This window comes from Pelodiscus sinensis, chromosome 16 (assembly GCF_052426305.1).
Source record: "Pelodiscus sinensis isolate ZL-2025 chromosome 16, ASM5242630v1, whole genome shotgun sequence".
Classification (NCBI taxonomy): Eukaryota; Metazoa; Chordata; order Testudines; family Trionychidae; genus Pelodiscus; species Pelodiscus sinensis.
Genome location: NC_143067.1, coordinates 14501711 through 14555702, shown reverse-complemented (window position 1 = coordinate 14555702; position 53992 = coordinate 14501711). Strand labels below are relative to the sequence as shown.

Here is a 53992-nt window from a genome sequence, read left to right as displayed (position 1 = left end):
GCACTGTTTTTTGTTGTTTTTGGTTTTTGCTGCAACAGACTAACAGTTGCCCTTCCAAAACTCCTGCCTGTCAGGCAGGGACCAATTCTTCCTCTGAGTTTGTGCCTTGATCCTCATCTCTACATGCAAGCACTAGGGATGTAAGCGACTAGTCAACTATCAGATAAACAAAAGCTTATCGAAGAGTGGACATGCTAGTTGACTAGTCAGTCCCATCCCATCCCCGTTTCCCCCCTCCCCCGCCCCGTTGCCTCTATCACAAAGAGAGAGCAAGGGGGGTAAGAAGGTGGAGTGCAGGGGGAGCCAGTTCGCTGCAGCTCTGTGGGAGGGGGCAGAGATGCAGCAGCAGCCAATTTTGAAATGTACAAGAGTCACCATTGGGACTCTTGTATATTTCAAAGCAGAAGCACTGCATGGAGCCTGGGGGAGTCCAGGCTTCACACAGCATTTAAATATTTGAAATGTACAAGAATGTCTGCTGGGGCTCTTGTACATTTTAAAGGCGGAATGCAGTAGTCCTTAACTAATCGAATAGTCAATGGAAATCCCACTGACTATTTGATTAATTAATTAATTGAAATTTAACATCCCTACCAAGCATTACAGCTAATCCTGATATATTCTGAAAATTATGTTTGTTGAAGGAGCATCATAAAAAATCTCAGGCCAGCTTGGACTTGATGGGTGTTATTGTGGTACAACACTTCAGCCCCAGTACCTTTCAGAGGAACAGAACCTCCTGCTTCAAAAAGACCCCTACCAGTTGTGCTAAAGGGAAATCTTATCAGCTCTGTGAACTTCATTTTCAGAGATTTAGTCCTAAATTTCCCTACCTTCCCCACAAGTTGTCCCCCCCCCCCCATTTTTAGTTACAGGAGAAATAATAAAATTGGTGTTATAGCAAAGTTACTTGCAGCATAAAAGAACAAAACATGCAACTTTTTAATATTCCTGCATGAATAATTTTTGTGTCATTCATTTTGATTCTGAAACACACATTTATGTATCTTAAACTGGGAGGTTGCTGTCTACACTGGCCGCTTTGAATTTGCACAAGAACACTGACAATCTAATGTAAGATTGTCAGTGTTCTTCAGCAAATACAATGACTCTCCCATTCAGGAAAAAGCCCTCTTGTGCAAATGCTTTTAACCAGCTGATAACCGTTTTGCGCAAAAAAGCCCCGATGGCGAAAATGGCGATCGGGGCTTTCTTGCGCAAAACCGCATCTAGATTGGCACGGAAACTTTTCCACAAAAAGTGCTTTTGCGCAAAAGCGACCATGCCAATCTAGACGCTCTTTTCTACAAATGCTTTTAACGGAAAAACTTTTTCCTAGACGTAGCCGGAGAGATGTGATTTTCATTAACTGTTAGCGGTATAGAGCCCATCATATAACACAGTTGAGAGGTTCTAATTCCATTCTGCAAAGGACAGGGTTACTCAAAAGATTTTGATTGTATAACTACACATTTTCCTATATGCCTCAGAAGGCTGAGTCAACTCTGCAAATATTCACATCTCTGCTTTCAAGGTACTGTACTTACCTGTATGCACTAGGCGCATAACACAATGAAACTCGCAGTTGTCAATTTCTCCAAGCAAGCTAGGGATACCATTATTACTTGATGAAGGGCACTTGAGAGAAATAAGGCTATTAAAAACTTAAAGTTGAGGGCTGAGGATATATTTGCTAAGCAGCAATTTAATCTAAAAGCTGTACTGACAGCTAAAATCCTCTTACATGAATGTGTTAATGCTGTTCATCGTTACATTAAATCCTACCTCCAGAAGGGAAATGTCATGTGTCTACTGCAGCACTTGATTTCTCAAGAAAGTTGGCTCAGTGCCATCTTTTACAAACAAATGGCCAAGAGCCATTAGGCATCGTTCACAACATTAGTACTAGAATAAAACAAAACACTATTCAGAATAATCCTGCTTCACTTTAAGGGCTTTGTTGTATGGTACCTGTCTTCCTCTCAAACCCCCAGTGTGAGGTAAAATTTCAAAACAAGGGATACAAGAGAAACTTAAAATAATGAATTCATTCCCTATTACTTCAGTTTCCTGAGTCACCATTTCAGATGTAAACCCAATAAAACCTTACGTCACGCAACCATCCAACAGATTAGCAAAAATTTGGTCCTTAACTAAACAAAATTGTATTTGAGATTTCGAGGATAATGTAAAGTTATTGTTTAAGACAACAGTTTGATTAATCAAACTGGAAATGTAAAACCCAAATAGCTGGATAGCAGCTGCACACAAGTTGATGGGGCACAAACTTAAATTTGGGTTTAAACTGGAAATCATTAATAATTTAAAACCCAAACCTCCAGTGAGCTCCATACAGCTGAGTGAAATGCTGCCTCTGAGTGTAGTCCCACTGATGTCAATGTTGGAGTCTGCCAGCATGGAGCTCATAGCAGTATTAGGTCCAGAACCTCAAAGTACTTAGGCATGGCTCTACTCAGCATTACAACACCTACCTCTGACGCAGTCTGCTGCCTAGTAGAAGCCTCATCCCCAAGCTAGGCGCCTCTGCTCCATATACAATGCAGGAGACAAGTTATTAGGGTTTCCAACATTCCTAACCAGACAGCATTCATGGCAATAGCATCCAATCTTTCCGGTTGGGAAAGCTGGCAACTTGTTCGGTGCCTAAGAGAGGGCTCCTCAAAAGCCAGCAAGCTGCCAGTGCACCTGACTGATGAGTAAGAGATGCAACTCCCTCTGCTTGGAAGCTTCAACTAGAAACCCTTTCCTAGAGTTAAGCATCTAAACCAGATCACCTGCTTCAGTAGCTCAGGGTCTAACAGCCAAAAACACATTCTTTGTCTCCTTCTCACACATGCTTTGCCTCATATGCTCACTGATACATTCCTGGAAATGTCACCACATTTTAAGTGATTAAAGCTTAATCTTTAATTCCTGGAGACTCCAGGACATAGGCATGGGGACAGAGCCTCCTTGCACCTAGGGGCTGCAGGGAGCTGGCAGTTGCTTCCTGGAAGCCACAGTAAGCACCAAGGGAACACCATAGCTTCCACACTTCAACTCTGTGCCCCTGCCCAGAGTCTCCTTCTGCCCCAAACTCCCTCCCAGAGCCTGTATCTCTCACCCCAGCCTAGGCACCAACTCTGTGGCTGCTATAGGCTGGAGCCCCCATAGGAAAGATTAGCAGGTCTGGGGAGAAAAGGTGGAGGAGACAGCACAATGAGGGGAGGGGAGATGAAGCCACTGGGGGCAGGGCCTCACAGAAGGAAAAGGGCAAGTGTGTTCCATTTTGTGCCATTAGAGAGGTAGCAATCTTAGTTAGCAACCCTATTTTCCCTATAGTACCAGCTTCTTTGCATATGTTATGCTGTCCCTAACCCAGGGTGTCCAGCCTGTTAGAGAAAAGAAACTGCCCCCCAGGAAAAAAGTTTGGCCAGGCTGCTCTTGAGTCCTTGAGAGAAACCGGCCGCACCCTTCCTGCATACCATTGCCTTTAGAAAAGGGGAAGGTGTGAAAAGGGGAAAATAGCCTGACTCTCCCACCCAGTCACCTTGGCGTGAGAACTGCGGGGCTTACCTGGTCGCATGAAACCTGCACACTTTCGGCCCAACCCCTGGGACACTGACCCCCCCCACTTGGTGACCATTGGGCCATATATGGTAATATGCAAGCGCAGGAAAGCGATGTGCAGATTTGGGGATAAATACCCACGGCACAGTTCGCTCTAGGAGGTCTTCGCAACACACGTACCACCGTACGTGTGCCTTCTCGCATACTTCAAAGCGCTGCCGGCCTGATCAACCGACCAGCCACCTCCCCCGACTCTCGGGCGTAACCAAGGCCTTCGCAACCGAACCGATATCTGTGAAATGTTCCGTGTGCTGTGTAAGTTGGTATGTATGATTTGATTTTTTCCTGTTGTATAAGCTTAGTGTTGTAGTTGTTTTTGGGTAGTCCATAAGAGTTTGTAGTTATCACTGTTATTTAATTACTGTAGCTGGATATTTTAAGATTAGAGACTATTCCCCTTGCCATTCCCATCCTTATATCTCTGACACGTTTTACTAAAAGCCATAGAATAAATATAATAAATACTGTACATTCATTATTAACACGGTCTATTAAAAATCTTAGAATAAATACTATAAATTCACCACTGTCATAAATAAATAATTTTTATTTGATCAAACTGTCCACCTGGTTCTGTCCTTCCCCCCTTGGGTATTCATCATCGGACCTGTGATTCTCGCAACACAGCCCTTCTTCTGTAGCTTGACAGGCATCAGGTCAGGATCAGGCCCTACTGGCAAGACAGGCATTCCTACACTTCCCATGAGAATCCTGCTCCAGGCTCTCCAGGGCTACAGCTTGAGATAGGCCTTAAAAGCTATGGGGTGGCATCAACACGTAGGTGACTCTACAAATACCAACCACAAGAAACATAGGTGCCTAAAGGGTGAGGCAAGAGTTTTGAAAAGGCGAGTAGTGCCTAAATGTCAGACTTAGGAACCTAAGGAGACACAGATGCCATCTAAATAACTTTAAGGACCTGGGCTTGATTCATTAAGAGGGCCTGGGGGGGCAACAGTCTCCATGGGCCGCTGGGCAAAGTGCGGGGGGGCGGGGCAGCCCTTTGCTGTTGGGAGTGACAAGGCCTCAGGCAGGAGGAGGTTGAGGTAGTCAGTCCTCAATGCTGCCCAGATCATGGCATATCTTCCCTCTCCTCCCCTCCCGCCTCCCTGCCAAAAAAAAAAGTCCTCAGAGCAGCTCTGAGCATGCGGCATAGCACTCCGGCGGCAATTTAAAAGGTCCAGGGCTCCAGCTGCCACCACTGCAGTAGCCAGAGCCCCGGGCCCAGGGACAACTGCCCTCTTCTCCCCCACCCTTTCCCCCATAGTGGGCCTGATAGTTTCTGTCCACTTTAACTGCAGTTTAGAGGCTTTTTTCCTTTTAATGTTATTGTCCCAGTACTATCACTTTTGTCTTCTTCCTTCCCAATCACCTTCACGGTGTTCAACTCTCTATTGATCTTGTTGCTATGTTGCTCCATAACTACTCCCTTCAAAGTAAGCTCCTTGGGAAGGGACTAGGTTTTATTTGCTGTTGGTATAGCATCCAGTACAAGGAATTCCTGACCCTGATTGGGTGATACTGTAATAATACATGGTTTATAATATGCCCATCTCTGTGCACTTGTGTATTATTAGAATTGTTGATCTGCTTTGCGTAGGCCCAAGTACAATGCAGTACACCAAAGCTGGGAAAATCCTGTCACACTCCAAGATGTAAAGGAAATCACTGGCTTTTAAGAGACTTGTTTGCCCAGAACTAATGGAACTAGTCCCATGTAGCAGGAAAGTGTTATCATGGAGAGAGGACAGACTCCTGGGGACTCAGACTATAGCATAAACAAATCAAACAAGATAGAGGGGAGAAAATATTAACAATAAAGATGCCTGATAACCCAGCTGCAGAAAAGATTCTGCATGTAATGAATTTTGTCCCTGTTACAAGTATGTTATTGTTGAACTACTCCCCAGTTAGCAAGTTGGGGTGGGAGGATTTAATCACAAAATACTGTAGGACAACTGAAATGTCTGTTCAAAAATTATACCAAGAGGATGAATCTTTTTGTATATTCACCAGTCTTCAAAAGAGAATTTGCACATAATTTTCTGAAGCTGGGAAAAGTATTTCCCTGGCCAGATTACTGAGGAATACACAATATAGGCCCAGACATAGAGTCACATCTTGAAGTCATGGGATTATCTCTTTTTTTTTCTATTTTTTTAAATAAAAGGTGATAATCTAATGTAAGTTTGTTGTTCACCTAGGTACAAAGAAAAGCATGAAACTGATGTGGGACTAATGCATTCATGTCTGCCAAAATCTGCAGAGAGCTTGAAACAACAGCTCTGAGAAATGAGGGTTGCCCCATAGATCTCACTGGGGTATTAACTCTCAGACCCACTGCTCCAAGGCCCCACATCCCACCATCTCAGCAGAGAATTCTCTGGCTATGGCTATTCTACAGGGTGGGATGGAGGAAGGGGGAAAGCTGTGTGTTTAATATCTGTTAACCCTGACCAGCTAACACATATTAAAATACAAATATCTCTGTTTAAACTAGGGCTATAAAACATTCTAAAAACACTTTTTTTCTATAGTAAAGATTAGGCCTGTGAGTTGGACAAGAAGAATGCAACAGCAAAGACCCATCCACCCCACCTGCTGGGAGTAAGTAAGTATCAGAGGCTACCTCACATCTTGCCTCTAAAAGAGGAGAGGAGATCCCTGCTGTCATTTCTGGGGTGTGAGGACATATTACTGCCTGTACCTAGCTGAGAGAGGTGACAGAGCAACTCTTACTACTCACTGCTCCAATGGCGTGTGAACAGTGTTCTCATTGCCTAAGTCCAGACCTGGATTGTACACGCTAGTTTTTCTTTCTGAGAGGTGTAATTTTGCCTACATTGTGTTAAAAATAAAACGTCAACCTGCATCCATTTCCTCTTTTTTCATTGTAATTCATTTTATATTAAACAAACAAACCATGCTTCAGAGGACCCGACAACTGTAGCAGCTGGTCTATTTTTCATATTGCTGCATTACATCTCTGAAAGTACAGTACACCTAATCCACGGACACAAAAAAATGAGGGCATCTGCCAGAAGAGAGACTGTAAGCTCTCCCTCTAAACAAAGAGGTTAGACTTATTGGGAGATGTTTGTTCTTGATACAACATACTGCAGTTCCTACATCCATGCTTAATTATGGTTCATGGCAGAGTTTGTATAAATTCAGCATATAGTCTCTCCCCCATACAAATCAAACCAGACAGCAGTTCATCTAATGATATTAAGAAAGGTTTGCACAGATATCAAAGGGAGAATACAGCCACTCCCTGACTTATGACCATCCTCCCATTAACCCCATTATAATATTTTCGAGTTGAGAACCATGTACGTCAAGTTTTTTGAACAGCGCGGGCAGCGTGTTTAAGGGTATTTCCGAATTACGACCAAATTGAGTTACGACCAGGTGTTCGGAACGTAACCCATTCGTAAGTCAGGAACTGCCTGTACAGGCTTTATGGGGGTAAAAAACAGTTACTTACCTGTCATAACTCTTGTTCTTCGAGATGTGTTGCTCATGTCCATTCCACGTAGGTGTGCGTGTGCAAAGATTGTCAGAGAGTTTTCCTTTAGCGGTACCTGTTGGGCCAGAAGGGGAGCCCCCTGGAGTGGCTCCACTATAGTGGCATATATATACCCTTGCTGGCCCTCCACCCCCTCAGTTCCTTCTTATTGGAATCCTCTGATGCAGGGGAGGAGGGTGGGATTTAGAATGGACGTGAGCAACACATCACGAAGAACAGCTACGAAAGGGAAGTAACCGTTTTTTCTTCTTTTAGTGTTTGCTCATGTCCATTCCATGTAGAGGGACATCTAGACTACATGCATCTGCTGACAGAGTCATGTAAATTAGACATACTGACATAGTCAATGAAGCAGGGATTTAAATATCCCCTGCTTCATTAGAATAAAAATGGCCACCGCATTGTGCCGGCTCAGCCGTTTGTCGGCACAAAATGGCAGTCAAGACGGGGATCAGTCGACAAGGAAAGCTATTGTCGACTGATCCCTGATGTCTCATGAAACAAGGTTTACAGGATCAGTCAACAACGGCTTTCCTTTTCGACCGATCCCGCGGATGGGCGGTGCTCCGGTGCCAGCTGGTTTGTCGGTGCCAAGGCAGTCGGTGCCGCATGAGTCGGTGCAGGTATGTTCGGTGCCATCAGCGCCGTGTGAGGGTCCGGTGCTGGTGTGGGTGCCAGTGTCAGACTCGGTGCCGGTCTGGTCTGTGTGACCATTGCTGGTGCTACCTGTACTGTCTGTGCCTGGCTTGGTGCTGACACACTGTGGACCTATTTCTGTTTGTCTGATTGGCAGGCTGTAGTTGTGTCCAAAGTGCCCGGCTTGTCTCCTATGCTCACGCAAATTGCTGGCAGGGAGTGAGAGAGATTCTCCTTTTAGAATGAGTCACCTTCAGAGAAGGTCGACGCTTGGCTGTTGGGAGTGATTGTGAAGGGCCGGGGGAGTCCATTTGTGACTGGAGTGCTTTATCGAAGAGCACCTCGCCTAAGCACCTTATACACGAAGCGTGCCCGTCAGACATGGGCATCGGCTTGCGGCATGTGCCGCACTTCTTGAAGCCTGGTGATCCCGGGATGGCGTTGTGAAGAAAGTCTTTGTTTTTTGGGGTGGGGGTTTGTTTGTTTTTTAAGCGAACATGCTGAACTGTGTATATAACAACTAACTAACTAAGAAACTAGGTGATAACTGCTAACTATATACAATTTTTCTGTCTCTCGATTCCTGATAGGATTAACATGAGAGGGAGCTCTCTCCATCTGTGCCCGAAGACGGTTAAGAGGAACTGGCAGGAGCTGGACCGTACGACCATAAACGGTGCGAAAAACCACAAGATGGCTGACGCGCATTTGCAGTCCGGCAGATGACTGCTAAAAGATCTCTGATCTGCGGCACTGGGATAAGCCCGACACCAATAGTGGAGCACCCATGGGAACACTACTCAAAGAAGAACGGCAGAAATATAGAATATCAGAATACTAGAACTGGAAGGGACCTTGAGAGATCATCAGATCCAGTCCCCTGCCCTCACAGCAGGACCAAGCACCATCTAGATCATCCCTGATAGATGTCTGTCTAATCTGCTCTTAAATATCTCCAGTGATAGAAAGTCCACAACTTCCTCAGCACTCAGTCATGATACGAGACCAGGCAAGGTGGAAAGGGGATAAATGGTTGGTAAAGGGCTGCTGACCTGTGGCTGGTATTCTGTCCCTGCTTGCACCTTTATAGGTTCAGCATGGGGCCCTGGGGTTTGTTTGAGGGACCCTCTCCCCCATCAGACAAGGAGCGGGATGGCCAACTGCCATTTCTGTTATTGTTGTGGCCCCTATGCCTGAAGAAGTCTGAACTTTTCCCCCGTTGGAATGGATGGGAGGGGGATCTAGGGAGGGAGCCACTCTACGGGGTTGGAGTGTGGATGCAAAGGGACTTGAGAGTTGCCCTAGTGTCTTTCAGTCTGTAGAGGCTGGTGTCAGTGTGCTCAGAAAACAGGCCTGCCCCCTCAAATGGCAGGTCCTGAATAGTGTTCTGGACCTCTGGTGGGATGCCAGACACTTGAAGCCAGGCGCCCCTTCACAAGGCAAGGCTGGTTGCCATAGTATGGGCCGCTGCGTCAGCAGCATCCAAGGCAGCCTTGGAGTGCTGCTTGGGACACGACCTTGCCCTCTTCCGACAGGACCTTGTACTCCTGCCTGGAGTCCTGGAGCAGTAGCTCCCTAAATTGTCCATCACTGCCCAAGAGCTGACGGCACCTGTTGGTTGGCAATCCTGAGTAGGAGCTCCCCAGAAGCATAGGTCTTTCGACCCAAGAGGTCCAATCCCTTGGCCTCCCTATTCTTGAGGCTAGGCATGGATTGACCCTGGTGCTTGTACTGGTTGGTGGCCTGCACCACAATCGAACCTGGCTACGGTGAGAAAACAGGTGTTCATGCCCTGCCTGCAGGACAAAGTACCACCGCTTGGCCCTCTTATTCATGGGGGGTATGGAGGCAGGCTGTGACAGGGTATGATCACAGAAGACCCCTTGGGTGCCTCCCAGGATGCTGCCACTCGCCTTCCCACTCCCTGAGGCACGGGAGCTGCCAGCCTGGTCCCGGGAAGAGGCGGAGGGCTGGGTGGCAGCAGGTGGCTGGTTCGTGCTGTGCCAGGTGCAGGGTCTGCTGGCTGGGTACTGGCAGGCTTGCACCTGGCACGGGCACCGTAGCCAGACCGTGCCCCTTTAAGGGCTCCGGGGCCGGGAGGGGAGCAGACGAGTTTCCCTGGTGGTGCCCAGAGTGGCCACCAGGGAAAGCTGGGGAGGGCTAGCCTCCCACTAGTTCGAATTAAGTGGCTACACAGCCCTTAATTCGAACTACTTAATTCGAACTAGGCGTTAGTCCTCGTAGAATGAGGTTTACCTTGTTCGAATTAAGCGCTCTGCTAGTTCGAATTAAGTTCGAACTAGCGATTTGCCTGTGTAGCGCCTATTAAAGTTAATTCAAACTAACGGCTGTTAGTTCGAATTAACTTTGTAGTGTAGACATACCCTTAGTGACTATTATTTATGCTAGGCTCTGTCATTGCATCCGTTACTCAGAAAGAAGATACCAATGGGCCCAAATGTGTGATGTGTGATGGATGGTAACAGAGTGAACTTCTACTTTTTATGTTTCATCCTCCCACATCCTCCTATCTCTATGCCTTTGTGAGTTTTCACTTCCTTCTCCATTTGCTTGTCTACATGAGCTCGAGTTTCACTTACCAAATTCCCCCTTTCCAGCAACTAATCAGCCTTGAAATAGTTAATATTATCAAAATATCATCACTGCGCTTTAGAACTGATGCTCTCATCAGATCAACAGGGAGCAGAGGCATTATTACCCCTCTCAGAATTTGTATAAGTGTTGCCAACTCACGATTTTCGCTCATGTCTAGAGCATTTGGGGTATTTGTGTTCTGGGGATTTTTTTTAACCTGTCTCATAAAAACATGATGAAAGGTGAGCTGCCAACACAAACGTTGCCTTATTCAATTTCAAAATGGTCACCATCTCTTGTTACAGTCAATGGGGGTGAAACTATCAATATGGTCACCATTTCCCTACAGCCTCTCTGCATGTGGGAATGAGGCTGTCTATAATAAAGCTGGCTGCCACACCGCTCACTGTTTCCAAAGAGATTGAAGCCATTCCCACAAGCAAAATGGTTGCCTTCCCATAGTTTGGGGGCTCAACCAGGACACAGGGACTCGGAGGAGTAGCGGATACTCTCCATTCATTTTTCATTGTATGAGGAGTATCAGAAGGCAGATTAGAGGTTGCAGTCGGATGGGTTGCAGAGAACAGTCATGGTCAAAGATGGAGAGGAAGGGATACTGTCTTTCAAACAGGCACTGGCTCAGTGCCGGTGAAAATCAAATACACTCTGAATTACTCAATGGTCAGACTTACTGAGCTGATATAGTAACAGACGTCGACCTTTATTTGTTCAAACAACCCTTTGAACCATTCTATAGCCACCATGGAGCCTTATTTATATTTGTATACAGACTATTCCATAGTTTTAAAAAGCTTTGAGGAGAAAAGAAAAATGCTCTTCCACAATCACCGTACTACCAGTATTTTCAATTTCTTCAAAAACCACTGTCTGAGAGTAGCCACATTGTGAATAAGAGGACGAGCATCACGTTCCTCCTATAGATGTGGGCCAGCAGTTAAATAGCTGATGCAGTTTGTCCCACCATTTTAGATGTATGGCAGGTTCAAATATCTTCAGTATAAATGTAACCATTCTAGGCATACAAAGCATATATACTAACAAGTCTAGAAAAAAAAATAAAGCAATTCAGTTTAGAGGGCTGAACATGGGATTGGAAGCTAAGAACCCCACACTTCTAATCTCAGGTCTGCCACTAACTTTATGAAAAGTTTTAGACAAGTCACTTTCCATTTATTTTCAGTTTCCCTGGTTGTAGATTAAGGCTCATACTATTATCTCTTACAGTTCTGTGAAGATTAACTAAAGATGGAATAATGCTTTGGAAATTCAAAATGATTTTACTGGACTGTTTAAAAAGGAAAATTAAAACAAAATCTATAACTTCAATGCTTCTATAATGGGTGTTGCCTGACCCATTCATCCCCCTCAGTTGGTATTTATACCACAGTATTTCAGCATTTTTAACAACAGATCTCTGTGTATACACCCATGGATAGATTACAGAATTTTTACTGTAATCCACGAGAGAATGGTACAAGACTGGTGACAAAACCTGCATTTCACTGAGAATCAAAGAGCTGCTCAAGCTCAGATAATGCACATGTGAGGACCACATCAATACCTAAAATATGGAATCAAGTGAAAAAAAACCTTTTGCCGTGGAATTGCTAATGATGTCTCCTGGTAGATGTCTACCTTCCACAGAGAGTAATATGGACTTATCCCCAAATCTCTAAACCCAGCTAGTGCAATTTAGAGTAGCTTTAAGGATCCTCTGGCTTACTGCAATAGCTGCTTTCAAGTTTAGAGGAATAAAAGAGTATGTGCTGAATCGGCTTCCTTTCCTAAGTGAGCGGGCGTAGGGGGAGCTGAAACCCTTTCAAGCTATTTTTGGCCACAGAGACAATGGGCGCAACCCCAGTGCTTTCTTTAAAAATTTTTCTCTTTAAGTGAACGACAGCACTACAGTAGGTAAACAGCTGAGGATGAATGTTATTTAATTTATCCAGCAGATGGTGCCAGACTCAGAATTAGGTGAACCCAGGCCTGTTTGCCAGGGGCATTCCACATTGCTGTAAAAGGAAATCTGAAGAGAGGGTTAAGTCAGAGCTGCAATCCTCAAGGGGAGCCAACCATTCGACATATGCGGTCCCTCTGTTGTGCACTGCTCACCCCAGTACACGCACACACCCATCCTTTTTTCTTCGGCCTAGCAGCTGTTCTGTCTTCCCAAAGCTCTGCCCTGTTCTGTCAGAAATGTAACTAATCATTTTAGTGCCCAAGGCAAGCAAGCATATTTGTGCCCCCTACAGGCAACATTTGGAGAGGTAGGCAGGGTCACAATCCCCCCATCTTAAACCCCATTTCTGCCTTCTATTGAGTACAGAGGATTTCAAACTGTGGGGATCCCTCCTACCCTGCCCCAGCCCCAAGCACTCTGGACAGGGGCCCGGCGCACCCAACCATAGTTACAACCCTGAATGTAGGGCTGGAAAGCACCTTGAGAGCTCTAGTCTACCTCTCAATGCTGAAGCAGGACAAAGTACACCTAGATTGCCTCTGACAGATGTTTGTGGAATTCCCTCACTAGAGGTTAAGAACAGGTGAGACGGCCTCCTTGGAAACTTATTCCAGTGCTTGACAGAGTTTTCCCTAACAAATAACCTCAACCTCCTTTGCTGCAGATTAAGCCAATTACCGCTTGTCCTACCATCAGAAAACATTCAAAAATTATCACTAAACAAAACTACACTACAGAGCTTTGTCGGAAAAATGGCTGTTTTTCTGACAAAACCTGAGTTACGTCCACACTGCAATTGCATTTTTCCAAAAGTAAATTGAAAGAACAGAGGGATTTTTCGGGTGTTGGTAATCCTTTTTCTACAAAAAAGCTCTTTCAGAAAAAGGTGTGTGTGGACAGGGAAGAAGGAGTTCTTTCAAAAGAAGAGGAAAGAGGAAAAAGCACAGGTGCCCTGGTGGCCACTCCGTCCATAGTAATCAGAGCTTAAATGCGAGATAGCGTCCATTCAGTGTGAACGCTATCTTTTGAAAAAGCAGATCGCTTTTTCAATGCACTTTTATGTGTGGTCACTGTCTTTTGGAAGAAGTTTTTTGGGAAGATCTCTTCCGAGAAAAGGTTCTTCCGAAAGAAGCCTGCAGTCTAGACAGCCTGAGTTAACCTCAGATGGCATTTGAGCTTATACCTTTCACTTCATTATGCTCCTGTATCTATGGGAATTCCACAGGACTGTTTAACCTATTAGGTTACAAGGTTGAGATAATGTTATTAAGCAGAATCCACACTTGGGTGCTGTGTCTAATGCTAAGTGACTAGAACAGGAGGCAGCAACTACAATACATTTGAGAGCATTAGAGGGAATTTACAAAAAGACTCAGGAAGAGATTTACACAAAATGGGGGAAAGCTGTTACACTGCATAAGTTTAAATAATCATATTCCATTCTAAAAATTGCTTATTTACTTCAGCGACAAACACAAGAAAAGGCGTCTGAAGAATAAAACATATTTGCAACCAGTAATAGACAGGTTCCAGGAAAAAAGTTTAGCTGGGTTCAGAAACTTGCTTTATAAGCTACTGCCTTCTCCAACATCTAAATAGAATTCAGCCCAGGGAATCAGGGTCAGAAAAGGTAGTTTCTAATTATCCAGGTGATTGGAAAGAAGGAGACTGACAAAGTTATTCAGTGTTCCAACTATACTAAAAAACCTGCCCCATTCTCCTGCCTCCTTTCCCCCACTCCACAGTTGTGTGTTCTTGCTCTTCAGAGTGTTCATAAATGAACTAAGTGCAAGAAGTTTACGTGCCTTTACCTATTTACCCATTTTGACATGTTGGATCACAGAAGTCCCCTTGCTATTGTCACCCAATGTTCTGATTAAGCCACTGAGCCCAACTCCTGCTAGGCCAGAAGCTCTGGTCTCCCCCAGCCAAGGCACAGAGGCGGGACAAACACTCCCCACTATAGCAACACAGACGCTGAACCAGCTCAGCTATCAGGCTGTTAGCACTCAGGAATGCAACCCCCCAAAAAGGGACCAAAACTCCAAATAAATTAGTCTTACTCAGTAAAAGTTTTACACGGAGAAAGCTTACAAATTCTTCCTCTTTGTCAATGAAAGAGATATGCACAGCTGTGGATTCTTTTCCCTCTCGCCCACTGATGATAATTATTTACACTTGGCTTCATAATAAACAAACGTGGTTTTATTAAGTATTAAAGCAGGATTGAAGTGATTGCAAGTCAAATCAAAGTAAGTTACCAAGCCAAAATAAACAGAACACATCAGCTAATTCTGATCCACTATGAAACATGTTACATACAAATTCTTACCCCAAACAGCTGTTCTAATCATCTCTTTCACATGCTAAGCAGCCTCCTAACTTGGGCACTCTCCTTCTTCCTGATCAGTCTTAGCTGTTTCCATTAGGCTTCTAGGTGGTAAGTAGATCTAACATCTGGCAACTTCCCAATTGTTTGGTTTCCCCCTTATATCTCTTTGTCCAAAGCAGAAATTCTTTGTGCTCAGTTCAAATTTTTCTCACCTTGAAAGGAAAAGTACCAGAACCAAAATAGGGTCCAGCATCAGGTGGCCTAGATACATGTCTTTGTATGACTAACCAAAGTTTGGGCTTACAGGAAAAACAAAACCATTCACAGGCCCTTAACATGATCTCTGAGACATGAAGTTCCTAAAGAATCACTAATGGATTACAGTATCACTAGACTACATGGACTAATAAAAACAGATTTCCACTTAATATTTCTAACTTCACATACAAGATATATGCACACAAATAGGATATACAAATTCAGAAGATCACAGGATCTTGAATGATAGATTAAACAAACTGTTTTGCATAAATAGGGTTGCCAGGTGTCCAGTTTTGAACCGGACAGTCCAGCATTTGAGCTTTCTGTTCGGGAAACAAATCTAGAAAATATAAATGAGAAAATATAAATGTCCAGTATTTTCTGAATAAGATGTAATGTAGATTGTGATGTATTGTCAAGTGTGTCCTGTATTTTTGTTGAAACCATCTGGCAACCCTATGCATAAAGCATCTTCAAGTTATACATATACATATCAAAAGCCAATTTTCATAAAGCATGGGAGCCCCATGATACCCATCATCTCTTATTAGGTCCAGCTACGCTACTATAGGTTAAAACGGAATATAGCTTTTGCATCAAAGTCCACAGCAGCAAACAGTAATTAATTTCCACTAGATTAAATTCACTCTTGTGCAAAGAAGGAAGTGATGCACCACTTAAAGCCTCAGAATAGGACTTGAATAGTAACAGAGAGGTAGCTGTTTTAGTCTGATCTAGGTAAAACAAAAAAAGCAGTCATGTAGCACTTTAAAGACTAACAAGATAGTTTATTAGGTGATGAGCTTTCATGGGGCCTTATGTGGACTCTCCGCATAGGGATGAGTTGCTCTTCTGTAATTAGAGCAGGGGACTCAACTGGAAACAGGGCTCTTTCATTGGATTTGCTTTGTGAGCTTGGATAAGTCAATAATAATTCCTGTTTTACTGAGGTGTTGTAAGGATTAATGTGTGTTTGCCCTGTGTGTAGTATAATGGTTAAGAATGGGTAGTGCTGCCTAGCAGACAGAGAACTGGAGTTTATTCTTGTCTCTGGCCTGGTCTATGCTAGAAAATTAGGTTGGATTAATTATGTTGGTCAGCGATTTAGTTAAGATAAACGAACCCCCAACCAGTGTAGACAGAATTCTTCCACTGATCCAGGTACCGCCTCTCTGGAAGGTGGAGAACCTTTCCCATTGGCATAGAATGTGTCTACATTTAAAATCCTACAGTGGCTCAGCTGCAGTGGCACAGCTATGCATTTTAAGTGTAGACAAGCTCTCTGCCACTGATTCAATATGTTGCCTTGGGTAAAACAGCTGAGCTTCAATTTCCCTAAAATGGGAAAAGTGATACTTTATCCACCTTTCTGTAAACTGCTTTAAAATCTACCAGTGGAAATTATAAAAACTAATTATACCAACAAAATACATTTTTAAAATATTTTCAGAAGATAAATTGAAGCCTTCAGGTGCTTATCCTAATTCGTGTCAAGTGTGTAGCTACCAACCAAACACAAATATTTATCTGTCCATGTTCAGTATACAGCTTTCAAATCATCACCTCTTTGTTAAATCAAACCAGTTGAGAACATTAATATCACATTCAAAGATTCAAAACTTGACATTTCTACTGCCAAATGTCTTAAAAAAGGGCACATAGTATTTTGTGATGGGAGAATGGAGGGAAATGCATTAAGACTTGGGCAACTAAACTTCCTTAGGAAAATTTCCTTAGGTAAGCCCTCTGAAAATTTCACCTGGAGCCTACAAGTAGTGCAATATGAAACACATAGAGGACATGAGTTCCGGACTCCACCTCCACAGCTACCCATGAGTAGCAGGAATGATATTGCAGAGATGGAAGGACTGCTTCACATCCCTACCACTTAACTGTCCATTTAAAAGCTCCATCTTGTCTCTATGGAGAAGCACGGCAACTCCTTTTATACTAGCCTACAACCCTCTGATTGGCTAGCCCTTGGCAGCCTCCTTTCCTGACTGGTTGCTTTCTGTGCACAGTCTAGACCACTTGGAGGACTTAGCTGCACTGCTCTTTTTTTGTGATGAGTGTGGTAGTACACAGAGGCCTCCAGGTTTGTCCATCCTGTCATCCCCCTCTCCAACCCCACAGATAGGGATGGTAGCTCTATAGAAGGTAATCTCTTATTACCCCCAGCTTTTGCCCTACTTTGGCAACTCTTCTCCTTCCAAAACCTCTCTGTCTGGAGAGCCTGGTCTTGCCCTGGTTTCCTCACAGTCTGTTCTCCCGGGTCTTCCTTAACTCCATGGTCTTTTGACTCGTTTTCTTTCCCTGGATTTCAGGGTATTTGTACATCAAGCCTCTAGCTGCATCTTCTAATCATATCCCATGTGGAGAAAGTGCCTTGTTTTTCCATCTCGGAAATGTTTGGTCAGCTATTTTTTTACTTGAACTGGAGATCTTCCAGGTACTTTTCTGCTGAATCCAGGTCATCCTCTCTGTGCCGCTCCTTTCCCTATTCTTGGGTCCTGTTCCTATCCTACCTCTAGTCTTTCGCCTCTCGCTGCTGGGGCAATTCTGTTTGGACCTCTTGTGCTAGTTAGTACAGTGTGTTAGCTACTGATCTTACAGTAGTCTGCTGAACTCTGAAATCCGTCTGGGTTTCTATGGTATCCTGCTTTGAGCAAGACTCTGTGGGTCCCTGCTGTAGCCCCTCACAGTTCTCTCCCTCTAGGCTTAGGCCATTGCTTCCTGCAAAACCAAAGCTTATTCCCTCTGCCCCTTCACCTCCACTTGGGCCAACTCCTGCTGTATCTAGACCAGCTTGCTAATGACATCCTTTTGGGAGATGTGGGCCTCATCCAATTGGCTGGCACCTCCCCAGTGGGTCCATGTCTGGGGCATTCTTGTCTCACCTCTGGGGACTTTTCTGGAGTCTTCTTATTGTGGTTCCTATATCCTCTGCTTTCTTCCCCAGCTGAGCCCAGATCCTCTTGTTCCTGGGTTGCAGCCCTGGTCTTTCCCATATGAAGGCTGAGTAATCCAGGCAGCTTCTTCCCAAAATTATGGGCCAGAGCAGGTCCTTGACCACACCAGCACAGAGCCAAGTTCTCCAGCCTTTTACCTCCACACCAGCTTCTGCCATCAGATAGGCATAGGCCTCCACCGATACACAGATGTTATGAAGTTGCCCTCTCTTCGTCTTCCCACACTAACGTGTACTACACCCCCTGAGATTATCATACGCAGGACTTGACAAACGGCGGCGAAAGCCGCTCGCCAGCCCCACACTGCACATGCGCAAGAGCCGCATTGTGCATGTGCGTGCCGCCGGTAAATGAGGTGCGCGGCTGAAATCTACTCACTGCGGGAGAATAGATTCTATAGTTTGTCGAGTCCTGATCATACCCATAATAATAATTCCTCCCAATTTATCGCTACCCACAGTGGGGCCACCCTGATCTTTGGACTAGCCCCCACAATTTGTTCTATTATAAGGCTGCGTCTAGACTGGCATGATTTTCCGGAAATACTTTTAACTGAAAAGTTTTTCCATTAAAAGTATTTCTGCAAAAGCGCGTCTAGATTGGCACGGATGCTTTTGCGCAAAAGAATCCGTGGCCAGTCTAGATGTGATTTTGTGCAAGAAAGCTCCGATCGCCATTTTAACCATCGGGGCTTTTTTGCGCAAAACAGTTCTTCCCTGTCTACATTGGCCCTCTTGCGCAAGTATTCTTGCGCAAGAACGCTTTTTCCCGAGCGGGAGCATGAAAGTATTTGCGCAAGAAGCACTGATTTTGTACATTACAGAGACAGTGCTCTTGTGCAAATTCAAGTGGCCAATATAGACAGCTGGCAAGTTTTTGCGCAAAAGCAGCCACTTTTGTGCAAAATCTTGCCAGTCTAGACGCACCCTAACAGTTTAAATGGTCACACTCCATTACTGGGAAGTTCCTTTTAAATATGCCTGGGCTGGCCACACGTATAGTAAACCCTCCTCCCCACTGGTACTTCCCATAGGCTAGAGTTCCCCCACCCTCTTGCTGTTGCAGGGCATTCTCTAAGTCTAGAACCCCCAGTTTCTTTTCCCCTCTGGTGAATCCCCACTGCTAGAGCCATTCTTCTCCTTTGGCCTCAGCTGCCCACTCAAAGGTCCAGAGGAAGGCCTCTGGTCATAATCCAGTCTGAACTTTGCCAGGCCTGGAGCCAATCTGACGTTCCATCACAAACTGGGTTCCCAGGTGTGGGGTGACCCAACCACTTGTGTATCCACTACTGCTGGTTGGAGTGGATCTCCTACCACTGTTGCAGCACCATAAACTGGACCTCCGTTTCTGTATGTTCTCAGTTAATAGTATCAGGAGGGCTTGTGTCTATGGCTGCTGCATCAGCTGCTGGCCTGCCACCAAAAAGTGAATTGCCTCTTGTAGGGTCATCATGTCCCTTGTTGATCAGAGGTTGGTCCAAAAGAACTTTTACTTCAGGTACTAAATGTAATGGTGTGGCCCTTATCTCTCATGAATGCCCCTTCTGGTTGTATAGCTGCAATCTTTAAGCAGTCCCAGTGCTGATATTGGGCCATCACACAAGGATTTCCTCCCTAGAGGCAATGGTTTTGTCCTTTCTGGCCCAAGCTCTCCAGCCACTACAAAGTTCCAATCTCTTTCTGGGGGTTTATCACTGTCCAATTGTAGGCCACTTTGCCCAGGGAAATCTTAGACTCATCCACAACTTTGGGTCCCAACCCAGGGATCATAAGAATAACAGCCATACACCACCACATCCCTTTAATGAAACTGCTGTGAGTTCCATCAGCTACTTCCCCGTGGTCCCAGTCTTCACCAAAACTTCGACCATACTTCAGGGCTATGTTCAGGCCCAGCAGCCAGCCAGGAGCTCTTCCTGGCTCCCCTATTCCTGTGAGCATTGAGCTGTCCATAGTGCTGCAGTTCCCTTTAGCCAGACAGAAGCGCCACCTGCACGCCTTTGGTTCCAGCAAGGAACTGATTCTGGTAAGATCTAATTGTTGGCAAGAGAATATGCCTCCAATTTAATGCTAATTCAGAGAAACTTCAGACATGTGTTCAGACAAAAGCAGCCAGAATAGCTTCAGTGTAATTTAATTTCTTTCCTGGTTACAGGTGAGAAGTGGATAATTTTCTAATACATTACTAATAGATTAATACCCTGCGCACCAGTGAAATTCAGAGATGATTCAGTGCTTTACTGGAGGTTAGGACTAAGCTATGTCCTTCAGTTCAGTCCAATCCACCAGAAGAGCTTTCCCAGCTGTAGAAACACTCCAGCAATCAATTAGCATTAAGACAACTTGATATAATTAAAGGCTGTGTCTAGACTGGCTGCTTTTCCGGAAAAACTTGCCAGCTGTCTACACTGGCCGCTTGAATTTCCGCAAAAGCACTGATGATCTCATGTAAGATTGTCAGTGTTTTTGCGGAAATACTATGCTGCTCCCGTTCGGGCAAAAGTCTTTTTCCGAAAAACTTTTGCGCAAAAGGGCCAGTGTAAACAGCAGAGATTTGTTTTCCACAAAAAAGCCTCCATCGCGAAAATGGCAATCGGGGCTTTTTTGCGGAAAAGCATGTCTAGATTGGCCACGGACACTTTTCCACAAAAAGTGCTTTTGCGGAAAAGCGTCCTGCCAGTCTGGACACGCTTTTCCGAAAATGCTTTTAACAGAAAACTTTTCCGTTAAAAGCATTTCCGGAAAATCATGCCAGTCTAGACGTAGCCAAAGTGTAAGATAATATAGGCCTCAGGCTCTGCTTGAATTGTAGAATGATTGTCAAGTAATTGTGGCCAAGTAGCAGACGAGACATAGAAAATAATGCAAAAGTAATCATGGACCTTAATTGCAGAAATCTGCGTAGACCTCTTTAAGAACAATATTGTTGCAAAACCACATTCAAGTATTAGGTTATGCCTGTTGGGGGAGGTTTGAAGGGGAAGACGACAAGACATTTTGCTGTAACAATATTATTGTCAAAGTGACCAGTACAATGCAAAATTAAGGCTAAAAGCCTTAACCACTGTGGAAATAGAGTTCAATCACTTTAGTTTTTTACACTGACACTGAATGTTAGTGCAGTACCAGCGCCCTGTCCTTGCTTTGTGAAGACTTGTCCATACCAACACAGTGAATGCTTGGCACCCACCAAATTAAGCAAGACTGATAGAGACAGTCAGATGATCACTAACTCTGGAAAACGCTGCAGAATCATCCAAAAAATCCTCCCAAGATAAATGAATTTACTGTAACTTGAAAAAAAAGATGTGCTTTAGTTTGATGGTCAAATATAGGGTTTACCTCCAGAGGGAGTGCCTGCTCTGATAATACATGCACTTGTTTCACATCAAAAATACACGAACTGCTTTGATAATGACTGTCCAGGATGTATGAACCTCAGCTCCAATCAAGATGGATTGGCAACACTCTTTCAGCTCCTCTGCCAGGCTATGTCTACACTGGCACGATCTTGCGCCAGAAATATGCAAATGAGGCTAAGTGTGGAATATCACTGAGCCTCATTTGCATATCTAATGAGCCAATATTTTTGCAGAAGAGGCTCTTACACCAGAAGCTGTCTACACTGCCCATTCTTGCGCAATGCTGTTATTCCTGAAAATAATCAGCGTAGTGGCATTGCGCAAGAGGGTTTTTCTTGCCCAAGAAGGGGCAGTGTAGACAGTTCCTTCTGGCGCAAGCGCCTCTTCTGCAAAAATGGTGGCTCATTAGATATGCAAATGAGGCTCGGCGATATGCCACGCTTAGCCTCATTTGCATACTTCTGGCGCAAGATCGCGCCAGTGTAGACGTAGCCCCATTGTCTTGAATACACCCTGTAAAAATGCATTCTGCATTGCAACTTCACTGTACTATTCTTTTTCCTTGGAATCTTCCTAGTATCTCAAATCCATTAGTATGATTGATAGCATAGTATGATTGATGGATAGAAACAGAACATTTAAAAAAGATTCAATGGTTTTCCTCAATGTTCTGGCATTCCAAACAATGAAATCTATGTCAAGTGTTAAAGGCATGTAATTTAAAGGCACAGTCTATCCATTCCTTCAGCATCAGGTGAAATCTCCATTTCACTTTTAGTGAACTCACAGTAGTCACATCTTCAGCGTGGTAAAGAATGAATTCCATCGTGGCGCTACTGGTTCTAGACAGAGGCGTTTGATCAGGATTAAGGGTTTTTTCCTGCAAAGAAACCTTAAAATGCTGTGCTGTTTAAACATTTCCTTGATTGCAGGAATGAGGCTACATCTACACTGCAAGGTTTTTGCATAAAACCAGCTGTTTTTACGCAAAAAGCCATGGAGCATCTACATCTCAAATGCAGTTTTGCGCAAGGAAATCAAGAGTAACATGGCAGAACAGAGGGTTTTCCCCCATAGGTAAACCTCCTTTTTTAAATAAGGCATACTCCCTTTTGTGCAAGAGTCCTTGCGCAAAAAGGCAAGTGTGGACTCTCCAGAGAGGTTTATTGCACAAGAAACCCCCATGGGAAAAAGCACAGGTGCTCTGATGGCCATTCTGTGAATGGCCATCAGAGATTTCTCATGCAAGAGCATTCATGCAGTGTGGATGCTCTCTTGCGCAAAAGCACATCGCTTTGAGGTGTGGGCATGCTCTTGTGCAAGAAGTTTTTGCGCAAAAACTCTTACACAAAGGTTTCTTGCGCAAGCAGCATGTAGTGTAGATGTAGCCTGAATGTATAGGTTTCAGGGGGGAAAAATGAACACACTGATGACTGCTAGTCCAATTGCACATGGTATGCACCAAATTCAGAAGTAGTCTCTGTTGAACTTGAGTAAATGTTTAAGTACATTATAACATATTGTCTGATACTGACTCCTTACCAAAGTCCATATCCAAATTCCTTATGCAGTTTGGTGTCTGTGACAAAGTTTAATAATTTTCCAGTTTAAGGACTGTCCAAAAGAAATGATTGTAGCTTTTCTGAGCCACTGTTGACTGAACAGTGCGCATACAGAATTAGCTTTTTCATATGCTCTTTCAACTCCTTTCTCTGTATGTCAATTTGGATAAGTAATCTTTGGTGAAGCATGTTAGCAAAGAGTGAGCACCTATGTTTGGAATTAAGTTTCTGAATGTTCTCCCTTATCCAGTTTATATAGGTATCCAGTTTCTACATTGGTTTATTTGCACTTTGAGAATGTTTTGACAAATTCAATATACAGCACATTTTGGGCATCACAACTCTCAGTACTGACATTAAACAAACATGACAATTGTCTGATGTTTTGCTTTTGATGTCCGATCGTCTCCACTTTGCATTTATCATTATGGTGAGAATCAGAATTTAAGTGCATCTATATTTGACACGTAGTCTAATATGACACTGCAACTTTCCACCATCAGCATGCAATTACTTGGGATACTGTTTTGTACAATCTAAAACACTGATTTTATTTAATTTTTGCATTTTGAGTCTTTTGCAGATTTGCTATTTGATTAAACTTTGGAAGTTTGTGTAAACAATCATGTCTCCTAGCAACCTATAAGTATCATGAGATTGGATGAGTCTATTCAAGTCTGAATGTACAAATTAAATACAATACACCCTCACTGTAATAAGCCTCAGGGGATCCAAGCGATTTGTTCACTATACCCAGTTTGTTATAGCAAAAAGGGAGGACTAGAATCCTCAGCTCCTTGCTGCATTTGATCTCTAGTGTTGAATTGAGCTGAATAAGCTTCCTAAGTGTTTCCTTCCCAAAGTTAGTGGTTGTCATACCATTTGGGCTGGACTAGCTTAATCTCTCTTCTCGACTACAAACAGGGTACAAAAAACTGTTGTAAATGTCTTCTCTTACCCAAGTCTTCTGGCTGGCTTACTGTCTCATCCAAGGGGTTGCCTTCCATGGTGATACTTTGATTTCCTTCTGAAATTGAATTTTCAGCTCTTTGATGCAGCTCAGGTATAGGCAAGTCCTAAGTTGTCAAAAGGTTACTTCATCTCTACTAGTTGTGGAAAATATTCTGGTCTATGGAAATCAGTGTTGGTACTTCTAGATGTTTTACTATTCCAGCCTGGTTGTCATGCAGCTGCATTCCCAAGGCACTTTGTTAGCTGCTACTTCAACAGGAATATCATGTCAGCTGCAAGTCATCTGAGCTCTTTCTGGGAAATCTCTGGGCTTGCTTTAGGTCATCTTAATTCTTTTTGCAAAGTCTCCAGCTCCTATTTTAAACCTCTGCTGCCTGTTTTTGGTTTCTGCCAACACCTCTATTTATTCGTTTCATCTTGATTCAACAGGAATACTACATCTCTCTGCTTGGAAATTCAAACCTATTTCTCTCAGGGTTGCCCTCTTGACTACATGACTAGCCAAAAATTTCAGCAGTGGGGATATTCCAGGGATGCAAAATCCTGGTCAGTTAACTGATTAAATGTTAAGTTAAGCAGTTAACCTAATATTGAACAAACTAATTGGGATTTGGGCCACTCCCAGTTGCCAGTAACCTTTCACACCCCTAGGTAGGAGTCTGGTATTTTCTTTGAGATATTGTCTATATACAAAGGACTGTACAAAATTCTACTTCTCCCAATGTCCTTAGCTCCTTCTGCAAAATCAACAGTAAGTCCCAAATTTCTTTAGCAAGACTCGAAAGCTCTCCAGCTTTTCCAATGGTCACACTGATTACAGGCTTTCTTGCCGCCAGTTCTGTTGAGTGTCCTCACGTTTTTACACACACACACACACACACACACACACACACACACACACACACTGAACCCACTGCCCACTCAGTGCAAGCTGACAGTTCAGATATGCCCCGACTATGAAAAAAAATGATTAATGTATTTAACAATTGTTAATTTAAGAGTAAGTTCACACTATCAGTCTCAATAAGGTTTTAATTTTACCTATAACAAGGTTTTACGCAGCTTGTAACAGTATGTTGCGCTCTAAATATTCTCTTCATATGTGTTAATGCAACAAGAATGCTGCTACTACTACACAATTAGTAACAGAGAAAAGGCAATGAAGTGATAGAATATGAGGCTGTCTGTGAAGCACTGTACAAGTCCTGGAATGTCTACTCTACAGTCATGACTGGTACAGCACTGCACTTGCATCACTATAGTGAAAACATTTACTCTAGTGACAGAAGAGATTTTCCACTGCTGTAGTAAATCCACTCTTGGTGGTAGCTAGATTGAAGGAAGAATTCTTCTGTTGACCTACTGATCTCTCTACCAGGCTTATATTGGCTTAACCACATATTAGGGGCATGAATTTTCACACCTTGAATGGTGTAGCTAGATTGACAGATGTTCTGGATGTAAATCAGGGCTAAGTCTTGTGTTTCTAGGGTCTTTAAAAACAAGCAGTCCTGCCACACCTATACATATTTCATAGGCAAAATCCACTTCTTCCAGCTCATCTGAAAGCTTTTACCCATGAAAGCTCATACTATATGGTTGTGTCTACACTGGCGCGATCTTGCAACAAAGCAGCCGCTCTTAGGCAGCAAGTTTTTGCACATCTACACTGGCCACGAGTTCTTGCGCAAGTAAACTGACGTTCTACTGTATGAAGTCAGGGCTTCTTGTGCAAGAACTATGATGCTCCCACTCAGGAGTAAGCTCTTTTGCGCAACTGTTCTTGCGCAAGAGGCCAGTGTTGACAGGCAACATGAATTTCTTGCACAAGAAAGCCCTATGGTTAAAATGGCCATCAGCGCTGTCGTGCACAAGAAAGCTTCCACACTGGCATGGATGCTCTTGCGCAAAAGCACATGCCAGTGTAGATGCTCGCTTGCACAACTACTTTAACGCAAGAAGTCTTGCGCTAAAGAGTTTTTGCACAAGATCATGCCAGTGTAGACGTAGCCACGGTGTTTGTTAGTCTCTAAAGTGCTAACTATTCATTTTTAAAAGTTACAGACTAACAGGAGTAGCCCTGAGACTTGTGTCTTAAGTTAAAACTTTCCATTTTAGTAACTCAATAGAACACTTTAAGAAACTATTCAGATTCTTTCCAGTTCTTATGCAGAGCTGCAAAAGTCAAACCTTTAAGATTTCATGAAAGGAGAAACAGGAATAGTGATAAACTATCTCTGCATGTTACTGAAATGTGAGGTAATGCCTATCACCTAAGGCAATGTGTAACCCATTTCTTATGTTACTCTGCCAGAGCAAGTGATAACTCAGCTTCAAAATTAATCAAGTTTTGTTTATGGGAAATGTAGAGTTACTCAACAAAAAGATAACTGACCAATTGCTCCTATTTGTCACCCTATGAGGAAAGTAACTTAAATAGCAACTTTATTTTTAAACAGGCAAGCATTTCTTTATTTGGGATCTTTCAAACATGTTTTTAAAGTAGTTGGTGCTATCATGTAGCTGACCAATTTGTAATGAAACCAACACATTATGAAGAGCAATTCTAACACACTCATGGAATCCAGAAATATACATTCTCCTTGGTTTTCCAAGTAATTAAACACAATACAGATTATGAAGACAAACTAGAGGAAGGACTCCAAAAAATCTGGATGACTATGCCAAGAGAGAAGAAATAGATTCTGCCCTCAGCATCCATTGACTAAGTGAGAGCTGCTTTTGTGTCCTTGAAGATAAAATGTCACCCAGTTACCCGCTCACATGCTTCTGCAGAGGCTGCCTTGCCTCCTTGAAACAAAAAATCCAACATGCCAATTCATGTAATAAGGAAGGACTGGTGGGACAGCCAGGAATGGTGTCAGTTAAGATCAAGTAGCAAGTTTACTCCACAGACCAATGTTTACAAAGATGAGAAAGAGCAAAAAGTAATTCAGAGTACAAGCTATTTCTAAAAATGTCTATTAAATTGCAAAGCAATAAATAAATATTGACATTGAATCAGAGCACAGCACAATACACTGCTTCTATTTATGGATTAAAGAGGATTGTAGAATGTGCTGCTACCTCCATGCTACTTAGGTCCTCAAAGATATTGGTGAAGCAATCAGCAAATAGGGAATTCAGAACCCAATAGTATTACCACCTCATGTTTAATTAGATATTAAAGTTGAAGATTTCTATACAGGTTTATAAAACCCATCATGAAAATCAACCTTTTATTAAAACCAGCACAGAGTTAACCTGAGATACTTAGTTCACAAGTTTATTATGAAAAAACACTGCAGGACTTTCCTGCAGTAACATCATTTTACAGGAAAAAACAGTTCTGTTCAAAATAACTCACTATGCTTGGACAATTACAGGGGAAATGAAGGAGGCAGAATGGGGAGGAAAAAATGAGAGAGACAAAAATCAATGCAATTAAATTAAACAGTATTCCCTGAAAAAAAACAAAACAGAACATATATAGGAGGCGGACTTGGTACTTATTTTAAAAATGTTCATTAAGCTTCAATGATTGTTTGCTGCTATCCTTATCTACAGTCATGCTGAATAAAGCTATAGCTAAATGGAAAGTTAAATGTATTCACGAGGTGTTAATGTCTACATCTTAATATCTGCAGTCTCTCAGAGAAAGCAAAAGTAACTACAAATAGTGCTATGCCAGAAACTGGTTTCTTGACCAACAATGTTGCTTCAGCATGCAATGAACTGGTTCATTCTAAAGTGGTCACGGTTGTTGACAAGAGGCTTTGTATTTTAATATGGCACATCTTTTGGTCCATGTGAAAACAAGTTTGAATGTTAAATATTTTCTGACACTTTGGAGTTACTGTTGCTCTTCCCATTTCCTTTAGGTCAACATATGGTTCATGGCAATACTGTACAAGTGTAAAATCTTTACAGGAAGTAGTCTGGGGTGCGACGAGTAACATGTGGTTCGCCTCTGCGTGGTGCTGGATCAAACTGCAAGCTGCAAGATAAAATGTTTTATTCGAAGCATGACATTTTGTTTACCTGAAAAAATAAAATTACCATGTGCCCCAATTAAACTGTCTTCTCATAAGAGTTCTGGTACTGGCAGAGTCTCTCTCCAAAAAAAATTGCTTATTTCAACCTCTGATAGTCTTTTGAAGTGTTTCTTACATGAAATTTAAGGGCTGTCATCTTCAGTTAGAGCACATAGGTCAAATACTAGCCTCTCCCCCCCACCCCCACAGTCAATATGACTTAAGGACTGGGGGGGCAGGAGGGGAAGAGGAGGAGGAATCAAGGCTGCCACCAATAGGGACGTAAAATCCCATTAACTGTTTAAACAGTTAATCAATTAAAGCAGGGTAATGGGGGGGGGGGGAGGGAAATCGCTCCAGGCCGCTGCCCTGCCAAAACAGCCCTGTCTGAATTGGGGCCCCCCCTCACCGCCCATGGCAAGTTAGGAGCTGCTTCAGCCCCTACCAGTTAACCTTAAAAATACCCACAAACCAGGGAGCATTTGGGAAGTCTACAAGTGGACCCCTAATAAATTTTGAATTGAGGTTAGAAATTCAAAATATGGTCCACATATCCCTACTACATACCCTTTGACTGAACAGAATTCAACTACAGGTTGGACCTCCCTGGTCCAGCACCCTCAGGATCTGACTGACCTCAAATGAGGAGATTTGCTGGACCAGAGAAGGTCCTCTGCCACTGGCCTCCCAGCTCATCTCCCCAGCCACCTGCCTGGCCAAAGCTCCCTGCCATGCCTCCTGACATAGGACTCCCGGCTGAGTCACTGCCCTCCACTACCGTGCTCACACCCCACTGTTCCTGGGTTCTGTGGTCTAGGAACACCCGTGGTCCTGCCAGATCACAGATGTTGCTGGATCAGAGGGACTCCTGGTTTTGGGAGGTACAACCTGCATAAATATTGCACATGCACAGCATGGGGAACAGTGCTAACCTGTGGGCTTCTCTGATAACACATAATACCATTTCTGGATTTTGAACTGTAACTGGGACGTTTACATACTTTTATCAGAAAAATTGAATCCCTTTTCTTGGTTCTGAAGCTTTAATTTCAGTCACCTTTTGCAGACCCCTTTATATATAGTCTTTGGACCCTGCGCTGAAAACTTTGTGGTTTCAACACATGAGCCCACACTCCAGAAAACAAACATGAAGAATCCTAATAAGCTCTGATATTGAAAGCCAAACATCAGAAGAATACTGACTTTTGAACTCAGAGCTGTACCGAGCTTGAATGTCAGCTTTTCAAGAAAAAAAATGCTCGAGTTCCAAAACCCAAGTTTCAGAACTGCAATTTAAGAATTAGTTATAGTTGATGTCCAGACAGCCACCACTCACTTTTTTAGATGCATTTGTTTGATATTAGCTTTAAACATTTACCAATCCTTTCATCCACAGCAATATAAACTAATCTGTTTTTACAACTATTTTCTTAACTACATTGCTCAATGAAAATCTGCTTTTTAAATAAATATACTTACAAGGAGTATTTTAGAGTATCATCAAGTTCCATGATTGCAGCCTGGTTGCCACAACGATAACAATAGTTTGGAGCACTGAAAATTGTTACTACATTCCGATCATGGCACCAGTTGTAGCCCTAAAGATGGAAAATATAAAATTAAGACTTTATTAAAATGCTATTCAAACATCCATGTCTTTGTTTCTTCCAGCTGCCTAAAGAGAAAGTCTCAAATTATGGTTTACAGATTATGGCTCAAACAAACCAATCCTTGTAGATTAGCAGTGCACAACCCATGGGTTGCGACCCATTTTGTTTTCCCAGCTTAGCGCCCGACGCTCAACAACATTTTTCCCGGCTCTGGGAGTCGCCAATTAAAAAAGGTTGAGCACCACTGTTCTAGATAATGGATCTAAGGTTATTAATACTCCTAGGGAAATTCTTTGCCAAAACACAACATTTTGCTAAATTCTGTATTTGTCACACCAATTTAGCTTATTTTGGTAATTTAAACTACCACACAGAAAAAAGTCACTATAACTGTTCACTATTTCCTAAATGCATGAAACTAAGACCCCACGTTCACTTATCCTGGATTTTCAATTACTTTCATTTTGGTGCTCACACAAGATAGGCATGCATTTTTGCTAATCATTATCCTGAGCATAGATTCTGACTTGTAATCTGACCCCACTGTACATTTCCACACAGGCAAAAGAGACAGAAAGAAGACAGACCTTCATAGCCCAGGATTCAGTTGATATAATTTAGAATAAGGCTTATTTACACCACTTTGACAAGGTAAAGGAATCTTAATTGACTAAGAATGGGAACAATGTTACATTCTTGCTCTGCCTCATGAACAAAGCCTTCTTCACAAAGACCTACCCTCCAAGCCAAGTATGGAGCGATAGGGATGGACACCGTGTGTGTGTCATTCATTCCCATGTACGTAAATGCCCAAGCTAACCCTCCACATCACACTGATCTACTCTGTGCTGCCAGTTGCTCCTAGCAAACGTGCCCAAGCACAAGTGATTAATCAGCCCCACCCAGTCAGAAGGCTCAGGGCTCTGTGCATGGAGCTGACTGACTTACTGGTTCATCGTGTAGCCATCCACACAATGACATCCCTAGTTAAGATCAGAGAATGTTAACATTAAGCATGACTATAATCTCAATGGATTTTCTCTCAGCTATACCAGTGACTACTTTCTTCCACTATTTGATCTGAGGAAGTGGGTCTGGCCCACGAAAGCTCATCATCTAATAAACCATCTTGTTAGTCTTTAAAGTGCTACATTGTCCTGCATTTTGCTTCAACTACCCCAGACTAACACGGCTACATTTCTATCAGTATTTAATAGAGTAACTCCACTGAAGTAAATAGGAACATTGGATACGTGTTAGTGTAGCCAAAATCAGAATGTTCATCTAAAAAAAGTTTCAGAACCACTTTTTGCTTTTGCATGTGTGGTTTAATGTATGAAACCTACACAAATCCATGTTAAAAAGTGTCATGCAAACATTTAGGCATATTTATCAAATCAGTACAGATTTCACAGTAACTACATGTTGGACCTCCCTGGTCTGGCACCCTCAGAACCTAACCAGTCCTGGATGAGGGATTTTGCTGGACCAGGGGAGGTCAAATTTGGACCTCAGGAACCAGCTTCCCAGCTGGCTCCCCATGTCCTGCTGGCCCTGCCAAACCCTCTGGGCAGCCATCGCAGCCTTGGCTCTGGGACTCTCTGCCACACCACAGCTCCTTGGTCCTGCAACATCCATGCTGGACCATGGATGTTGCTGGACCAGAGAACCCTGTTAAGTGACTGTCAACATGCAATAACTGATATTACAGGCTGCACCTCTATAAACTGGAACTCTCTGATGGGGGAGGCTGGGAGCCAGCATGCAGCTCAGCAGGGGGGAGGAGAGAAGCAGAAAGGAAGGAGGGTTTGGAGGAGCCAGAAGTTACCTCCCTGGTCTGGCAAAAATCCCTCATGTAGGACCAGTCAGGTCCCAAGGATGCTGGACCAGGGAGGTCCAACCTGTACTATGTGACATTTACCCACATGAGCACCAAAAAAACAACACAGAACAAAACACACACAACCATCTCAATTTTGAGAACTGCAATTAATGCTCTAAAGCAAAGCAGGAGATTAGATAACTAATACATGTGACTTCAGATACATTACACAAATTTAATACTCTTCAGTTTCAGGATGAGGCTTCCGGGCGTTTTTACTTTCTCTTATTGGAGAAGATATACATATTCCCACAGAGGCCCATTCTGAAATGGATAATGATATCTAGGTATCAAATGTTCAAACTGAGAATATTTCAAAGAAACTGCGGAATACTTGCCTCCATTACCAGCTGATGTGCTCTTGAAACCAATGTAAGGCCATTGGCATGATTAAAAGTTTCTGAAATATCTTGTCCAAATGTATAACCAGCACCACGAGGAGAAATACCCCAACCACCACGATCATCTGGATCTGACCATAGCAAATCACACATTGGACCCTGTAACATTTTTAAAGTCATGAGTTTTAAACCATATATGACATAGGGGAGATTGATAGATTCTCACACACAGAGATGTGTACCATCCAACAACATCAAATCTTCGTATAAATATACCAACAGCTTAACTGACATATGGGAAACGCCCACAAATGATTACAGTAAGTGAAGAATCTTAGTCAGGAATGGAATTGCTCTCAAGAGACTGAGGATCTTAGATTAAAGGTCTTGCTAGGACAGGACAGTAGTATAATTTCCTTCTCTTCAATTAGTTCTCTAAACCACGGGCAAGAATAACTCATGCATATCAACCTTCTGACCTTTTGTAGGGAAACCGATATGGTCACAATGAATATAGACAAGTTTATCATGAACTTCATTCTTCAAGTATGAATAAATAAAAACTGCGCTAAAATGGAAAGATGTGTGTCCAGACAGCACATTTTGATATTAGATTATCAATACCTCGTGGGGAACTTCTTGCAGGCGGTCAAGTGCTCTGATGTGATCCAGTGTATCTATGGATGGTGACAGGCCACCATGTAGACAGAAAATCTGGAAGAGTTGTACATCTGTTAGAATCATCCAACTAATCAAGTATTTTATATTAACATAACCTAGTAAAATGTGTAATAAGCACAAAATTGCAACAGAGAAATGAGTAATAAGAGAAGAGCTCATATTTAATCTTGAACCCATGCTTCTTAAAAACTACTATTTTAAAAAAATAGATGCTTTTTAAAATATCCAACTAATTTCTACATACCTGGCCATCCACCAGAGCAGTTAGAGGAAGATAATCAAAAAGATCTGTGAAGTACTTCCAAACATTTGCATTTCCATATTTCCTTAAACATTCATCATAAAAACCATATACTTGTGTGATCTGCCTGCTCTCATGGTTCCCCCGAAGAATTGTGATGCGTTCACGGTAACGGACCTACAACACAAAGCATTTATGTTTAAAAAGTATCACTCCTCATTTCAGTCTCCCCAGAAAAAAAGAAAAAAGTCAAAACCAAATGAGAACAGAGCCAGGTTATACATTTCATGAAATGCTCAACAGAGAAGAGTCGTGAAGACAAGTTTCACTTCTTAATTTTAAGATGTAAGCTGCAGAAAGCTAAGAGTAAAAACATTTAAACAGAAGATGCATTAAAACATGCATTAAAGGCACTGAACTGTCACAGACCTACTATGGGTCAAAACAATGAGCTGAGGAGATTTATGGCAACTACCAGGGCTTAACGAATGGCGACTAAAGCCGCTTGCCAACCCTGCACTGCGCATGCGCAAGACCCGCATTGCGCATGCCGCAACTGAACAGGGTGCCCAGCTAAAATCTACTCGCCACGGGCGAGTAGATTCAATACTTTGTCAAGCCCTGGCAACTACTATTCATAGATTGCACAGAAGCTTTTATCTGCTCTAAGCTGCTTTCTCTCATTAGCTTTCTGTATTTTCAGATTTATAACCAATTCACATAATCCTGACTCTCAAATTCAGCATCTTTTAAACATGACAAAAAGGAAAGCCTAAACACAAGTTTTCCCCTCTACCTGTTGATAGATAGTTTCTCCAGCCCTCTTAATTCATTTCCCGGTCTTATTCTTGGAAATCACAATTTTTGCAGGGGGGGGAAAAAAGGGGGGAGGGTAAAAAATAAACCAACATATTTATTAAGTTAAAGTCTTAAAGGCAAAATAAACTTGGAGGGGCGGGGGTGGAGGAGAGAAAGTTACCTTAAGAGCAACAAGCAGTGTGACTGTTTCAACTGAGTAATATCCTCTGTCAACATAGTCCCCCATAAATAAGTAATTTGTGTCCGGTGATTTGCCTCCAATTCTGAAGAGTTCCATGAGGTCGTGAAATTGCCCATGGACATCTCCACAGACTGTGACAGGACATCGCACTTCTTGTACGTTGGATTCTTTTGTCAAAATTTCTTTAGCCTAAAATAAAATAGAATAGTTAAGAAATTGTCTTGGAACAGCCATGATGTTAAAGCTCTGCTCTACCATTCCCAGATCATTTACTATAAGCTCCCTTCAAGTATTTTTGCACATGCTTTTCAAAGCTGATCTGTCTTATCCCCAGTACTTTGATAAGTGCATATTCTTTATTTTTGAAGTAGTTTAAGAAAATAATTGAACAAAAAGTATGTATTCTGCTTAACTTTGGGAAGGAGGGACACAGAGGGAATGTTCAAAATCAGATATTAAGCCTGTTGCAGTTGATGACTCTAAACTATTGGTCATACTATTCCACTGCATCCTTTACAAGCACAGCAGCATTATCACTGTTATTATACTGGTCTAGTATCAATGAGTCTGGAATCTGCCTAACATGCAGTGCAATTTCGAGTATACAAGACGTCATTCTTCCCTTGTTACCTTCAAATTGCTCAGTATTGATTAGCACTGTTATACAGCTCATGTCTTCCCTGAAGGGCAGAATGTCACTAGTAAATTAACAGATTCCAATTTATGATGTACCTTAACCTTCTTGGAATGCTTCAGCATTTTTAAAAGTAGGTTTATTTTAGTACTGCTCTAAAAAAGTGAGAACATTGGTAGATTTCTAAAGAAATAAAATGATCAAGTTAAAAGCATATCATAGTAGCCACAGTAGAGCCTCTGAATTTGCAAGTTGTCTAATTTGCACAAACGTTTAAGGATATCAAGGAATTCAGAATAAATTCACTCAACACAAAACTATTTTAAAAATATTCAAAATGATTCTACGGTATCCAAGTTCTGATTCATCCCTAAAAATCTTCCAATACATTTAGAATAAATCTACTTTCACTCTCTCTTATATACCTATGTTGAAGACAAGAGTCAAATATTTGAAAAACACCCCAATTTGCAACCTGCCAGAAATCTTTCTAAACAATTAAGATATGGTATGTTAGAATTTCTGCTGTTATTGGGTTTCAGAAATATCATATCAAAATAATGATACCCCTCTTGTTTCAGAACTCCTGCAGATTCAAGAACTTTTTTTTAAAATTCAGAAAGATTTCTAACTAGAAAGATAAAGTATTCCTTTGTTTTGCAAAATGTGTTTCAATAAAGTTTGTGGCAACGACAAAGTTTGCGGTAAGGGATTGATTTAATCAACTCCAAGATTAATTACAACTAGGAGAAACTTGAATCAATGATATATTTATTTGTAGCCTAACTTCTAATAAGAGTCAGGACCTCAAAAAGATAGTCAAATGAGATTCCCTGTCATGCAACACTATTGGCTTCATTCCACTCAATCAGCAGGCATATCTCCACAACAATCAAAGAAATTTTCAACTGACTACAGTGAAATATTAAGGTGACATCATGCAAATAATTGTGCCATTGGAGACCTTTATGTAGTGGACAGAAATCCATGGACTGCCTAGAACAGTGGTCCCCAACCCGGTGCCCACGGGTGCCATGGTGCCTCCCTGGGCACCCGGCGCATGCGCTGGCCCCGCCCACCCAGCAGCCCCAAAAAGTTGGGGACCACTGGCCTAGAACAATAGCTAAAAAAACCCACTCTCTCAATGGGTTAGGACTGATAAAAATTAATATTGTAGTTGTCAGTTACTTCATTGCTAATGATATATCAGAAAGAGCAAGCTTATTAATCACTGTTGAATGATTTGGGAGATAGGGATGTGAAAGCCAGTTTCAAATGTTAAACAGATACACACACAAAATAAATATATATAAAATAAAACCAGTTAACCTGCCCTCTTCATTTTGGAGGGGTGGGGGGGCACCATTAGAGCACTGGTTAACCAGTTACCAGTAAACATCACCCGGTAAGGCTGATGCTAACCATTAACATCCTGGTTAGAGGTACTGGGGCAGCTAGTTGGCATTAACAGATTCTGGGCTTGGATAAGGAATTCATAAGTGTCTCTAACTTCAAAGTAAACTCTACCTTTTCTGTCGTTCTCTCCCCCCCCCCCCCCCCCTTCAACCTCATTCTCCCAAAAACAGAAAGGGAAAGAGGAAATTCATCCCTTCACCAATACCAAAATATAAAAATGATTGCCCAAATTTTTCTGAGTACCAAAGACAACAATATCCCATGCAGTATTCCTTTTCAATTTTATGTAAGTCTAAAAATATTAACACCCAGATTTTTGAAAGTTTTCAGCTCTCCCTCTCCAGAACCTCTACATTTAAGTCGTAATAAAAATAAGTAGATGAAGATGAACTTTAATTATAGGATCTCTGCTTTATAATTTAGAGCTAATGTGCTGCATGGGACAGATTCTTGGCTATAGACCGAATTTTAAAAAAAAACCAGACAACTCAGAATACTAGTTTTTCTTCCTCGTTTTGTTGCAGGGTGGGGGGGAAGGGCAGCACACAAATCTTTTCACCATGGAGACTGCTTAAGAAGTAGTACATTTCCAGGTAAGAGTAAACTTAAAAACAACCAATAGTCTAGCAGCACCTTCAAGACTAACAAAACATATAGATCGGTGTTTCTTAAATCAGTGCGCCACGGAAAACAGAGCTCAAAATGGCCACCCTTAAAGAGGCAGGTGACTTTTTTTGCTCAATATCTTTCCTCCTGACCCTCCCCCCTTTTTTTGCGCTCAACTGGTGTTCCTCGGTCTTAAAATGTTTAAGAAACACTAATGTAGATGTTATGTTATCTGTTTAGGTAATGGATACCAAGCAACACCCAAATGAAATAAAGAAATGATTCATTCTCTCAGTCTCCCCTTACCCGTCACAGGTGGGGCTGCCACTTGTGTACTTCATACAAGACATCAGTTCATATAGAAAGTAGTAAAATGCTGCACAGAAAATTACTTTAAAGCATTCAATTCCTTGCATTAATCAGATGAACTTTCTGCCAGAAGTCATAGTTTGTCTCAATTATGACCCTAGGATGCAGCCCAAAAAGTTTGTTCATGTCCCTTGGCTTGGGAATTTTAATATACAGGCAGTCCCCGACTTACGCGGATCCGACTTATGTTGGATCCGCAGTTACGAACGGGGCTGCCCTGGAGTACACAGACTGCAGGACCTCGCGGTCCCGCCGCCCGTGTACTCCGGGCGAGAAAAGCTGCTCCGCGTCTCCCTGGTCTGCAGACCAGGAAGACGCGGAGCAAAGCCGCTGGACCCCCTCAGCAGACCAGGGACACCCGAGCAAAGCCACCGCCTGGGCGGCTTTGCTTGTTTGCCCAGGAGCAAAGCCGCCCAGGCAGCGGGACCCCCGCTGCCTGGGCGGCGTTGCTCCTGTCCCCCTGGTCTGCTGGGGGGGTCCAGCGGCTTTGCTGGACCCCCCCCCCAGCAGACCGGGGAGACCGAGAGAAGCTTTTCTCGCCCCGGAGGACACGGGCGGCGACCCGCCACCCCTGAGCTCCGGGGCGAGAAAAGTAAGTGCAGATCCGACATAAGTCAGAGCCGCGTAAGTCGGGGACTGCCTGTACTAGCTAATCTCTACTTTAGGCTTAATCTTTTCACGATTTCAAAGACAATCTAAACCCATGCGCCAATTTATTTTGTGCAGAATGAAGAAAGCTTCTTAAAATACAGTAACACACACATGTCCATTTAAAGATCATTTTATTTAAAGTTTAGAGAACCAGAGACATTACGCAAGTCAACAATCTTCAATATACTATTTATATTCAGAAATGTTGATCTAAAGCATACTTCTGTATATCCTAGTTTCCACATTACCTATAAAACAATCAGTTTGGTGGTGACGGACCTGAAATCTCATCTGTTATTCCAATCTAGGAGTCATGGTAAATTTTCAGCAAAGCAGTGTCAGAGAGGATTACATTTTAACTAAATATTAAAGAAAGATGCAACTCAGGCTTCTACTCATGCTGTATTCAAGTAAAGTCACACATGGCTGATAGTGACTACTTATGACATGGTAACTTTAAGATGGAGTTCTGGCTTAAATTGGTTATTGTATCCCAGAGCACAGGTGTTATTCAATGCTTCAAAGTTGCCAAATATTGCATTGATCATATTTAACTCAGTTTAATATGAAGTGTTTAGTATGACGATAAAACAATCATGCAGAAGTGGCTATTTTTTCCAGCCAAATGGAGCTGAGGGATTTTGTGAGGAGTGGCAGCAAAGTGCAATGAGACACACTCCCCTCCTGCAGCACAGAAAGCAACAGGGAGCAGCTAACCGCTTTGAGCAGCACTGCTCCATGCCACAGGGGCAGGTAGGCTGTATCTTTCCCACACTTGAATTAGATTCAAGGGAGTTGTCACAATTGTTCATTTGAGTACCGACAATGACATTAGATCATTAACTCTGTATGACATCTCTCCTAATCTGATATCTTCAAAAGAGAACATGCCTCCATCGCATCTTTAACTATTATGTTTAAACATCCTTTTTCCTGACTAAAGAATTTAAGTTAACATTGTAAGAACAAAAAAAATCATTAAGGGTTACAAATTTGCTACCAAGTGTCTTTATAAATAATTTCAGATGAAATAAATAAAATTGCTTATACATTCTATACAGAAACAGCACAGATACTACAAAGAACTTTTCATCCAAGGTTAATACCACTTCACATCAAAGTATCATATATGTCGTTACTGTCCCAATTTTAGGAGATACAAATCTTTCAAATATTTAAAAAAAAATCTCACTCGTTCAATCTTAAGAGCATGTACCCATCCTGTTTTGGATCAGAGGCACGATTTTAAAGAATATGAAAAGCACTAAAGATTTCAAGATTAACTTTTTTTATGAAAAAGCTATACTGAAGAAATGGTTATGGACATAAGTACACTGCTACACAAAATATTTGCAGTTTCACTTCTAAAGAGGAGGAATCTGAGGAAGTAGGTTTTGCCCACGAAAGCTCATGATACTATTTATAGTATGTGTTAGTCTAAGGTGCTACAGGACTACACGTGATGTAATGTAGGCAGTTATTGCAGAACTCAACACATTTTAGTCAGCAGTGCAAAAGCTCAAGACTTAAGAAGCACGTATCAAATACAATTCAGATTACTCACTGACTAAAGTTCATTTACAATTGGCATTTGAGGTGCCTGCTTACCCAGCTAGTTTTTTCAAAAGCAATTTTTGACAATGTAAGAGCCCTCAGACTACAAATTGAAAGACTCATTATTAGTTTAGTCAAAAACAGCGATTTGGCTTCCAGTGTGCTGTAGTAGTAGTATTAGCAGAAAACGTAACATGGCATTTAAGGATTCATACTTAAACAAAAAACCCACACAAAGTGGTCTAGTGACTAACAAAAATATAGATAGTATCATGAGCTTTTGTGGGCACAACCCACTTCTACAGATGAATGGAACAAGGGGTCCAGAAGTACAAATAGCAGAAAAAAAGGGAGAGGGAAAGAAAAAAACTTGTTAAAGTGTCCATGTTAAATGAGCCTGGGCTCATCAGTTAACTGTTTACTAGACTGCACACTCACATCTCTACTTAGAATCAGCTGTTTGAGCCTGTTTGCACTGCAGGTGTGTTCAAATCAAACTTTTTTTTTCCATCATTCTTGTATTTCCTTCTTCAGATCCTTCCATGGTTTTCCAGTCAGAAATTGCTAGCTAATGCATCTGATCTTTTATTACATCACTAAAAGACTTACCTGGCATTGCTTAGGTTCTTAGCTCAATTTGGGTTTTTTGGAAAATTAAAATGTACATGCATCATTTGCTCTGAAGTAGGGCGGGGGATGAGGGGTTCAGTATGCAGGCTACCCCAGCCTTCTCTCACTGCATTAGCTTGGAGCCAGATGAGAAGTACCCCTGTATGGCTACTGTAGCTCCAGCAGTCGCAGCTTGCGGGGGGGGGGGGGGGGAGATGTCTCCCCTGCCAGGATAAGGAACACAGCAAACTGCATTTTCCCAAAGCTCCCTGACAAAAGGGGAACAACCAGTAATGTTCGCATATCAATTGGGGAGGGGGGCAAGAGGGGTAGAGCTTTATCCCCCACCCCAAAGTGTGCTTATGTAGTGGTAGACTTGTGTCTGGAACAGTACCAGATGGGAGGAGGGTTACGCCACCAGCCAGCCCCTTTCACCTGCCTAGTCATTATGTTTCTTTACTATATGGTTTTATGAGAGGTAGTCCCATTCCAGGAACATTCCATTTTCCTGGCACAACCAAATATCTTGCTTTAAGTTAAGGTAAGAGGAAGGTGTATACCAAATTTGGTGATCCTAGCTCCTTGCCATTTCTGAGTTCTTTACAACAGTTCAAACATTGCAGACAAAATAGGATCCCTGCTCTGAGAAACTCCAGGATTAAACACACAACACCAATATGAAACAGAATATTATGGGAACTACCTTGAATTTTGTAGTGTAAAAAACCCTAAATTCCACGTCACTAAGAAGCAAGAGGTAAACACCAGGCTAGGTGCCTGAATGCAGGTAATCTACTATATGTTTGAGTGAGTTTGTGTTTGTCGGGGTGTCATTCTGCCTGGGCAAGGGTTTGGCTGTGCAAGGAAAATGAGACTGCTTCCATGGGTGGTGGGTGAACGTAGGGCTGGGGGAAGGAAGCCCTCCAGTGCCATATTTTCTGCCTGAGCTCCCACCCCACACAGAAACCAAGCCCCCACCACCACAGGAGCAAGCCTTCAGCCCCGACGGGAACCTCTCTGGTCCCAGAGCACCACAGGGATGTCGCATTGCCATAGTGTTCACAGCCTCAGTGTGACTGAAGCCCAAGAGCAGCAACATTCCGCCCCAAGAATGGCTCCCAGCATGCATTCTGGAGGTGGAGATTGTCAGAACCATGCCAGGCAGTTCGGGAAGGCATTGTCCTCCCCCACCACCTATGTTTGCATCTCATAAAACCATACGGAAAAGAGAAAATTATCAGGGAGGCGAAAGGGACTGGCTGGGGGCACACACTCCATCCGTGACTGCCCCAGCCCTGAGCATCCCCCCTCGCCTCCCCAGGCACCTTTTTGGGAGGGAGGTCTGAACACACTTCCCATTAATGTAGGACCATTGCTGGCTGTTCCTCTTCATTAGGGAGCATAGGGAAGCGCTGTTTGCTCCATTCCTCACTCTGGCTAGCGAGCACAGGGGGCAGACGAACCTGGATCTGCCCCAGCTGGGAGACATGCATCCCTCCCAGATTTGTACCCACTGGAGCTTCAGAAGGCATGGAAAGGTACTTCTCACCTGGCCCCAAGCTGTTGCTGTGACTGGTCTGGTGTAGTCTTTTCTCCACAGGGGCAGCCATCATACTGAACCCCTCATCTCCTGCCCCACCCCAAAACAATGATTTATATGAAGCATGTACATTTTCATTTTATTTTCCAAAAAACAAAAGTGGAGTTAAGGACTCAAGTAGTGCCATGTAAATCTCCTAGTTTTAAATAAGACTTAACCACCAACACCTTATTCTGAATATCTCACACAGCTCTTAGATCCCCCTGGGCCTGATTTCAAATCAGCATGCATACTCAAGTCTTTACACAGGTCCCACAGCCATTTATGCAAGCATAAACCCCAAGTTGCATACAGTGATTAAGATATTTCCCCTATAGGCCTGTTCCATGTGTAGTAGCATTTTAGCATAAGAACATAAGAATGGCCATACTGGATCACACCAAAGGTCCAGCTAGCCCAGTAGCCTATCTTCCAACAGTGGCCACATGCCCCAAAAGGAGTTAACAGAAGCAAGCGATCATCAAATGAGGCCTCTCCTGTCATCCATTTGCAGCCCCTGACAAACAGAGGCTACGGACACCATTCCTGCCCATTCTGGCTAGTAAGTATTGATGTACTTAAACCCAATAAATTTATCTAGTTCTTTTTTTAACCCTGGTCTTCACACCATTCAAAAAGCATGTGTGTCTCTTCTCTTCTTTTGGAAACCAAATGTTTGAACTGCTTTTGCTCCCATGCATGTCCCCAGCATGTTAAACTGGCATATGTTGCAAGACAGAGATGGGTGTCTGCACCAATACCTCCCCTACAGTGTGCTGTTTTCAGTCACCAGGAAAGAGGATGCTCTGACCAGGCTTAAGACAACACCCATTCCCCCAACTTCCTCCCCTAGGTCAGGTACTCAGGATATGAGTAAAGCTACAATGATCAGCTGAATGGAATGAAGACTGGCCTTGGCTTACTGGTTCAGGTCCTGGTACCAGACCACAATGCCAAGCAAAACCACTCATTATGGACATTATTTCTTTTTGTGCAAAGATTCCAGGTTTGTATGTTTCAATACCTTCAGGGGGGACGAAAGTGTTGACTTTAAAAGCTGTGAGTATTTTTGATTACACAATAAATATCAAAGTCAGTGAAAAGAATTGCACTCCTATGAACATACTTAGAATGCAGATGTTGTTGTCCTCTACCATTCAGCCTCAAAAACCTATTTTGACCTATGTTAAACCTTAAGAGAAATTGCTGATGAGAAAGCTAAGTACGTGCAAAAATCAGATCAAGAGATAAGACTCTCCCCTGGAGTTATTTGACTCAGCTACATTCACTTTTGCCTTTTAGTTCACAGTTCAGCTTTTAGGTGGGAAGTAGACTCGTTCAGGCCAAGGTAGCATAAATATAGCAATTAGTTTTGTTTAGCCAGGGTATTACTTCGAGTTGAAAATACTATGTCCTGCCCTCTGATTCTGTGAGCTTCCTGAACTTCCAGATGTTCTCAGTTCCAGCTATGGTCAATATTTAGGACTCCATGAAATAATGCAAGCCTGGCCCCTCAATACATGTGCTATGGACATACGGTACAGGCAGTCCCCGAGTTACTCGGATCCAACTTATGTCGGATCCGTACTTACAAACGGGGCTTTACAAACGGAGGACGCGGGTGACGGGACTGCCCAGACACACCGCGGTCCCGCCGCCCGCGTCCTCCGGGGTGAGAAAAGCATCCCCGCGTCTCCCTGGTCTGCTGGGGGGGGGGGGGGGGCTTCTGGACCAAGGAGCAGCGCTACTGGACCAATCCAGCAGCACCCCAGCTGCTGACTACAGGAAGCCGGAGGCAGAGTTGCTCTGCCCCGGGCTTCCTGGAATCAGCCGCTGATCAGTTTCAGCAGCAGCTGACTTGGGGACACCTGGAACAGAGCAGCTGAGGTGCTGCTGGGTTGGTTCCCGCAACGCCGAGGTGCGGTGCTGAGGGGACCTACCCGGCAGCGCCCCAGCTGCTCTGTTCCAGGCGTCCAGATTCAGCTGCTGTTGAAACTCATCAGCGGCTGATTCTAGGAAGCCCGGGGCAGAGCAACTCTGCCTCGGGCTTCCTGTAGTCAGCCACTGGTCAGTTTCAGCAGCGGCTGAATCTGGACGCCAGTTCTGACTTACGTACAAATTCAACTTAAGAACAAACCTACAGTCCCTATCTTGTACGTAACCCGGGGACTGCCTGTACACACTTGCTGCCCTTTCTTTTGCTCAGCACCGGCACTTGGACAAGACTTCTGAAGAGGATCAAAAGAGTTAATAAAACCATAGGTTTTGTGTTAGTGTGAAAACAAAAACAAAAGCTGAAAAAAAGGATATGACTAGAATAAACTGAACCACAAGTCCAGTTCAGCTTTACCCAGGAGGTGATCATTCTAACTGAAGGTACAAATGTAGAACTGCCTGAAGTCGGTAACAATTCTCAGTTTTGAAATACAGTAAAACCTGTGCTATCCGGCACTTAACTAGCTGGAAAACTTTAGGAACCGGGAAAAAACTTAAAAGCAAAAAAATTAAATAAAAAAGGAAACTGGCGCTCCCCCCGCCCCTGCCAGACAGGTGTGCGGCACGTACTTGGGGGAGGGGCGAACAGGCCACCTGACACTAGGCCTCATCCTGGCCCCCCCGCAGCCCAGCATCCCTGAGGCTCATGGCCGGCCACCCCCCCCCCCACTCCCTCATCCGGCCTCCTCTCCAGCAGGTCAGCCCTCCACAGCTCCCAGCAGATTGGCACCCCCGCGGCTCATGGCCGCCCTAGCAGCCTGGCACCCCCAGCAGGTCAGCCCCCCTCATGGCTCCCTCCCCCCCCCCCCGTCCAAACACAGGAACTTTATCATTCTATTAAAATGATTAATTTCCCCTTTCGCCAAATCTTCGATTAAATCTAGTACCTAAAATTACATTCCACTTAATACCAATAGCTGACCTGGCCAGAAATTTCATGAATACAACAGGCTCTTGGGAGGTGTCACTATATTTTCCATCATGCAAAGCTCATGCTTCATTTCCAACCCTTAAACTGAAAACGTTAATACCCGAGTCACAATGGAATTAATGGCTCAAGTAAATCAAGTTTCATCCTTTGATGTTGGATTAAAAACGGAATGATAGTACATTAAGCCAATCATGCAGGTTTTATCTACATGAAAGTGTTTTTTTTTAAACCTTCAATCAATTCCTATTTCATTTGAAATACAGGTTATACCACCCAAAACCAGCACTCTCTGGTCCAGCAACAGACCACAGATGTTCCTGGACCAGAGAGACTGGGGAGTTCATTGGCAGGAGCCTGCAGCAACATCTGGCAGCTCCAGGGCCGGGCAGGAGTCAGAGGCAGCGTGGAGTGGGGAGTGTAATGGAGAAGGGTTTGCAGTAGCAGAGCCAGAAGTACTATGGGGCAGTGGCTTGGGTAGCCGGTGACAGGGACTACTTTTGAGTACTACTTTTGCCTCTGCCCTGGAACGGTTGCCATAGCTCAAGATAGGTATGGTTAAATGGAATTTAACATTCTGATTAGAGGGGAGGCTCCAGCTGCTATGCCTCAGGATGCTCCCGCCAGCTGGAGTATCCCTGCCTGCAGTGGACCTTGCAGGGCTGGAGCAGCCCCCACCAGTTAATTGGAATCAGTAAGCCTCACCCACTAAGGATGAGGCTTACCAGTTAACCAGTCACATCCTTAGCTTATGGTGCACTCTTGTAGTGAATCCCACAAGAGCCAGAAAATAAAGCTGGCTAGGTCATTTATACCAACTGAGTTTAGCAACACCAAGGAATCCAAGACTATCCCTTTAGGGCAGATTTGCACAGGAAGTTTAAACATATCAAGCTCATTTTTAAGCTTGATGAAACACAGGTTGGACATTGCTGGTCTGGCACCCTCGGGACTTCACTGATCCCAAATGAGGGGATTTGCCAGACCAGGGAAGGTCCCTGCCCTTGTGGCCACGCTGCCACTAGGCTAGGGCTCCAGCCTGGTCCGCTACTGCCTCGGCCATCTGTGCTGCTGCTGAGGCTGGAGTGCCACAGCCAGAGCTCTGTAGCCAGAGCAGAGCTCTGCAGCCACTTGGCTCTGCGTCTGGGGCCTGACCTCTACAGCCAGGATCATGCTTTCAACTCTTCCCTCACTACAACTGAGTGGACAGTCAAGCACAGAGGACCACAATTGGTCTAAATTACCACCTGCTTGTTAGATTTTACTCAATTGTGAATAATCTCAGAAATGAAACTAGAAGAATAAATTAGGTTTCAAATTTAGATTACTATGAAGAACTGACACAATGAAAAGGTTTGTAATAAGGAAATTATGCTATTAATTACAAAAGAATGTTTATTTGCATTCCAATGACTTTATAAGCTTCTTTACCCTAAGAAAGTTACTTATTGCTGAGAAGTACTGAACATATGTTAAGTAAAAGTGTAGTCAAGGACAGTGTTCCACACCATTTCCAAAACTACCCCAAGAGCAGGTTCAAACCAAATTTTCTGGAAGAGTGATGAATGCAGTTTGCTCTTGCCATATTTCAGTATTGATTTAACTGCACCCGACAGTTATCACTAATTAATTTTGCTAACAAAAAAATAGAGAGGTAGAAGAAAGCAGCTGCAGCAACCCTTTAAGAAAAGCTTTTCCTACATAGTGATATACTCTCCCTCCCCATTAAAAACAAATCTAGAGTTGCCAAATTATAGATTTCAAAATTTCCAGGGCAAGGACTATATCTAGATCTATTTTGAGATAGCATGTCATACAAACAAGGCATTGACTGGGTTTTTTTAGAAGTGATATTAAGCCAGCCCTTAATGTATCTGCAAGGTGGCATCTTACCTTCTCAAGCTACACAACACATCTTTGCTACATCTCTTCGCAGTGTTTCTCCTCTGCAGACAGGCAAGCAACAACTTCTCCTAATATGTACTGTAGACACCAAGGAACGTGAAAAACAGCCTATGCACCATAATTTATGCTTTTGCTTTCCTCTTCATTGAAAGCTTGCATAAACATGGTCATAGAGCAGGGCAACTCAACATGCAGCCCACAGCCAACATACAACCGGTTTGTTTGCGGCCTGCAGTGCAGTTAGGGTTTATACGGGACTCAGCACACGGTCCATGGGTGTGATCCTTTAAACATGGCCTCCACTGGGAACACACTACACAATGGCGAGTCAATACAGGCAGTCCCCGAGTTACGTGGATCCGACTTATGTCGAATCCGCAGTTACGAACGGGGCTTTTCTCGCCCCGGAGGACGGGAGCGGCGGGACACCCAGATGCGCCGCGGTCCCACTGCCCGTGTCCTCTGGGGCAAGAAAAGCTGCTCCGCATCTCCCTGGTCTGCTGGGGGGGAGCCCCCCCCAGCAGACCAGGGAGACTGGGAGCAAAGCCTCGGAGGACGGCGGCAGTGGGACAGCTGCGGCGCGTCTCGGCGGTCCCGCCACCCACGTCTCCCTGGTCTGCTGGGGGGTGGGGCACAGCTAGTGTGCCCCTCCCCCCCCAGCAGACCAGGCTTTTCTCACCGACGACGCCTGGGGTAGGAGCAGCTGGGGCGCTGCCGGGTTGGTCCCCACAGCGCTGAGGTGCGGGGACCTACCCGGCAGCGCCCCAGCTGCTCTGTCCCAAGCGTCCAAATTCAGCCGCTGTTGAAACTGATCAGCGGCTGATTCCAGGAAGCCCAGGGCAGAGCAACTCTTCCTCGGGCTTCCTGTAGTCAGCCGCTGGTCAGTTTCAGCAGTGGCTGAATCTGGACGCCAGTTCCGACTTACATACAAATTCAACTTAAGAACAAACCTACAGTCCCTATCTTGTACGTAACCCAGGGACTGCCTGTATAATGGTCTTCTGTTGATATGCGTTTTAGTAGTTAAATTCCTGGACTGTCATTGCTCATTAAAATTGCTGTCAGATGAATGGAAATTGGGTAAATATTGCATTTTATTAATATCAGCAGAAGTGACTTAAATGGGGCCTATGTGTTGTATAGTCTTGCCTTCAACTTTGTATTCATATCAGCCAGTATGAAAGACTCTATTTGTGTGCATGCATACATACATATATATATATATATATATATTTGCATGTATATGCAACCACACTTAACTTGCAGCCCTTGGCACGCATGGTGAGTATCACTGTGGCCCCTGGAGCTGTTGCTACACTTCAAAGATGGAGACGCCCTTACCGACTAATTGCATCGACTATTCGATAAGCCAATTAATCAAAATTAATCCCCATTAGAGTCATGGAAAATGCAAACAGATATATATTAACTAGAAGAACCAAAAAAAGAACAGAACCCTTGATCTTAATTGTATTGCACTAGCTTCAATTTATAATGAATACAACTCAAGTCTCTTGAATGGCAGAGTTCAAGGTCTGAAGATTTCTAGCAGACAAACTATGGATAAAATATACAAGAATCCATTCTAAATCGATTTTTCTTACGACAGCACTAAAAGTAGTCTGTAAAACATACTATATTTTCATTACTGACATTACTCTTTAAAAGGCACAATTATTGTTTAACTCAGCTCCCATTTTCAAGCATCCAATTTTGTTAGTACTCCTTCCCTTAATCCCATTCAATTTTAAATTATTCTCTTCCTCTCCAGCATTCTATGAATGTCATGGAACCCCCAGAAAGCTTCACATCCATTCTAATCTGTTACTGAAATGACCTTGAAAATCAGTAAGGCCTGGTCTACACTAAAGTCAAAGTAGACCCTGCTGCATCACTCAGATATTGAAAAAAATCCACACCACCCTATCTCCCTCCCCATACACAGAGTTCTGAGTGGATAGAAGAATTCTACCTGATTCTTGTAATCCCTACTGAGGCACTCTGAAAGATTTGTACTTCATGTTAACAGCGTTGTTTCCAATGGAAAATCATCAGCATGCAGAGTACCTATGGGCATGTCAGCAGGTCAATACACTCTTAGAGCACTCTAATTTAAATGTGTGTCTGGTGTGTACTAGGGATATAAACAGTTAACCAGTTAACTAATAAGCCTTACCTGTTCTGCTTAACCAGCAGGGGCTGGAGCAACTCCCCACCACCCTGGGTAAGCAGCTGCTACAGCCCTGCAGGAGCAGCCTGCCCACTGACCGTCTGCAGGTTATATGCTGGCTCCCCAGGAGCAAGCTGCAGAACCAGCAGCAAAGAAGGGATGGAAGAAGGGCTGGCAGCCTTTATTTAAATTAAGCTTTATATTGCAAAGCCTGCTGCATGTGTAACCACAACGATTTTTAGCTGTTACACGGTTACATTCTTAAATAATTTTTGTATGTTCCTAGCGCATACTGCCTCACTCTGAAGACCAACCTTAAATCTGTAAAGAAGTTACTCCTGCTAGATCAAAATAGGATACTTATTCCATATTAAGCATGACATAGAACTGCAGCCAATAACAAAAGGAACGACTTGAAACCTATTTAGTTCTAGTTAAGTTTGTGTTAAACTAACTTGAAGATTTCCAAGGGACTCAGAGCAAACTTTTCCAAGTTGAAGCACATTGCCAGAAATTCATCAACATCCCCTTTTCTGGCTACTCCTGTTGCTCAACTCCTCACTTCTGCTATCTCGTTGCTTATGTCTGACTACGGTTCATGTGTCAAACTTCTTTCCTTCTACAACCTCTCATATTGCTCGCTGACAATTCCACCATCTCTGCAACCTCAGAGCCACTTTTTTACATTTATTTCCTTCGACATTGTGGCTGAAGAGGTCTTTTTGCTTCAGGCTGTCCTTTCTGATATAAATGGTTCTCACTAGGGATGTGAAGGTTAACCTGTGGGGACAGTAGCAGCTCCCATCTTGCTGTGGACCTGGGCATCGTGCATTAGGGCTGGGGACCCCACGATGACCACGCCAGCCCAGACAGGCAGGAGCAGTGCCCCCCCCCCCATATCTACCCTCTAATCAAACAATTAAACAATATGTTTAACCAGTTAACCAATTGAGGTGAGAACAAGGGATGTAAAAATCCCATTTGTGAGAGTTTCAACTCCCCTTCTGTCAAAAATGGTCCAGTTTAAGTCATCTTTCCTACTTGCTGTATAAGATATTTCGGCAGCACTCATCACCTTTAGAGCTAAGCACTAGGGATGTTAGAGTTTAATCACTAAGCTGATGCTTATCGGTTAAACTCAGACAACTCCTGGGAAGGCGAGTGTGCAAAGTCTGTCTGCTTGCTCCAGGGAAAGAGGCTTCCCTGCAGCAGGAAAACCTTCTTCCTACGAGCTGAGCTGAGCTGGCAGGAGCTGGTATCCCCACTCCCAAGGAGGCTTTGCTGTAGGCTCTGCCATATAAAACTAAGATTTATACTGCAGAGTCCACAGCATATGTAACCGCTAAGATTTTTTGAAGTTACCATATTACATGATTTTTAATATCCCTACTAAGCACTGAGGGAAAAGATCCATGAAGGAAGTCATGCATCTAACTGCCATTGAGCCACCTAAGTCCAAAATACAGATCCCAAAAAAGGCCCACTCAGCAGTTGCCACCAAAATAAATAAATTAATGGAGATTGCCTATCTCCTTAGAACTGGAAGGGACCTTGAAAGGTCATTGAGTCCAGTCCCCTGCCTTCACAGCAGGACCAAGTACCATCCCTGAAATTTTTTTTGTCCCAAATGGCCTCCACAAGGATTGAACTCACAACCCTGGGTTTAGCAGGCCAATGCTCAAACCACAGAGCTATCCCTCCCCCACCTAATGTCATAAGAAAAAACTTTGGACCTGTGAAATCCCAGCAGAAGCTAAAAATTTGCCAGCAATCATGCAAATACTGCCTCAATCCTAATACTAGATGCATCTCTCATCCCTGAGCCCTATCAAGACCTTAAAAGTTGGCATCTGTTTTACCTTCCCTGAGTGTTCCAATCCAGTAGCCATAACAAGAATTACCCTTAAAGCATATCTACTGGACCAGGCCCTGTAGAAAGGCAATGCCCACTCCCACATAACCACTTGCCCAAGGTTATAGCACACTGCAAAGATGTGGGAAATCTGAGTTCAATTCCTTCTTCTGATTTGTAGTATGGATTTGAACCTCATCTTCCATCCACCAGGATAATGACCTGCCCACTAAGCTATAATCATTTTCACTCTCTCTAAAAGCCAAATTTATATATAGTGGAACAACTTCAGCATGAGATACTGAAATACCAACCATGGAGTACCATTTAACCCAATGGCTACAGCATGGTGCTGAGAGGAGAGAGACTGGTTCAAATATCTACTCCACATCAGATAAGGAGTTCTGAACCTATGTGTACCACATCCTTAGTGAACTAACCACTGGGATAAAGGTTATAACAGGGTTTTTCTGTTGGGGGAGGAAGCAATAAAGGGCTATAGGTGTTTAATCCCAGGAGAGGATTCCATAACTGTGAACCTCAAATGGAGCTGGGCACCTAACTCTCAGTGGGCTACACACCATAGCCCTCCCCTTGGCATTTTCTATACTCAACTTGCTGGCTTCAATGGATTCTATTCTTAGGTACATAGTACTCCCCATGCTTCACACAGGAAAACCTGTGCATTTAACTCAGGGTTGTGAATTCCATCTGGAAGCAACAGGTCTAAATTCAGATACTGCAAGACTGAGTCCATTCCCTCTCTGGCCAATGGGAGCTGTGGAGTTTGCGCTTAGGACAGGAGGCAGTGCACGGACACATTCCTCCCCTCCACAGTCCTGCAGGAACATGCCCATCCCGCACATTTCCACAAGTGAGGAAGTAGCCTCCTGCTGCAGCCCTGCTGTACAGCCAAACTTCTAGATTGCAGGAGTTGTTGAATGAGAAGAGCTGATGATCAGTGAGGCCTGCAGAACTTCTGGGGTACTCTTGGGGGGAGGGTGACTCTTCCCCCATAGGGTCCACACATCCTAGGTTGAGAAATGCTGTACTGAAGTACTTTTCAAGTGACTGATCAAGATTACAAAGAATTCAGAAAGTAGCAGGTTCAAACACACTGTAGTGACTCCAGACACCTCAAATCAGGCTCTTCAGTATTAATGATAAAAATTAAGAGTATTTACATCAGGTGTACAACAGTAATGTTTCAACTTTGCCACCTGAATTCCTTAAAACACTCCACAAATATTCTCCCCACACTATAGTTAAATGCACACCCCTATGCTATGCCACAAAAACTTTCAAGTCAACATACTTGATCAGTATTCCACATTAAAATGCTATTTGTGGAAACACAGATTGGTATGAAAGGAGGAGAGGTACTGTGGCCTACACAGAAATTGTTTCTAAAACGCAAGAATGAGAATGCTGCATCATTCATGGCCCCAAGTGATCTTATCATGGTGCATGTCTCCATTTACCTATTTGCAAATGTCTAGGATTTTAGTGACAATAAGTCAGAAAGCCATTTAGCATGCTATACTGCAAATAGACTAGTTTATGTAGAGCAAATTCTTTTTTTCCCTTAAAATTTTCATCTTTAGACATTAAGTCACAATCTGAAGTGAAAATAAAATGTAAGAGATAACTATAACAGCTTTATAAAAATTGTAACAAAAATGTACTTGTTCAACCATTAAATCAACTTACCCACTTTTATTTTACTACAGTATCAAATTATTATTCATTCTGTCTAAATTCTACAGGGCTCCTCTAAACTCAGGAAAACCATGAGGAATGACCACCGAGACAGGTAATAGCCAAACCTCACCATCCATAACTACACAAAGTAAAACTTCATATTACCTGGCTATATTTAGAAACGCCTACAAAGAGAAACCAATACCCTAAATTAATCTAATTCCCAACTACAATTTAAAGGCTGTTCCAAACACATCAAAGTTAAAAAAAAAATGTAATGCAATGGCAGTCAAAAAATTCCAATTCCAAATTACTTTTATGGAGGGGAATTCCTACACTACCACCTTAAAATGAAATTTCCACTTTTAATTCCTGCCATTTTGGTAGACTTTTCAAGAAAAACAAACATGCATTAGCTGTGCCCAAGAGGGATGGCATTTTGTTCAAGTCTTCCAACAGGGCAGCAATTACAGATTGGGTCTAATGATAGAAATGTAGCCGTGTTAGTCTGGGGTAGTTGAAGCAAAATGCAGGACAATGTAGCACTTTAAAGACTAACAAGATGGTTTATTAGATGATGAGCTTTCGTGGGCCAGACCCACTTCCTCAGATCAAATAGTGGAAGAAAGTAGTCACAACCATATATACCAAAGGATACAATTAAAAAAATGAACAAATATGAAAGGACAAATCACATTGCAGAACAGAAGGGGGATGCGGGGGGGTGGGAAGGGGGAGGAAGGAAGGTAAGTGTCTGTGAATTGCTGATATTAAAGGTAGGGAGAGTGGGATGTTTGTGAGTTAATGGTATTACAGGTGATAATTGGGGAAACTGTCTTGGTAATGGGTGAGAAAGTTCAAAGTCTTGTTAAGTCCTTGTTGGCAAGTGTCGAATTTTAACATGAATGACAGTTCAGAGGATTCCCTTTCAAGTGCAGATGTAAAAGGTCTTTGTCGCAGAATGCAGGTGGCTAAGTCATTTAGAGAGTGTCCTTTCTGGTTAAAGTGGCAAGAAACTGTTTTCTCTTTGTGATCTTGTATGATATCTGTTTTGTGGGCATTAATCCTTTGGCGAAGTGTCTGAGATGTTTGTCCAATGTACATAGCAGACAGACACTTTCGGCACATGATAGCATAGATTATATTTCTGGATGCGCAGGAATATGTGTTCTTGATCTTATAACTCACTTGGTTATTGGGTCTGACACTAGTAGTGGCATCCTAACATAGCAGACATAAATCTGTGGCCACTACACTCCCATCTGCGTCTCATACAACTGCCACCGCTATTTTCAACCCTCCCCCCTTTTATGAGAAGCGGGGCTGGGCCATTGGAGGGAGGAGGGTGGGCGTTTGGACGCTGCCTTACAGATTTGCCTTTCTACCTCTCTCGCACGGAGGAACTAGGAGGTGACACCGGGAGCGACACCCCGAGCGCCGAGCACGGCTGATGCCCACAAGGGTCTCTTCGCCCCGCAGATTCCCTGCGAGAGGCGCCATTTTAGGAGGCAACGAACAGCAGCCGAAGGAGTCGGTCTCCTAGCGGAGCGGCAGGGGGCGCAGAGCTGCCCGGGAGGAGGCTACCCCCGGCTCGGCGCTGTAGGACCCGCTATCTCCGCGGGGTGACAGACCCGCCGGGGCGCTAGGGGGAAAAAACCGGGCCCGTCCGAGGAGATGCGGCCACGGCCACCCCCCGCTTCTGCTTCGCGCTCCTCACGCAGGGGCTGCTCCGCGGGGAGCCCCCCGCCCCCGCCACAGGCCCCTTCCCCAGCCCCCTCTCCTCACCCTGTCAGAGGCGCTTCCGCCGCCCGCCCCCAGCCCGGACTCCCCTGCCCAGGCCTCGCCCCAGCTCCCCCCGGCCGCGGGCCCCCGTACCTTCTCGCAGAGGCTCTTCACCTGCCCCTCGGACAGCTGCTTGCACTCGTTGAGCTGCTCCACCCACTGGTCGAGCTCCTTGGTGAAGACCTTCTCCTCCATGCCGCCCGCTCGCGCTCCCCTCCCCGGCTCCTGCCGCTACCGCTCGGCTCTGCCACCCCTACGACCCGCTCCAGGCCGCGGCCTCACCGGACACCCAGGCAGGTGCGGTGGCGGCAACCGACGCTCGCGGCTAGATCCCGGCTCCCGGCAGCAGTTCTAGCGCTCTACACTCGTTCTTCACTCCCCTCCGTGTAATGGCCGCCGCGCCCTGACGTCACCAGCTCTGCTTCCCCCTCGGAGGGGGGAGGGGTAGCATAGCGCGTGCGCCGAAGCGGACGAGAAGGCAGCGCACGCGTGATACCTACCACAAGAGGGCGGGGCCGGCCGAGGAGAGGCGGCGCATGCGTGATGTTCGTAGCCAAGTGGGGAAGCCCGAAATATCAGTGCATGCTTGCTTTACAAAGGGCGTAGCGATGTCGGGATTAGCGC

The 53992-nt window shown here is 43.7% G+C and overlaps 1 protein-coding gene across 1 annotated transcript; it reads right to left on the bottom strand.

Annotated features, from left to right (window-relative positions):
• Positions 1–27098: 27098 nt before the first annotated feature.
• PPP2CA (protein phosphatase 2 catalytic subunit alpha) lies at positions 27099–53787 on the bottom strand. Its single transcript, XM_075900393.2, has 7 exons — positions 53462–53787; positions 33597–33806; positions 32621–32794; positions 32320–32409; positions 31693–31854; positions 29342–29460; positions 27099–27825 (listed from the first exon to the last, which is right to left on the bottom strand). The coding sequence occupies exons 1-7, from the start codon at positions 53561–53563 to the stop codon at positions 27753–27755; spliced, it is 930 nt and encodes a 309-aa protein (XP_075756508.1). The 5' UTR covers positions 53564–53787; the 3' UTR covers positions 27099–27752.
• Positions 53788–53992: the final 205 nt, after the last annotated feature.

What these genes read in the sequence shown, in the direction of transcription:
- PPP2CA (XM_075900393.2), bottom strand. Translation starts at nt 53,563, where the DNA reads ATGGAGGAGAAGGTCTTCACCAAGGAGCTCGACCAGTGGGTGGAGCAG. An exon ending in TGCAAGAAGTTCCCCACGAG is followed by an intron (nt 31,855 to 32,319) that starts GTATTGATAATC and finishes AAAATGTTACAG; the next exon opens with GGTCCAATGTGTGATTTGCT. An exon ending in GATACTCTAAAATACTCCTT is followed by an intron (nt 27,826 to 29,341) that starts GTAAGTATATTT and finishes TTTATCTTGCAG; the next exon opens with CTTGCAGTTTGATCCAGCAC.